At 43.1% G+C, this 72089-nt stretch overlaps 1 long non-coding RNA gene across 2 annotated transcripts; it reads right to left on the bottom strand.

Moving 5' to 3' along the window:
- Positions 1 to 21282: 21282 nt before the first annotated feature.
- On the bottom strand, positions 21283 to 62628 carry LOC137368637 (uncharacterized). Of its 2 annotated transcripts, none has more exons than XR_010974793.1 (2): positions 62544 to 62628; positions 21283 to 22082 (listed from the first exon to the last, which is right to left on the bottom strand). It is a non-coding gene; the product is annotated as an uncharacterized lncRNA (long non-coding RNA). The 2 variants fall into 2 exon arrangements; XR_010974794.1 differs by lacking the exon at positions 62544 to 62628 and adding an exon at positions 38884 to 38957.
- Positions 62629 to 72089: the final 9461 nt, after the last annotated feature.

Genomic DNA, 72089 nt, shown 5'->3' with positions numbered 1-72089 from the left:
TGAATAATTCAACACATTGGACAATCAATGCAACTTTACTCTCCAGGCTTGCAGTATGTTTTCTCCAACTGAGTGCAAAAGCAATCTGACGTGGCTGTAGCTGCATACCCATTTTGGGGTTGATCATTCTATTTGTGATCAACTGAGTCTTTCTGATTTATCACACTCACTATTAGCATTTCATCAACGTTGACAATTCTGGTGACTCTCTTCCTCTCCCATTCAACAATTTATTGGGAGGCAGTGGTGTAGTGGTAATGTCACTGTACTAGTAGCCCAGAGGCCCAGGCTAGTGCTCTGGGGACATGGGCTCGAAGCCCACCATGGCAGATGGTAAAATTTGAATTCAATTAATAAATCTGGAATTAAAAATCTAGTCTAATGATGACCATGAAACCATTGCTGATTGTTGTAAAAATCCATCTGGTTCACTAATGTCCTTTAGGGAAGGAAATCTACTGTCCTTACCTGGTCTGGCTTACATGTGACTCCAGATCCACAGCAATGTGGTTGACTCTTAAATGCCCTCTGAGAATTAAAGGCAAATAGGGATGAGCAATAAATGCTGGCCTAGCCAGCAACGCCCACATCCCATGAACGAATAAAAAAAAACACCTCTTGCCTCGGTAGATACAGCTCAGTGACTGAGGACAACAATTCCTCATTATTTCTCCTTTCCTTAGCCCCGATCCTCATCCATGCTCAGTTAATGTCTTCTATGGGGAACAAAACGGGAAGGTTTCAATGTCTCATTTTAGGGACGAAGAGCACAGTATATAGCATTAATATGTATTATTAGTTAAACGTATGTGTGCTATGGAAATGGGAAGAGCCAATTTGGAAGAGATTATGGACTATTTTGTCAGCTACATTAGAGATATTAAGTATCTGCTAAAATATTTAAGCGTCATAATTTTTCAACTATCTTTACTGCACTCTGGGGATTATATGGAAGGAGAGATAAGGAAATTTACCAGATATCTTAGAATCCCATATAGGCATTTTGCCCTCAGGAATTATCTTGAAAACTTTTCCTCGGCAGCTAAACTTTTCTTTGGTAGTCGATGAAGCCCTTTCAACCTTTGAGCATTGTGATCATTTTTTTTAAGCAGACATTTCACAATGTTGAATATTTTCTGACAACCATGTGATAGTCAATGATGCTTGGAGACTTGGTTAATTTTTCTGCAATCATTGCCCAAGTGTGTGACTTTCCTTAGGATATTGGGAGAGAAGCGATTGTTCCAAAGAATAACATCTTTGTGTTTAGCAAACTGTTTGATGAGAATTAATAACTCAGTGTGGGAAAAATGTAACCATTACTTGCCTTCTTTAAACTCCACTTTACACAGCCAGCAGCATCTGAGGTCAAACTCACTTGTTAACATGCATTGAAATATTTGAAGAAGCTCAATGGAGCAGTAGGTTAGAATAATGGCAACTGAACTCTGTTTGGGCATCATAGTTTATCACTGGTAGCATATTAATGTAGTGGATTGCTGGGATTGCTGCCTTTCTGCTTAAAATAAAATGCTCATTAAGAGATATTGAATCAAGGCTGATAAATGGAGTTAAGATACGGATCAGCCATGATCAAGTTGAAAGCCGAAGAGGTTCAATGGGGTGAATGGCCTACTCCTGTTTCTATGTTCCTAAATGTAGTCCATTACTGCCTGAACACAATAGGGTAAACATCATAATTTAGCTCAATGGGTGGCGGATAGTATGGGGAGCCAGGATATGCAAATACACACTTCCATCATGTGAAACCCTGCACCAGGAGTGATAGCATTTGTCCCACATTGCCTGGCAAATCAAATCCTAACCAGTGCCACTGTTTTCTGGTGACTGAATAAACCATCCGCCATTTCTATTACATGGGATTAGAGGATTTTTCGGGATTACTATGCGTCATCTGGGGATTGTGTTCGGGAATTCCCACAAGTTGTCTGTGCAAGTCACAAATCAGTGGCTTTATCACCCACAGGGTCTGGCCTATTTGCTTTGTATACTTGTTTCTGTTCATGTAATGCTGAAACATTCTAAGAAAAGATACACTATCTGTATTTTCAAATTTCTCTTTCTCAAATTTAAGAATAAAGTTCAAGTCATACATCATAATCTATAAGAATCAATCAACATGGAAAAATTCTTCTAGTTGGCATTCATAGTGATATCATAAGGGCATTTGTGGATATTTCTCTTTGTTCCATATCGCTGGTGAAATCTTGCGTTTATGATTTAATAAGAAATATCAAACAAGAGGAAATCTTCATGAATGCTTTTAAAATACTGTTATATTAAGCGACTCTTGTTCCACAGATACTCTGTAAATGAAACATTGAACAGATATAAATTAGCAAAGAACATAACGCATAGATGAAAATGTGCAATATAGTAGTTGGAATGTATAACGGAAGGACAATTTCGAAAAACAGGCTTGTCGTCAAACCATAAGCAAGAACTTTACAGATCTAGTAACAATACAAATGACGACACAGCCATTGAATGTTACACTCCATTTTGCCTTAGTAAAAAACTTTCAAACTGCTGAACCTGTGGAGTAACAGATCTAAGATGTAGCTTTTGGGATGGAATAAAATCAGTAAATCAGTAACCTATTGAAAACAGTGTTAGTTAAACTGTGGACTACCACCCAATGAAAAAATAACAAACCATTCATTCTACAAGCACCTCATATAAAAAAGGTAACAAACGCCCGCCTTCAAATCAAATCATGCAGATTACTAGACTCAGAACCCGACAGAACATAAATTTAAACTTAACAATAAGTAACATTGCAAAAGAAAATCCTTGACATCCCATACGGGATTGGTCGGACCTTCCACATTGCAAGTAAAAAGTCTGAAACATGAAAAAATACCAATTCCAATAAAAACACTGCCACTTCCAAAGCTGAGATTTCTGAGGTGGAGCTTACATTGCTGCTGTCTAGTGATCAATCCAGTCACACCACATGCCACCAAAAATAAGATAACCAGATACGTGGAGGCCTCCAAACAGGAGATGACTAATCCATCAACAAACAATCCAAGCAAAAATGACCTTTGTTTCTGGCTTGTGGCAACAATAAAAGTTGACCATTCAAAAACCTTTTCTTAAAAACATCCACCCACAAAACTGTGTCATGTAAACTCACCCTTGCAATTCCAACAGCAAGTAAATGCTGGGAGGCAGAACTGCATCACAAGACCTCACCTTAATCTCTTCTGTGGGCTATTAATGCTTTCACATTAAAATCGCTTCAATGCTGCTTGAATGCAGTTGCCAAACATCTTATTTTAACATAAAATGTTAATGTAGTATAAATAGCACACAGATTTCTAAATGTATTACTCCACCCCTAAATAGTAAGTGCATACAAAGATAGCAGTAAACTAACAATAGTTAACCCAGGCAAGATATATCAGAAGCAATTCTGTAGTGACTGCAACTATCACATGGAACACAAAGGACTGCCAGTTTGTGGGAGTGAATCATTCATGGTATGGTTGATATCATTCACAGCTTCACCCTGGACACCCAGAAGCCACTAGCAGATGTTCGTTTTTTAGCTGTAATAGTTGGAAGCCATGTGAGTCAGAAAGTTATGGGTACAACACAGCAAAAGCAAACTACTGTGGATGGTGGAAATCTGAAACAAAGAGCGAAAATTCTGGAATTACTCAACAGGTTTGGCAGCATCTGTGGAGAAAGAAAGAGAGTTAACATTTCAGGTCAATGACTTTTCATCAGAACTCCTGTGGGTTGTGGGTTCAAGTCCCACTCTAGGGACTTGAGCACAAAAGCTAAGCTAACACTGTAGATCAGTACTGAGGGAGTGCTGTACTGTCTGAGGTGCTGCCTTTTGGATGAGACATTAAACTAAGGCTTTGTATTAAACTTTGTATACACAAGTGCCTTTTTTTATAACATTCTTTTATATTTTTCTGTATTTATAATTTTATTTTTTTTTATAATTTATTTTGTAGTTTATGTACAAAAATGCAACTGTCAATTCATTTCAATGTAAATGCATCAAAACCAAAAGTCTTGAGATGATGCTGAGAAGCATCTCAGGTGCCAGCAAAAACTCCTGTGGCTCTCTTTGAAGAAGAGCTGGGGAGTTCACTGTCGTATGCTGGCCAATATTTCTACCTTCAGCAGTATCACCAAAGCTGATTAATTAGTTATTATTACATTGCTGTTTCTTGGCCCTTACCTGTATTTAGTCGCACCAACGGGGCTCCTGGCGCCTAGCTGAAAAGGCGGTGGGAACCCCTCCTTAGCCTGTTAGAGTCCCCTTGCCATGATTTAACAATGCTCAGGCATTTAAGTGCCGTTTAAGGACGGGGATCCTGCTTCCAAGAGCTGCCGGCCAATCAGAGAGCTGGCAGCTCATTGGTATTGGCAGTACCACTGGAAGCAGTGGGCACTGCTGGTACTACAGGAGGCCTAGGAGCAGGCCCAGCACTGGAGACCCAGGCTAGAGTTAAGTAAGGCAGGGTCACTGGGGCCAGTCCGGCAGTCCTCAGTGATGGGGGGGTGGGGGAGGATAGGCGATGAGTGCAGGAGGAGTGTATGGGAGGTGCATTGTTTGCTCCAGGGACCCTCCATGGATGGCAGATTGGCCACAGCGGAGGTCTCGTCCCCCCTCTGCTTCTGGTTTAATTCCAGTGGTGGTGGGAAGAGGCCTTGAGGTGGCTAATAATAGGCCACTTAAGGGACTCGGTTGGCCTCTGGGTGGGAAGACCGTCTATGGCCTTTTCCGCCCCTGACTATATTGCATTGCAACGGGAAGGTGTAGGCCCTCCATCACCGTCCTCCCCCCCCATCACCCCCTGCAATTCTATGGGCACCCCCCACCTCCTAGCCTGTCTCTGGGGGTGCCCATTAAATCCAACCCTGTGTTCCATTACATCAGTGACCAGACTCCAAAATTACTTCATCCTGAGACATCCTAAAGTCACAAAGGTGCTGTATAAATGCAAGTCTTTTTCTTTTTCCCCCACAAAACCACCAGACAGTGACATGTATCCTCTAAATGCTACTGAGATCATTTCCATCTACCTCTTGTCATGATGATAGATATTAAGAGCAGCTATTTTCTTACTTGGGAACGGGGTTAAGACATAGATGATGCTATAATAATGTCCCATTAGGGACAGAAATGTTTAACTGAGCTCTTTCACTTGGAACTACATGCGACTTTGAAGAAGATGTTATGCTGTTTTCTTGCAGTGCTATAAAATGAATTATGTGGCAGCACCTCTGCTGTTAAGGCAATTTATTGGACACAATTACGTGTAGCACTTTCAGTAATTACCACAAAATATATCAGTCCAGAAATATCAGCTAGATATGTTATTCTAGGTTATCAAACAATACCATGCTCACCAATTCTGTAGTCTTACATTTAGATTAGATTAGATTAGAGATACAGCACTGAAACAGGCCCTTCGGCCCACCGAGTCTGTGCCGACCAGCAACCACCCATTTATACTAATCCCATATTCCTACCAAGCATCCCCATCTGTCTCTATATTTCCCTACCAACTACCTATACTAGTGACAATTTATAATGGCCAATTTACCTACCAACCTGCAAGTCTTTTGGCTTGTGGGAGGAAACCGGAGCACCCGGAGAAAACCCACGCAGACACAGGGAGAACTTGCAAACTCCACACAGGCAGTACCCGGAATCGAACCCGGGTCCCTGGAGCTGTGAGGCTGCAGTGCTAACCATTGCGCCACTGTGCCGCATTATGGTTTTGTAACTTATTAACAAGTAAATAGATAAGCCATGTAACTTCTAAACGTTTGGAAATATTGTGGTAATCTTGCACAATTCAACACCACATGGTTTCCATTTTATATGCAACAATACTTCAGTCATTTTACTTCCTCTGTTTTGTATTGCAGCAGTAACACTTTGAAGGTCCTGTAGCTGGTAAAAAGATCACATAATTTCCCGCAGAAAATAAAAGATTCAGGAAAAATTCTATGCAGCAAATGATGTCAGACTCTCAAATACAAAAGTACAAGGAAAGCCAAACTCTATTGTTGGCATAGTGTTTAAATAACAAGCCTCTAAGTCATAATATCCACAAGGAAAACATCTACTACTGTCGATGTAAATCCAATAGTCACATAGCAGCGTGTTAAATGAGTAATCGAAGTAATTGGAAACGGGATTGAGTGCCAAGCCTGTTTTGATTAATGAAGAACTTAATGAGTACATGTCATCCTTCTCAATGCAGAAAATTTTGCTTGAGGAATTCAACATTGATTCATGAACTGTGAAGCTATTTGTGACTTTTTGGAAGTCTCTTCCCCTTTCAAACACAATTACTTTTTATTTTCTACTGGGCCAAAATATTGCTTGGTAACTTCTTCTTGAGTGACTTTCAACAGCAAATCTGAAATATGTCTAATCATTATACCAGAAAAGTACCTGCAATGAACTTGAGCCGTGTCATCCCCGAGTGCAGCATATTCATGGACCAGCTCAGTGTCATTTTGCTGCATCATGAAATACTTGGTGTAAACTAAGATTTGTAAGCAAGAACAATGACACCTGTCCGTCAAAAACAAATGTTTAGTTGAAGCATGTTACCTACCCTTAAAGGAGAAGGAAAGCTTCTGGGAATACTTTTTGATCAAATCATTCCTCCACTTTATAGAGGATGCCATACGTTTGAAGTATAAATATATCATTGGAGTTATAAATGGAAAAATTAAGGTCAATTCGTAGTTTAATACATCAGAGAGAGCAGGAGTATAACTGGAAAAGGGAATTGCGACTGCAGTCCAAATATCGGTTTATTCCCTTTCCACTATTGTTGGTAAGATAAAGTACTTGTGCCTATTTGATGTGCACACCTCATTAAGGCTCAGACCTGATGCAAAAATATGTAAATCCACACCACTCAATTCCACCATGAGCCCACTTGGAACATGCGCGAAGAAAGTTCCACAGTGACTGAGCTCTTAAACAATCATTGAAGTTAACTTTTGTAATGTTTTACAGTACCTTTTCAGTGAAATGGTTGATTTATTTTTCTGGCATTTTTTCAATGTTCATCTTTGGGGAAGAAATGTTGTCAGCCATATTTGCTCACTCCCATGTTTCAATATCAGTTTCAAGGTACAGGATGAAAGAAGGAATGCCAGGGAGATCAGCAAGTCCTTGCCTGTCCAAGCAACAGCTCTTGGCACACTTATTTGCTAATTTTATGAAACAACGCCTTCAGTTCACTTCGGGTCAGAGCTTTGACACTCACGGCAAGAACACGAACAGCAAAATTCCAACATAAAGATGGTTCGAGCAACAATTATCAAGATTATATATTAAATAGTATTACATAGAACTTACAACACAGAAACAGATCATTCAGCCCAGCTGGTCCATGCCAGTGTTTATGTTCCTCACAAACTTCTTCCCACTCTATTTCATCTTGCCCCAATCACCAACTGCACAGTGGTGCAGTGGTTAGCACCGCAGCCTTACAACTCCAGCAACTTGTGTTCAGTTCTGGGTACTGCCTGTACGGAGTTTGCAAGTTCTCCCTGTGACCGTGTGGGTTTCCGCTGGGTGCTCTGGTTTCCTCCCACAGCCAAAGACTTGCAAGTTGATTGGTAAATTGGCCATTGTAAATTGCTCCTAGTGTAGGTAGGTGGTAGGAGAATGGTGGGGATGTGGTAGGGAATATGGGATTAATGTAGGATTAGTATAAAATGGGTGGTTGTTGGTTGGCACAGACTCAGTGGGCTGAAGGGCCTGTTCAGTGCTGTATCTCTAAATAAAAAATAAATAAATACCCTTCTATTCCTTTCTCCCTCATGTGCTTATCTAGCGTCCCCTTAAATGCATCTATACTATTTGCTGTAATGAGAAGCTTTTTATGTTGTCTGATGCAACATAAATGAGATACATGTAGTTCAGTTGATTGACCATCTCAAACAGGTTTATTGAACAGCTAACAAGTATATATAGTGCAGAGCTATCTATTTACAGGTCATGCCTCTTGGTGTTACAGTTACAGAGTGAGACTGGCATGTAGTCACATGACTGCATCCTGGTATTTGGTTCATTAGCATACTAAGATCTTAAAAGTACATTGCTCTTAAGGCAATCACCCAACATCCCCTTTTGCCTCAACTACTTCATGTGGCAGCAAATTCTACATTCTGATGACTCTCTGGTTAAATGCATTCCTCCTGAATTGCTTATTGGATTTACTAATCATTATCTTATGTAGATTGCCAGTGCTGTTGATTGTTATGCCTATAGCTCAGTCCTTCTTGGGATTGCAATATCAGGTACTGTACCAAAAAGAAAACATTGGTCAACATGACCAACACTTTTAACTTTCTTTTCCACTGAACACCATGACACATATGCACACATAGGTACATTTCCCAAATTGAAGAGAGTGACCGATTGCTCCCATGTATCCAAATGACACCTTTGAAAGATACATATATGCATGTTGACTGTTGCAAGACTAAAGTGTGAGCTTGCATTAGTTATAATGAAACACTAGCAACGTTGTGTGAAGGCTTCACATTGACAAGCAGCAAGCATGGAACAGGCTCTCAGGCTACACATCGTAGGCTACATATCTGTGCCAAACATACCATGCAATGTTACACCATGTTATCATGCCAAATCCCTCAATATGTGTCATCTTCTGTCACATTTTATTTTATTTTTTCCTGGGGTGAGGGCATCACTGGCAAGGCCAGTATTTGTTACCCATCCTTCATTGCCCTTGTGCAACTGAGTGGCTTGCTAGGCCATTTCAGAGGGCAGTTCAGATCAACCATATTGCTGAGGGCCTGGAGTCAGATGTAGGCCAGACCAGGTAAGGACGGCAGATTTCCTTCTTTTAAGGGCATTAAATGGGTTTTTGCAACAATCGATGATGGTTTCATGGTATAATCACTGAGACTAGCTTTCAATTCCAGATTTATTTTATTAAATAATTGAATTTAAATTCCGCCAGCTGCCATGGTGGGATTTGAAAGCTTGTCTAATGATGGCCATGAAACCATTGTCAATTGTTGTAAAAACCCATCTGGTTCACTAATGTCCTTTAGGGAAGAAAATCTGCTGTCCTTACCTGGTCTGGCATACATGTGACTCCAGACCCACAGCAATGTGGTTGATTCTTACATGCCCTCTGAAATGGCCTAGCAAGCCACTCAGTTGTATATAACTGCTACGAAGTCAATAAAAAGGAATGAAACCAGACGGACCACCCAGCATCAACCTAGGCACTGGAAACAACTATGGATATCGCCGTTCCTTCACTGTTGTTGGGTCAAAATCCTGGAACTCCCTTCCGAACAGCACTGTGGGTGTATCTACCTCACATGGACTGCAGCGGTTCAAGAAGGCAGCTCACCACCACCTTCTCCAGGGCAATTAGGGAGGGGCAATAAATGGTGGCCTAGCCACCGATGCCCACATCCCATGAATGAATAAAACAAATCCATGTATGCAGGGTATTAGTCCGGGCCTCTGGATTATTAGTCCAGTAACATTACCATACACCACTACTTTCAGGTACTGCCTGTACCTTAGGCAGTGTTCAACTGAGCTGGTATCTCCTCTCTTATCAGGCATTATGCACTCTGAAAGCCTCCACTTCATGCAGCAAAGTGTCTGCTTTGCCATCTGTTAAACAGGGGCTGGGGTACCATTTGCACATAGACACTCTTTAGTGATTCCACAATGCATTACCTATCCTTCTGGCCCCACCTGCCAGTGATTCTCCTATTTATTGTCTTTGCAGAGGCTGAAACAGACCATTTTTAAGTCTTCACAAATGTTCCAACATTCTTTCACCTATATGTGACAGCTGACTTTTAAGTGGTTGCATGTATTTATTTTTATGAGCAGTAGCCATTTAATGGTTTCACGCTCCTGATTTCATGCCCTTAACAATGCTCCCTATGCAAGGCTCAAATTGCACAGGGAATATATCCAAAATATTTTAATAAACTAACCTTACCTAATCTGCCAGGTTCAGGCCTTTCAAAAGCATGGATATGGCCCAGGGCGCAAAGATCAAAGGCAATTTTTCTCACCATCAGGGAATTGGCTGTAATATTCCATTTCCATCATTCTTTCTCTCTCCTAAATTCCCATATCTTGCCTTCTCTCTCTTTTTTAGCTGCAGGTATAATAAAGGATGTATACAGTTAGCAGATGTATTGATGTGAGTACATTGAGTCATTGAAGAGACTACTGCATTAGAAAAACAGAATAGAATACCTGTTTATCCCAGCAGTTGAACATTCTACCACCTGTGAAACTTTATTTTTGTCCAGTTTTCCCACTATTCTTTGATCAGAGCCTTGCTCTGCTGCTGCAGGCAGAATGTATCCCATGCTATTTTCTGCTAACTAACAACAACTTGCATTTATATAGCACCTTTAATGTAGTAAAACATCCCAAAATGTTTCACAGCAGGGTTTTCAAATAAAGTTTGACACCTACCAACATAAGGACAAGTGGCCAAAAGCTTGGTCAAAGAGGTAGGAGTGCCTTAGAGCCTAGGCAGCTGAAGGCACACCTGCCAGTTAGTCATAGAGAGATACAGCACTGAAACAGGCCCTTCAGCCCACTGAGTCTGTGCCAACCATCAAGCACCCATTTACACTATATTAATCCCATTTTTCTCTCTCACATCCCCTCAATTCTCCTACCACCTACCAACACTAGGGGGCAATTTATTTACAATGGCCAATTTACCAATCAACCCACACGTTTTTGGCACATGGGAGGAAACCAGAGCACCCAGAGAAAACCCACACAGTCACAGGGAGAACAATTATTGCAATTATTGTTACAGCTCATTCTCAAGGGTTGGGAACAACAGTCAATTATTTGTTTACTCTCCGTTATGGATTGCATTGATGTCCTTGTTCATTATGAAAAAAATTGGTTCTGGCAGAAGACAATAAGAGATAGGTCTTCATTCCCCATATGGGATGTCTGCCACAGAGCTTAATGAACAAATCAAAATGAATGTAACATTGGGCATGTTATCAGGTTGCTAAGGGACACTTATAGACAGCCAAATGTTTATGTCTTTTGTTAGTTCTTAAAACGATCTTGGTTTGTTGCCATGAATATGACTTGTCCAGTATAAATGAAAATTCCACGTCAAGTGACTTTTAATCCACAAGTAATGCATTGTGTTTTGGAAACTTCATCATTAATAATTTGAAAAGAAAACCATAAAAATGTTGTGTTTTAAATACATCAGGCATTTTTGAATGACTATGCATCTGGCAGAACAGATGTAGAAGAAAGATAATGACTGGACTGGATGTAAAGATGAGCAGCCTAAGGCACACATGGAGCTGAGCCAACACACTTTCATTGTAAGCCATTATTAGCGCAAGAAGTTAATAAATTCTTAATAATCCACATACTTTTTTTGCATACTTACCACTGGTTAGAATATTGCTGTGTGGAAAATTGTGCTGTTAACTAGAGATAGAGTAGTGTGGGGCAATCTCAATACCACTTACAGGAGTGCTTGAAGTCACTTAGCTCAGAGTGGAAATTCCACTTCACTTTGATACCAGCAATGCGAGAAATGTTGCAATAGGAAAAACTTAATCTTTTTAATACAGTTTTAATTCCCCCAGTGCTCCCAGGTCATGATCAGACTTTTCTTGCATGCTTGCTTGCCTTTCACCCTCTGTGCGGACCTCCTTCATTTCCTTTGTATACTCATTGGAACGTAAACATATTGGGTAAATTTGGAAAGGGATTGCATTGCTGCCTTCTGTTACTGCAATGTAAAGCAGTAGAATGGTTCCATCTGATTGAGATTGGCACACCCACAATGCCACTTCAAAATTAGAGCTTAAATGTGGAAGAATATTTGAAAAGTGCAGTGCAGGAAAGTCTGGTGAGGGTAGGATTAAGCACAAATGCATGAAATCTCACCTCATGGTTAAATAGCCTTTCTATATTCACTTTCTAGCTTCCTACATGAACGGTCAGTTCACCGAGGTGAGTGGGCAGTGCACATGGAATTGTACCGCCCCATGAGTCAGACTGACTTTCAATGCTGCTCCATTGTATTTGCCCATACCTTTTTGCATATAAGAGCTACAGAGAATAAAACATAGAACATGTACCTAAATGCCAAACGTCTGTCTTTTATACCGACAGTAAGAGCACAATTTGCATTTGACTGAGGAGGCAAGACCAGAAGCGGATAGGCCTCCAATTTCCCGCCACCAGCCAATCTCCTCCATGGTACCACCTCTGGCCCATTTTCATGTCGGCAGGATCGGGTGGGTGATAGCTACCCACCCACAACTGGCAGGTGGCCGGTTAGGCCGATTAAAGGGCCTATTAAGGTCACTCAGGAATCAGCCACTAGAATTTTCCCATCGAATACAGGCCCCCAACTGAGGACAAAGCATGGCCAAGGAATGCAGGTGGCTTCCTGGTGGCAGATCTGGGGGTGGGAGGTGGGGGCAGTTGCCAGTGCTCCATCCTGCTAGGAGACCCACCCACATCCCTATAGCCATAAGGCCACAGCTGTGGCCGCTGGCTGTCCAGCGGAGGGGTTTCTCCTTCACGATGACAGCCTGGCGGCTTTCACCTATTTGAATTTACAGAATTTATTTAAATAATTGTAGGAGATTTCAACTTCCCCAATATCAACTGGGATAGTCTTAGTGCAAAAGGCTTAAAAGGGGCGGAATTCTTAAAATGCATACAGGAGAGCTTTGTAAGCCAGGACGTAGAAAGTCCGACAAGAGAAGGGGCAGTACTGGACCTAATCCTAGGGAATGAAGCCGGACAAGTGGTAGAAGTGTCAGTGGGGGACAATTTCGGGGATAGTGACCATAACTCTGTAAGATTTAAGGTAGTTATGGTAAAGGACAAAGAAGGACCGGAAATAAAGATACTGAATTGGGGAAGGCCGATTTCAAAATGATAAAACAGGATCTGGCCAAAGTGGACAGGGAGCAGTGACTTGTAGGAAACTCTACATCAGACCAGTGGGAGACATTCAAAGAGGAAATAGTGAGAGTTCAGAGCCAACATGTACCTGTTACAGCGAAGGGACCCTGGATGTCAAGGGATATAGAGGATTGGATCAGGAAAAAAAAGGAGGCTTATGGCAGATTCAGAGCACTGAAAACTGTGGAGGCCCTAGAGGAGTATAGAAAGTGTAGGGGGGTACTTAAAAAAGCAATTAGGACAGCGAAGAGGGGACATAAAAAACACTGGCAGGCAAGATAAAGGAAGATCCTAAGGCCTTTTTAAAGTATATTAAGGGCAAGAGGATAACCAGGGAAAGAGTAGTGCCCATGAGGGACCAAAGTGGCAATCTGTGTGTGGAGCCAGAGGACATAGGTGAGGTTTTAAGGATGATGTAGGTGTAGAGATCAGGGAGGGGGACTGTGATATACTTGAACAAATCAGCATTGAAAGGGAGGAAGTATTAGCTGTTTTAACGGGCTTAAAAGTGGATAAATCCCCAGGCCCAGATTAGATGTATCCCAGGCTGTTATGTGAGGCAACGGAGGAGATAGCAGGGGCTCTGACACAAATTTTCAAATCCTCTCTGGCCACAGGAGAGGTACCAGAGGATTGGAGGACAGCGAATATGATACCATTATTCAAGAAGGGTAGCAGGGATAAACCAGGCAATTACAGGCCGTTGAGTCTAACAACAGTGGTTGGGAAACTGTTGGAAAAAATTCTGAGGGACAGGATTAATCTTGACTTGGAGAGGCAGGGATTAATCAGGGATCGTCAGCACGGCTTTGTCAGGGGGAGATTAACTAATTTGATTGGTGACTAGATGTGTAGATGAGGGTAAAGCAGTTGATGTAGTCTACATGGACTTCAATAAGGCTTTTGATAAGGTCCCACATGGGAGATTGGTTAAGAAGGTAAGAGGCCATGGGATCCAGGGCAATTTGGCAAACTGGATCCAAAATTGGCTTCGTGGCAGGAGGCAGAGGGTGATGGTCAAGGGCTGTTTTTGCGAGTGGAAGCCTGTGACCAGTGGTGTACCACAGGGATTGGTGCTGAGTCCCTTGCTGTTTGTAGTGTTCTTTTGGGCCTCCTTATCTCGAGAGACAATGGATACGCGCCTGGAGGTGGTCAGTGGTTTGTGAAGCAGCGCCTGGAGTGGCTATAAAGGCCAATTCTGGAGTGACAGGCTCTTCCACAGGTGCTGCAGAGAAACTTGTTTGTTGGGGCTGTTGCACAGTTGGCTCTCCCCTTGCGCCTCTGTCTTTTTTCCTGCCAACTACTAAGTCTCTTCGACTCGCCACAATTTAGCCCTGTCTTTATGGCTGCCCGCCAGCTCTGGCGAATGCTGGCAACTGACTCCCACGACTTGTGATCAATGTCACACGATTTCATGTCGCGTTTGCAGACGTCTTTATAACGGAGACATGGACGGCCGGTGGGTCTGATACCAGTGGCGAGCTCGCTGTACAATGTGTCTTTGGGGATCCTGCCATCTTCCATGCGGCTCACATGGCCAAGCCATCTCAAGCGCCGCTGACTCAGTAGTGTGTATAAGCTGGGGATGTTGGCCGCTTCAAGGACTTCTGTGTTGGAGATATAGTCCTGCCACCTGATGCCAAGTATTCTCCGAAGGCAGCGAAGATGGAATGAATTGAGACGTCGCTCTTGGCTGGCATACGTTGTCCAGGCCTCGCTGCCGTAGAGCAAGGTACTGAGGACACAGGCCTGATACACTCGGACTTTTGTGTTCCGTGTCAGTGCGCCATTTTCCCACACTCTCTTGGCCAGTCTGAACATAGCAGTGGAAGCCTTACCCATGCGCTTGTTGATTTCTGCATCTAGAGACAGGTTACTGGTGATAGTTGAGCCTAGGTAGGTGAACATTGTAGTGTACATTAATGATTTAGACATGAATATAGGAGGTATGATCAGTAAGTTCACAGATGACACGAAAATTGGTGGTGTCGTAAATAGTGAGGAGGAAAGCCTTAGATTACAGGACGATATAGATGGGCGGGTAAGATGGGCAGAGCAGTGGCAAATGGAATTTAATCCTGAGAAGTGTGAGGTGAGCATTTTGGGAGAACTAATAAGGCAAGGGAATATATAATGGATGGTAGGACCAAAGGAAGTACAGAGGGTCAGAGGGACCTTGGTGTACTTGTCCATAGATCACTGAAGGCAGCAGCACAGGTAGATAAGGTGGTTAGGGAGGCAAATGGGATACTTGCTTTTCTTAGCCGAGGCATAGAATATAAGAGCAGGAACGTTATGATGGAGCTGTTAAACACTAGTTAGTTCACAGCTGGAGTTCTGTGTACAGTTCTGGGCACCACACTATAGGAAGGATGTGATTGCACTGGAGAGGGTGCAGAGGAGATTCACCAGGATGTTGTCTGGGCTGGAGTATTTCAGCTATGAAGAGAGACTGAAAAGGCTCGGGTTGTTTTCCTCAGAGCAGAGAAGGCTGAGGGGAGATATGATTGAGATATAGAAAATTATGAGGGGTGTTGATAGGTTAGATAGGAAGAAACTTTTTCCCTTAGCGGGGGAGTCAATAACCAGGGGGCATAGATTTAAGATCAAGGGGAGGCGGTTTAGAGCGGATTTGAGGAAAAATGTTTTCACTCAGAGGGTGGTTGGAATCTGGAACGCACTGCCTGAAGAGGTGGTAGAGGCAGGAACCCTCACAACATTTAAGAAGTATTTAGATGAGCACTTGAAATGCCATAGCATACAAGGCTTTGGGCCAAGTGCTGGAAAATGGGATTAGAATAGATAGGTGCTTGATGGCTGGCACAGACACGATGGGCCGAAGAGACTGTTCCTGTGCTGTATAACTCTATGACTCTATGCATGGCTTTGCACGTGCTATGGAGGAGTCCATGCAGGCAATGACGTCCCAGGCATTTGAGTGTATGGCTTCCTCAGTTGAGAGTTTGGTGAGCTCCGTGTCACATCTGGTCGAGCACTCGAGCCATATGCAATCCGACCTGCACTCCATCATTGTTGCCATTGGCTCCTTGCATCAGAGTCTAAGCAAAAGGGGGACGAGGAACATTGTGACAATAGAAATGGTTTATCAATACATACTTAGAGTCATTTACAGCACAGAAAGAGGCCATTCAGCCCATCGAGTCCATGCCGGCTCTCTAATTTAAAATTTGATCCGCTTGAGTTAATGCTTTAATAAAAGCAAAATACCACGGATGCTGGAAATCTGAAATGAAAATAGAAGGTGCTGGAAATATTCAGCAGGTCTAGCAGTATCTGTGGAGAGAGAAACAGAGTTAATGTTTCAGGTCTTCTCTCTCGTAAATGTTTTGTTTGGTTTCAGATTAGCCGAGGCCTCTGGCTTACTAGCTCAGTGACATTACATTACGCCACCGTCTCCCCTGTGCAAGACAAAGCAGACAACGATTATTCGTGACATCCTTTGTGGTGCGTACTGAAAAGCCCCTCCAGACTGGTCAAGGCAGCGGAATTGCATTGTCAGCGTGCCACCGATGTGAACAATGATGGTTCTGGTGGATTGTAATTCTCTTCAGCAGCGCTTTGGAGATGACGTACTGGTGACATCAACCATGTACAAAGGAGGTAATCCTTGCCACCAGGATCCAGTCATTCACTTTGTCTGGTTTCTCAAACTGCTGGCAGCTGGGAGTCCCTCAAAATGTATGAGTCATGACAGTTCCCTGGGAAATGTGCGCAAACATGCATGATTCTTCTCCTGTTGTTCGTTTAAAGTGTGGAAGCCTTTGCGATTGACAAAGACAGCAGGCTGGTCCCAGGGAGCTCTACTGGCTACATGAGTTCAGTTGATCACCCCTTGCACTCGAGGGAAGCCAGAAATGGCGCCGAAGGCTGCAGACCTTGCTGCCTGGCTGTCCTTGTCTGCAGGTAAGTAGATGAAATCATTGGCACATCGAAAAAGGGCATTGGTCACCTCTTTGATGTACCTGTGGGTCGCAGATTGCGAGATGCCACATGTGTTGCCAGTGGATCCCTGCAAGGACCAACTAGCAAAATGATTGAGCACAGCAGTCACCTTGAGGGCAACTGGGGTGAGATTCCAACCAAAGCCAAGCGGCTGCAGGTCATGCTACAGGATCCTACAGATTTCTGTGATTATTTCACGTGACATCCTTAGGCATCTCTGACATTGCTTCTCTGACGTTTGTAGGTAATTTGTCCTTGTCCTAGGATGTGATGACATGCCAGTGCCCATCATCGATAAGGCCGTTCCTGGATGTCATCATTCGGAGTATCCTCACCTTCCTGTTCTGCCTGTTGCTGGCATGCAGGCATCATGAGTTAAGAGAAAAGGCCCCTGCTTAGTCTCTCTCCTTGTTGTTCTTCCCCTGGTACTAGACAAATTGGGTGTATGAGACCCATGTCGCTGTGGTTTTTCTGGACAATAAATAAACAGAGTGTGGCGATTCAGCCTTCTGTTGCTAGTGAGTTGAAACATCGAGGCAATGAACAGCTCCCTTATATCTGCCTTCAAATTGCAGCCGGTAGAAGACACATCCACTGTCGTTTGCCTCTTCCCACTCTCCTTGCAATCCTTGTGGTTTCCAATTATCATTGGAGAAAATGGTGCTGGTGGAATTCAGGGCAAGTTTCCCCACCTTCTTACCTCCTCCTGCAACCTTCCAGCTTGAACTCATCACCCCTGGCCCACCCAATGTTACCATTACCCTTCCGTCCATTACCATTGAGCCTCCCCCATTACCATGCAGAGTCTAATCATCAATGTATTCAAGCCATCCCTCCCCCTGTCCCTACTCCCATTACTATCGACATGTCAACTCTTACCCTTGAACCTCCTTGCATCGAACTGACCATTGTTGCCGAGTTTTGTTCCCCTCCATAGGAAGTCATCAAAGTCCCAACTATTCGCCTTGACCTTCCCACCTACAGAATCCATTTATTCCCATTGACTGTGACCATTCCCTCTGCTAGCCAGTATCCTCAATTTGCCCCACAAATCCCTGAAGTTCACAGCACCCATCTCGCCCTTTAAGCCATTGCCAAATATCTTCACATTGTAATGCTATAATCCACCCATGCCTGCAGCCGACAACATCCATCTTCAGCAACAATAGCAACCATTCAACACCCTGGGCGCTCCACTCAACCCTGCCCTGTTCCTCGATGCACCCGATCAGCCCCACCCTTCCCTCCCCGAGTACCCTGCCAGCTTCTCGACACAAATTATGAACTAAGTCTGAAGAGTTGTAAAAGACTGGCTTTGTATCTTTTAAAAAATGGGCCTTCCTTTTAAAAAGTGAACAATGCTCCAAAATGGTCACTGAAGAAAAAAAGGCTTGGCCTTTGCATATTCAAACTGTCTGACAGGGACAAAGGAAAAATCTTCAAAGTTAAGAGGTGTCAATTGCACCCATCCTACACCCATCCTAAAACATTCCAAAATTGAATTCTTCTGAAACAAAGAAAGTGTGAAGTAGTCATGTCCTGGGCCATTGTGCAATCACCATAGGGAAGAAATCAAAGCATCTCCGACCAGGAGGTGAGAAGTAACACAGCTCTATCTTAAAAAATCAGCCGAGAGAGAGAGACAGCCCGAGTGAGAGGAAAGAAAACCAGAAGGCACGTGCCCTGCTGTGGAATTATGCATCTACACTATACAGCAGTGAGCCAGAAGTGATCCACTGACTTCAACTGAACTTTCAACCAAGAGAGAAATCTACAATTACCTCAGGCCTGCAAGCAACGAGAACTGGTGAATTCTCCATGGCAACGCCTCTACCAATCAGAGTTCACTTGCCACCCAATCAGCACTCTCTTCTCATGCAGTATAAGTTGCAGTTTTCCCTTACATTGGTTATTCTTGCAATTGTCCTGATGAGTGCAAGACAAAAAGCATCGACAACATGCCTCTATTTTCAGCAATACCCAAATATTAAAAAGGTAGTCAAAGGAAGGGAAAAGCCCATTAGGGACTAATAACAAGATTTTCTTGAGGAGGCAGAGGGACAGTTGAGAATCTAAATGGGTATTTTGCATCTATCTTCACTAGAGAAGAAGATGCAGCCAATGTAGCAGTAGGTAGTAGCAATATTAGATAGGATAAAAAGGGGTAATGGGGAGGCACTTAAAAGGTTGTGTCATGCAGACTCCCACCTGCCAAGAATGAGGCATATTAATTTTGTCATATGAACATTGATTTTAAACTGTTGCTGGAGAGAAGAAATTACTTGCTTGAAGATCACCAGACACCGGGCTGGAAGGACATTTATATACTAAGTGTCGCTGCTAGTGGAGACAAAGGACTATTCCCTGCTCCAATTAACCCAAATGGATTTTGATCACCAGACACTGAAGGCATAAGGAAGCACATTCCACACCCTGCTAAGATGATACAATCCTCAGAGCCAGAACTTGTCAAACCTGCTGGTCACATGACTAACTGGCTGGCCCAGGTTTTTCGAACTAGCCACAGGACAGTTTGAATTCAGAAGGCTGTTTGAACTGGAGCTTGGAACAAGGAAGCCTCTCTCTCCTGGCTCTCTCTTTCGCTTTCTCCCAAGCCACCGAACCCACGGATGACACGTAAACCTCAAGAGAGAAAAAACTCCTATATCAGAACAAGTTGAAGTGTGAACTGGGCCCCAATGAATTGCAAGACTTACTGGCAACCAAAGACTCCACATTGAACTTAAAGGACTGTAAGTACCAGATATTGCCTCAAAGCGTTCCCCTTTATTACTTCTACTTTTTCTGTCTCTATCTGCATGTGTGTTTATCGCGTATGCATGCTAGAGTGGTCACATCATATATTCGTAGTCGTTAACAGGATTAGAGTTTAAAATTAATAAACTTCTACTTTTCTTGTTTAAATGTAAGGAAACCTGTCTGATTTCTTTGCCTTACAATTGGGGCAGTGAACAAGGATTCACTAAAGGCAGAGCTAAAATCACGGTGTTCTAAAATTAAACCCTGTTACGGTTAAGGCAAAGGCTGAGAGGGAACCCCTAGAACCCTTGTCACCTGGTCGTAACAGTTGGCAAGACTCATAGTAGAAAAGACATCCGATCCAGGTGGGATGCATCCGAGGTTGTTGAAGGAAGTATGTTGAGGTTTTGGCTACAGTCTTTCAATCTTGCTTGGATATGGAAGTGGTGCCAGAGGACTAGAGGATTGCAAATGTTACACCCCTGTTTAAAAAAGGGCAGAGGGATAAACTCGGCAACTACAAGACAGTATGCAAAACGTTAGTAGTGGGGAAACTTATAGAGACAATAATTCGGGACAAAATTAACTGGCTGGCGCCAGGAAAATTATGGGCTAATAAATGAAAGTCAGCAAGGATTCGTCTAAGTTAATGATTGACCAGGTTATTTGATGAAGTAACAGTTGATGAGGGTAGTACAGGTGATGTGTATAAGCACCCCATAATAAATAGTCAAAGGGCTCTTTCCACAGACGCTGCCTGACCCGCTGAGTATTTTCAGCATTTTCTGTTTTTCACAGAATCACTGAATTACAGAATTGTTACAGTGCAGAAGGAGGCCATTTGGCCCATCATGTCTGCACTAGCTCTCCAAAAGAGCAATTCCCTCAGTTCCATTCCCCTGCCTTCTCCCCATAACCCTGCACATTCTTCCTTTTCATATAACTGTCTAATTCCCTTTTGAATGCTTCAATTGATCCTGCCTCCACCACGTTCTCAGGCAGCATGTTCCAGATCTTAACCACTCGCTGCATGAAAAAGTTTTTCCTCATGTCACTTTTGCTTCTCTTACCAAATACTTTAAACCTGTGCCCTCTCGTTCTCGATCTTTTCACGAGTTTCAGATTTCCAGCATCTGCAGTATTTTGTTTTTGTATCACATAATAGAATTGTTAGCAAAGTTAAAGCCCATGGGGTTATAGGGCAATGGCAGCGTGGATACAAATTTGACTACTGGTCAGAAAGCAGAAATTCTTGTTGAATGCTCGCTTTTCAGGGTGAAGAGAAGTATACATTGGTGTTCTCCATGAGTTGGTATAAGGACAACTGCTCTTTTTGATATCTGTTGTTGATATTTGGAAGGACCCAAGTGCAGAAGTGGTGAAGGTAATCAAGATAGAAAACCTGGAAATGTAGTATACAATGATGAGGATAGTAACAGACTTCAGAAGGACATAGACAGACTGATGAAATGGACAGATGTATGGCAGATGAAATTTAATGCAAAATGTGGAAATGATACATTTTGGGAAGAAGAATGAGGCGAGACAATATCAAGTAAATGGTACAATTTTAATGGGGGTGCTGGAACAGAGACCTGGGAGGGTGCATGAATAAAAAAACTTTGAAGTGGCAGGACAAATTGAGAAGGAAGTTAAAAGAGCGAATGGGATCCTTGGTTTAATTAGTAGAGGAGTAGAGTACAAAGACAATGCAATTATGCCAAATCTTTATAAAACACCAGTTAAGCTTCAGCTCAAGTATTGGGTTCAATTCTGGGCATCACAGTTCAGGAGGATGTCAATGCCTTAGAGAGGGTATAAAAAAGATTTACTGGAATGGTACCGCAGATGAGGACCTGCATGTGGAGATATTGGAGAATCTAGGGTTGTTCTTCTTACAGCAGAGAAGGTTAAGAGAAGATATGACTGGGGTTTACAAAATCATGAATGTCTTTGATGTAGCAAATAGGGAGAAATTTTTTCCAGAGACAGAAAGTTCAGTAACCAGAGGACACAGAATTAAAGCGATGGGCAAAAGAACAAGAGGTGATGTGAGGAAAACATTTTTTACACAGCGAGTGATGATGATCTGGCACAAACTGCATGAAACAGTGTTGGAAGAAGATAAGCCACTATCCCCTTAACCCAATCTTTTGTATCATTGATTTCGTCAAAATTCCCAAGGATGTTACCGGACAGATATAAATAATAACACAGCTACTGCAGCTCACTTCATGCTAGGTTTGTTCCAAGAAAGCATGTTCAGCTTCATTACAAGTCAGTTATGAGGGACTTCAGTTTTGTCTGTCTATCTGTCTTCGATAACACTCTCCACAGTTAGCGGTGCTGTATTCATCTAGAATGACAGAAAGAAAAGTTGACCATTAGGTTAGCTGTCAGTTCTGAGACATTGTCATTCTTATGTACCAGAGGCCATTACATGCTCTTCCCCTTATTGCTGCTCCAATATCTATCTTTATATGCCATGGTCTTTGAATTGCACCATCTCCACTGTGTAAACTGTTCAACTTTATATGTTGCAGGAACCGTAACTCATCCATGTCTGCACGAATCATAGGCTATGTGGCCTGCATCCTTCAGTGGTTCATTTAGCATAAGCCATCTGCCTGACATGCATCCTCTGTTTTTCTAACTGCCATTTATCAATGGTAATGCACCGGGATGAATTTCCCTTCATATCACCTGTTCTCTTCATTGGCTTTACTGTGCCAGCCTTGGCTCTGTTCATTTATTTCTGAGTCAGAAAGTTCTGGGTTCAATCTTTGCTCTAAGACTTGATCACATAATCTAGCCCAATACTTCAGTGCAGCACTGAAGGAATGCTGCACTGTTGGGAGTGCTGTACTTTGGATCAGATATTAAACCATGGCTACAGGAGCGTTCTCCTCTTTTTCAGATTATCCATACTTCTCCCCTCTTTCTGCTATTCTCCCATCACCATTTATATCTCCTCTGGATCCATCTTGCGTTTCTCTACCTGTCATATTATCACCATCCTTACATGGCTATGGGGCAGGGAGGGAGGGTGGAAGTGTCTAGTCATGAAATTCCAGCCATCATGGTCGGGGGCCGTTTTGATAGACCCATTGAGGACATGGCTTCTGATTCTTGTCAGGAACCTTCGCGTTGCAGCAGAGGAGGGGTACTATACCTGCCACAGGTCCATCCAAGCGATCATCAAGCAGACCATTGGGCTGCTGAAGATGAGATTCAGGTGGCTTGACGGATTCAGTGAAGCCCTTTAGTATGCCCCAGCAAGGATCTTTCATATCGTGGTGATCTGCTGTTCTCTGCACAATCTAGCAATCCAGAGAGGGTGAGGCCATGCATAATGAGGACATAATTGATCACCATGCCTTATCCGATGAGGAGGATGTGGAAGATGCTGCTGAGCAGGCAGCATGGGATGAGGAACACCTTGCATTGGAGGTGAGAGGCATTGAGAGACACACCAGGGAGGCTCAGAACAATCTCATACATACCCGGTTCCTGTGTGCTCTTTCAATGTCAGTGCAATAAAAACTCACCTTAATGCAGACTGGCTACTCCCTCCTTCAAATTGCACTCCAACGCTCAGCACCCAGGTTCACAGCGTGCACTGGTAAAGCTGAGAAGCTGACCAAACATGGCCTACCCCAACACCAGCAGCCCATCGAGGGAGTAAAACTGTAGATGACATCTGACAAAGCATTAAGAAATGCATGGACGACCATCAGCAGTAACTGTGACAGAGATTTATTGGCACTACTCTATCAGGTCTTAACAAGTACCAAATTTAAACACTCGTGAACCCCAAGTGCAGCTAGATGCTTTTCTTAACCTGCTTAAGTGTACTTCTACGAGCTGCGATCCCTGTGCTCACAGCTGAAGTGGAGGCTGCCCCATGGCCTGGGATGACCTTGGCAGCTGTCCTCTGGTCGCCTGGAGCCTGGAGGGTCCCGACATGCTGAGGGGCTCCCTCAAAGGTGCAGGTCCCTCCTCTGTTGCTGTGGCTACTGGAGCTGGGGTCACTGGCAGAGGGGCTGAGGAACCACTGTCCACACTCGGAACACCCTGACAAGAGCCCCCCAATGTAGAAGGCAGCCTCTCCTCCTCACTTGCAAGGCATACTTGAACCTCCCTGCTAACCTGAGAAGGACAACGATGTATTGGAGATTCCAGGCATCCCATCCCCCTATAGCCTCGTCACTGTTGCACTGAGCTCACGGAAAAGGCAATGGTATGTAAGTCTGCATGCATCCTCGGTATCCACTGATGGCTCTGCTGGATTTGGCTCTCCATAAAGATCACCAACATCTCGATGGAGGATGCCAATCATGCACACATCAGAGACATAGCAACAAGAACTTCAAAGTTGCTTCATTAAATATAATACTTTTGCTCTGTACCTTGCTCCATCCATTTCTCCCCTTCTTTTGTAACAGGACAACTTTTAGGATGACCAGCAGACCTTTAAGTGCTGCTGACACCAACTGTCTCAACCTGAAATACTTCCAGCACATTATGTTTCCACGAGTATTATAAGTGAGCAGACCCTGCATTATGGTGGCTGTCTGGGTTTAGCCAACCACTATTGCAGCGCTTTCCCTTGAAAGAATTAAATAGATGTGTTGGAGTCCGTGATAAAGTCAATTGCAAAATTTGTAGAAGGACTGACCCGGATGGACTGAATGATTACTCCATAAATATACTCATATTTTTAATGGTATTAACCAATTTGCACTAGCTTCCAAATGGAAAGTCCCAACTTAATGCATAACCCTGTCAATCAACCTAACAGTTTATGGCAAGTCTGCAGATGTGATCCAACATGCTTCTCTCCTGTGCATTATTGAAATATGCCACCTCTTCGAAATAGACATACATTTCAAATGTAGACAATGATTTCTATTATTTATTTCTGACTGCCTCTATGCTCCCCAGTTTTATTTTCCTTGCTTAATAACAATATCTCTTATCTATCAATATTTTAAAGTTTAAATTAAAGTCTGTGAAAGCTTTGATGGAGATAAGAAGAGAAAATTATCAACAGTGAAAATCTGGAATAAAGACTCAAAATCCTGGAATGCACAACATATCAATAAGCATCTGGAAAAAAATGTATTTGTATCGAGAAAGAGCGGAGTAGTGATATTATCACATGAGTAGCAAACCAGCAGCCTTTTCAAATTTTAGTTTAGGCAGGCATCAAGATCGGCGCAGGCTTGGAGGACCGAATGGCCTGTTCCTGTGCTGTACTGTTCTTTGTTCTTTATTCTTAGACAGAGACAGTCCATCACACTGATTCTGGTGAAATATTAGCTGATCTTTTTGTTTCAGGTACTGACTGACGTTGTAAATTTTGATCATTGTCTTTTAAAGCCTAAATATTTCCTTATTTATAGTGAAAAGAGAGTGAGAGAATAACCAATAGTTGCTTATGAGACAGTCATTAGCTATTGTGCAGGTGGATGGAGAGAGTAGATTAACAATCAATTTATTAGTTCCTTAATTGTATGAAAGGTATGGTTTAAACAAGTTTTCCCCACCCTATAAATAACATGGAGCACAAAGACTTGGCACAGATTCAGCATCATGTGCTGGAAAGGTATGGAAGTTGTGACTGCAAGTGTAACCTTGACATTTACCTTTCTCTGCTAAGCAACATTCAGTAAAAAAAAAACAATGCCTATTTTTGCCAAGCAACTTCAATAAAATTATGTGTCCATCTCTATTAGGACCAAACTGTACTCACTTTAATAACATTGAACTTTGCAAAGTTTTACTTTGACCTTAACATATAATTGAGGCAGTATTTTGTTTCTTCACAGTTTTCTTTTAGCTTCAATGGTTCTAAAAGTCTGAATATTTGTGAATCGAAAGATCTGAGGGCCAGAATTCTGCTGCCCATTTGGGTAGTCTCTTTGGACCGAAGGTGGGAGTGTGATAGGAGAGCTGTAGAATTTTGGCCAGGGCCTGTGTATCTGGGTCTTTCCACCAATTTACGCAGGGTTTTTGTGCAAGAGCCTATGTCTGCCCCATATAAAGATAACTGCACTAGCTGGGGCACAAACAGGGTACCTGCCGGTGGGTCACTTACACGTGGCTTTATATAGAGACTACCTGGAGGGACATGCTTGTTTTGGCCGAGTCCCCAGAAAATATTTTTCAGCTGTCTTTACGAGGGTATGGTTTAAACAAAGTTGGCAGTCTCCATCACAAAGTGTGACATTTCCCCAGCTGGTGGGCATCTGATATGCACTCCACTGATGCAAACAACCACCAATGCGATTATAATGGGAGAAGCTCTCCTTGACCTCTCATAGTGGCGTCAGCACTAGAAGTTCTCAGGAGACATCTTTGGTTGCTGTGCCTTCAGCTGCCTAGGCCCTTAGCCCTAGACCTTGCAATTCCTGCCCTGAACCTTGCTGCCTCTCTGCTCCTTTAAACCTACATCCAGCAGTCCTAATATCTCCTTACGTGGCTTAGTGTCAAATTTTGTTTGATAACACTCCTGCAATGTGTCTTGGGAAATTTTACTGTGTTACAGCTACTATATAAATGCAAGTTGTTGTTGTATCTTGCACCTATGCCAAGATGTCATCACCTCACATTTCTCCTCTTTGGAAATCTCTCCCTAAACCTCTCCAGACCTCTACCTTCCTCCCCTTCTTTAAATCCCTCCTCAAATGCCCACCTCTTTGTAGAAGGCTTTTGATATCCCCTCTTAATTTTTCTCTTCTTTGATTCAGCATCCATTTTTTGTACATTGTACATTTTAATACATTGACAGCACTATATAAATTCAAGGTTTGGTTGCAGATGCCCGAGTTACAAACCCCACCTTCCACTCCAATCTCCACCAAGGATTAGTGTCCTCCAGAGTACCTGAATATATATTGGCCCTAAAATTCCTCCACTAGAAAACTAGCAGTTAATAATTTTTTTTTAAAGACTGCAGCTCCCTCAAGGGATTACGTTTTTATAATTATTCATTCTTGGAATGTGAGGATTGCTGGCAAGGCCAACATTTATTGGCCATCCCTAATTGCCCTTGAAAAGGTGGTAGTGAGCTCCCAAGTGAATTGAGAGAAGTCCATGGTATGACCATCAGGAAAGGCATGTATGGCAAATTAGACTCTCCTTACTCCTTATATTTTTTATCTCTATTGGTTTTTCCATTTTAATTTGGCAGCTATGGCAGAACATAATTTTCTTTCTGGCAACTTTTTGCTCCCTGACTCTGAGGTTCAGGTATGGATATTGCAGATACTGAGATCGAGAAGATGAAAATTATTTTGACAGCACCTGATCCACAACCTGTCCACAATGACAAAAGCTGTTCCATCACTACTGGTGGGAATTCAATGTGCTATGAGTCAAACAGCAGCACCTGTGGTATAAAATTAATGGAAATGGGTAGAATGTTTAAGATAATTCTGGTCCTAAGGTAGATACCTCAATAAGTTTGGGGATGTGCTACATTAAATACTTTTACATTATGTTCGGCAGTGATGGGAATGTTTGGAAATGTTTAGTTTTGGATCTGAGTGATGGCTATGGAGATTCTTCACTCAGGACTGGATCGACCCTGTGGGCATGAATGGCAACACTCTCTTTCTACATCTACTACATCTTTCTACTCTCTTTCTCTCTTTCTACATCTCTCTTTCTACTCTCTCTTTCAACACTCTCTTTCTGCTCAGCCAACTGCTGAAAAATGATACAGGATCTGTATCATGCAAAAATTAAGGACTGAAAGTGAAAAAAAAATAAATGTAGAAACATAAACTTGCAATATATCTCTTTCCATGCTGAAGCCCTACAAGTTAACAAAACACTCATTTTACCACAGAGTGAATAAAAAGAAAAGTCAAAAGAAATTGCACTGATGCAGCGTCTTAAAACTTCAATAAACACTTCGCATCCAATGATAAAGTTTTGAAGGGCAGTACTTGACAGCCACCAAATGGTAAATTCATATTACTTATCTGGTTATGGACTTGGGAGGATCAGAAGTGCCAAAGATAGTTGCCAGCTCCAATTCAGCCCTCTCCCTCCCTCTTGATTGCTACCTGCCCTCTCAATCATCCCTCCAACCTTGCCACCTCACCAGGCAAGCTGCCTGAGTACATCCAGCAGGAGTGAATGAGGCCTGAGGCTAAATGAGACCCGGGGCCCAATATCATATCAGGTGTGCCTCAGGCCACATGGATCCCTGCACCCAGGCACTGCAAACTGATTTCTAGGCCACTGTGTCATAAGTACTGTCACAATTGAACATAGCATTTACAGTCACGATGAAGGAGTATTTTGTAAGTGAGATAGCTGAACTTGATTAATGTTGCCTTGCTAATCGGTTTTCCATTTTGGATACTGGTGAGGGTGATGGTTCCTCAGGGGAGTGCAGTCAGAGCCAAGTTTGTGGCACCACAGGTGGCTCAGCTGCACAGGAGGGGAGGAAGAAGAATGGAAGAGCAATAGTGATAGGGGATTCGATAGTCAGGGGATCAGACAGGCATTTCTGCAGCAGTAAACGTGACTCCAGGATGGTGTGTCGCCTGCCTGGTGTCAGGGTCAAGGTTGTCATGGAGCAGCTTCAAGTTATCCTTCTGGAGGAGGGTGAACAGCCAGAGGTCATGGTCCACATTGGTACCAATGACGTGGGTAGAAAGAGGGATGAGGTCCTGAAAGCAGATTTTAGGGAGTTAGGAAGGAAATTAAAAAGCAGGACCTCAAGAGCAGTAATCTCAGGATTACTCCCAATGCCACATGGCTGGAGAATTGGTGTAGGAGGGAGGGCATCAGATTTCTGAGACATTGGGACCGGTTCTGGGTCAGGTGGGACCTGTACAAGATGGACGAACTACACCTTAACAGGATCGGAAAAAATATCCTCGCAGGGAGATTTGGTAGTGCTGTTGGGGAGGGTTTAAACCAGCTTGTCAGGGGAATGGGAACCTGAGGGGCAGCTCAAATTGGAAGGAAGTAAAGCTGGTAACAGGAGGTAGAAAAGTAGCAAGCAACATTAGAAGGCATGTGAAACAAAGGCGAGGATCAACTAAGCTTAGAATGCAGAATAGTGTCAAGACAAGGTTAAGGGCAGCCTACCTGAATGCACGCAGCATTAGCAACAAGGTAGATGATTTAAAGGCACAAATAGAGGTAAATGGGTCTGACCTAATTGCCATTACAGAAACGTGGCTACAAGGTGACCAAGACTGGGAACTGAATATTCAAGGATATTCAACATTTAAGAAGAGCAGTCGAAAAGGAAAAGGAGGTGGTGTTCCACTGATAATAAGAGATGTGGTCAGTACATTAATAAGGGATGATCTGTTTGGGTGGAGTGAAGAAACAGCAAGGAGCAGCAAACATTGGTAGGAGTTGTCTATAGACCACCAAACGGTAGTGATAGTGTGGGGCATGGTATTAACCAGGAGATTAGAGAAGCATGTAGCGAGGGTAATACGGTAATCATGGGTGATTTCAGTCTGCATATAGACAGGGTAAACCTAATGAGCACTAATGCTATGAGGATGAATTTCTGGAGTGTGTTAGAGATGGTTTTCTAGAGCAGTATGTTGAGCAACCTATTAGAGAACAGGTTCTTTTAGATCTGGTATTATGTAATGAGAAAGAGCTAATTAATAATCTTATTGTAAAAGAATGTTTAGGGATGAGTGACCATAATATGATAGAATTTTACATTATGTTTGAAAGTGAGGTCGTTCATTCTGAAGCTGGGGTGTTAATTTGAACAAAGGAGATTATGGAGATATAAGGGCCAAATTGGTTGAGGTGGATTTGGAAATACATTAAAAGGTATAACAGTTGCATAAGCAATGGATAGTATTTAAAAATGATTACATAGTTTACAGCAACTATACATTCCTTCAAAAGGGCACAAAAACCCCAAAAGAAAAGGTAGTCAACCGTGGTGAACAAAGGAAGTTAAGGATTGTATAAGATTAAAAGAAAAGGCCTATAAAGTTGCCAGAAATAGCAGTAAGATTTGGAGGATTTTAGAATACAGTAAAGGAGGACCAAGAAACTGATAAAGAAATGGAGAATAGAATATGAACGTAAGCTAGCAAAAAACATAAAATGGACTGTAAAAGCTTCTACATGTATGTAAAAAGGAAATGTTTGGCTAAGACAAATGTGGGTCCATTGTGATGTTATAGAGGCATAATAGGCTTAATTAGGTAGAATTTAGATATAGTTAATATATTATACATTTTATAATTAAAGATTGAATAAATGGTCAGTTTTCAAAACTTACTGACATTCCCCTTTAAGAAGGTAGTGTCAGGCAAGCTCCCCACCTGCCAAGAATGAGACACATATTTCGCCACATGAGCATTAAAACTTAAAATTGTGGCTGGGAAGAAAAAGAGGGCCTATCACAAGGAATTGCCAAGCCCCTGACTAGAAAGACATTTTCATAGTAACAGACAGTACTTTGAACGGACAAAGGGGCCACTCCCTGCTCCAATTTAATCCACAATGGACTTTTGAATACCAGACATTGAAATTTCCAGATTAACTGCTAAAATGGCCATTTACACAAACAGACATGGTCAGACCAGTTTAGCCACATGACTAACTGACTGTTGGAGTTTTTTTTAACTTGAACTTGCCACAGAGTTAAAACTCGGAAAGCTGTTTGTTCCTGGACTGAGAACATCTCTCTCCTGTCTGCTCCCATCTCTTTCTCATGGAACTGAATACCCATTGAAGACATGTGAACTCAAAGAGTGAAAATTCTCCTACATGAACAAGGTTTAAGAAGAATACTGGGCCCCAACAAAAAGTAAGAGCTGTCTATAATCAAAGACTTTATGGCAAGCTGGAAACACAGTAACACAGAAACAGTAACAAGAAACCCTCTTCAGAGACTGCCTCAAACCTCTCTACTTTATTTTTCTTCTGCTCTTTTCTGTCCCTATTTGCATGTGTGTATCACGTGTGCATGCTAGCATGGGCGCGTTAACTGAATTAGAGTTTAAGTAAGTTTAATAAATTTCACATTTCTTCTTTACACCTAAGAAAGCCTGTTTATGCTCATTTCTTTGCCTTATAATTGGAAAGTGGTGAACAAGGATTCACCAAGGAAAAGCTCAGAACACCGTGTATTAGCAATTAAATCCTGTTACAATAAGACCAGGCGAAGGCTAAAAGGACACCTTCCTCACCTGGTCATAACAGTCAAGTTAAAAAAAAATTCAAGGCCTTTCAAGGTCCCTGTTACAATAGAATGTGAACCAGAAATAAGTTTCAAAATCCATTTTAGCATCTCTATTGCCGGGAACCTGGAGGCTAAAAACACACATTGAAATATCCTGTCTGACATGAGTAAAAGGTAGCCATAAATTTATTTAATTGATGATGTTGGTAAATGTAGGCAGATTGACCCACAAAGAGGGTTCAATCTACCATAAAACACAATTATAGATAGTAAAACAATAAAACGGAATAATACTTACAGGAACAAGAGGTAAAGTAAACACAATTATAAATATTTTGATGAGATAAATGCTCACAACTTCAAGAGCAGGGGGTTTCTAGTAAAACATTAAGTGGAGATGTTAGTTAATGATACTACTAAATATGGATGTTGAAAACAAGAAAAAACACACACAGCAAGGTAACACCAAATGCTAAAAGGTCATATGACACCTTATAAACAGTATAAACATGAGGGTATCTGAAGCAAAAAATAGAAGTGTTGAACTCCTCAAACACTACGTCTCACCCCATGGCTCACTCGAGGAATGTAAGGTAAAAGTTTACTTTAAATTATTTTGGATATTCTAAGATATTTTGCTGTAACCTTAGCAAGGTTAAACCTTTGGATTCTATGTTAGATAATGATCTGATTGGGCATAGTCAACACAGATTTATGAATGCGAAATCATGTTTGAAAAACCTGTTGGATATTTTTGAGGATGTTACTAACAGAATTGATAAAGGGGAGTCGGTGAACGTAGTATACTTGGATTTTCAGAAGGCTTTTGATAAAGTCCCCCTCAGGAGGTTGGTTATCAAAATTGAAGCACATGGGATCGGAGGTAATATACTGCCATAGATTAAGGATTGGTTAACAGGCAGATAACAGAGAGTAGAAATAAATGAGTCATTCTCGCATTGGCAGGCTGTGACTAGTGGATGCCATAGCTGTTCACAATATATATCAATGATTTGGATGTGGGGATCAAATGTAATATTTCACAGATGACACAACTAGGTGGGAATGTGTGTAGTGAGGAAGATGCAAAGTGGCTTCAAGGGTATGTACACAGGCCAAGTGAATGGGCAAGAAAATGGCAGATGGAATATAATGTGGAAAAATTTAAGGTTAACCACTTTAGTAGGAGGAATAGATGTGCAGAGTATTTCTTAAATGGTAAGAGATTAGAAAGTGTAGATGTACAAAAGGACCTGGGTGTCCTTGTCAATAAGTCACTGAAAGCTAACATGCAGGTGCCGCAATCAATTAGGAAGGCTAATAGTATGGTAGCATTTATCGCAAGAGGATGAGAGTACAGGAGTAGTGAAGTCTTGCTTCAACTGTATAGATCTTGGTTAGACTGTGTTTGGAGTACTGTGTGCAGTTTTGGTCCCTTTACCTTAGGAAGGATATTATTGCCACAAATGTTCACCAGACTTATTCCTGGGATGGTGAGACTGTCCTATGAAGAGAGATTGGGGAAACTGGGCCCGTGTTGTCTAGATGTTCGAAGAATGAGAGGTGATCTTACATTGAAACCTACAAAATACTTAAAGGAATAGACAGGGTAAATGCAGGTATGATGTTTTCCCTGGTTGGGGAGTCTAGAACCAGGAGACATAATTTCAAAGTAAGGGGGAAGCCACTAAGGACCAAGATGAGGAGAAATTTCTTTACTCAGAGGGTTGTGAATCTTTGGAATTCTTTACTCCAGAGGGCTGTGGAAGCTCAGTCATTGAGCATGTTTAAAGCAGAGATTGACAGATTTCTAAATACCAATGACATAAAGGGATGTGGGGATAGAAGTGGGAAAAGGCATTGAAGCGGGTGATCAGCCATGATCCTATTGAATGGCTCGATGGGCTCAATGGGCTGAATGGCCTACTCCTGCTCCTATGTTCCTATGTTCCTATTTCCCACTGCAAGAAATGAGTGCCACTGAATGGACTTTTTGTTTGTTCTGTGTTTGCAAAGCTGAGTTGAACAAAAGAACAAATGCTTGAGTCCACGAATGACCTAGGGTGACAGAAAATTTTGACTTATCGGCTTTTAAGTGAGTGGAAGATTTATAGTTCAGAAGAGTCCCTGTAAACTGGGCCAGATTCCAACACCAGGTGCTCAACGTGACAACTGTGTTGTTAGGAGGCCAGCTATGAATGACACAGAAAACAATAATAAAGGTCAGTTTGGGTAGAGGCCAGCATTGCCCAGCAGAAGACAGATCATTGATAGTAAAAGAACCATAGAGAGAGAGCACAGTTTTTATGTTAACGGACAAAAGATGCAAGAAGGACAAATGACGGACAGATTTATCAACCGTGAAAATCTACAGTATTTTGCACCTGAGATTTTTGGTGTTAAATTGTTTCTGGTCTAATCTTTCACGAGCACAATAAACCCACAGTGCTGATCCCAGTGGTCGTATTCTTGCTAATTAGTTCTCGACATCTGCAAAGCTAGAAAGCTGCAACATTCAGCAAAGTACATCACTTTGTGAGGAAGGGGTTACTCCTAAACAAGTTTCCTCAATGCCCATTGAAGTACGGCCCTTTCTCAGAATTGTCACCAGCCGATTAATGAAATAGCATGTTCAGCATTAGTGCAATATTGTCACAGGGAATTTGCATCCAGCCTACTTGTTTCTAAAGTATGCCATGAATTCAAAGGGCACATGTATGACTGCAACAAAGACTGGAGGAAGACATAAAAGCTGAAAATTACAGCTCAGCTTTCGTAATAGGTTTAACCGTGTAATGTGAACAAATAACGTCAGGCTCTAAAGAAAGCGGCCTTATATTTTTTCATGCCTGGTTGCATTGCCCCATGATCCTTGCTGATCAATAACAGATTAAGGAGATTAAGTAGAAAAGCAAAAACAACATTCCATTCAAAACCAGTTGAAGCCTAGCCACTATTTGTTGCCTTAACCCAAAACCATATATTACTTTGTTTTAAAAAAAATGATTATCTGCAGCAGTTGCTAGCATCAAGCTGTATTTCCATATTTAGTATCCAGTATACCAAATGTTACCAAGCATTTAACCTCAGCAATCACTCCCTATCCGTACACGTGTACCCCTTCATTAAAAGGGCATTATCATTTGAATAATTGCCTTGCAATCATCACCAGTCACTCCTGGTACTATAAATTCCATGGCCTAGATATTGCTTTGCACCAGCCCCCTGGGAACGATCCCTGTGCTGGAACGGATAGGCTCGAGTTACATTCCCTATATTCAAATAACGCTGGTGAGCATCCCCAGGCATCACATCAGCAAAATGGCATCGGATTTTTGGCGGTTGTGTCACCAGCAGTTGTCCTCGGGTAGATCCGATGATGGGCGGGTAGAAGTGAGTGTGAAGGGGCTGAGCAGGAGTGGCCAATGACCTTTAGCACTGCCATGGAGCCAGGAGGAACACTCCTGTCCGTCCAGCCTACACATTCAGCTTTGTAAATTTTATCAAACTTACAACTTTGGTGGCACTCTCCAGCAGTCCCTTTAACTGGTTAGGCCGCATATAAACCTGGTTTCCCTGAATGTAGTCGGCCCATCAGACCAATTTTGTAAAGGGGGCCTCAAATGGGTGTAAGGCCTATTATTTGCATAGGAAAAGAGTCAACACCTGTTTCAGACGTGAGATCAGGAGGACTTCTTTTTTTACCTTTACCAATATGGTGGGTGGTTCATTTCTGGAACTTACACAAGCACAGCACCAGCCATATAACTCAGAAGACACATTTGCATTGGGCACTGCATTATACACATGTGGGGATAATGGAACTTTCACCTCCCTGCAGACAACTGGTGACTGCAATGCTAAGGCAAGTTGGGCGGGGTGTATAATGTGGGGACAATTCTGTTTTCTGCATGGCGGTGAAAGCTAAATGTGCTCCATTGCCTTATTATGCACTTATTATGCACATAATAAGTGACTCAATGAAAATACTGTCCTCTGCATTAAATCAGTTACCATGAGCTCCAATCCATTGATTTCAAGTACCTTATTCTGCAGCCTCAGAAGAAAACTCTTTGCAAACAGTTAATGCAAAGTGCAACCAAATTTATTTGCCTTCAAAGTGCTAAGTGTCATGGGGTGATTCCACAATCTCACGCAGATTGCCAACAGAGGGCTGAATTTTGTTGAGGTCCCAACGTTGGGATCGGTGGCAGGGAGGCACTGGAAGACTGCACCAGCAGTGGCCCGCCACAGAGCCCAACGCTGGGAATGCTGTGGCCAATCTTCCCGGCGGTGGCGAGGCTTTGTGGTGGCTCCCTGCCGCTCGGCGATGGGACCCGACTTAACATATTTAAATAAAATTGACTTCTATCTTACCAGATGCCCGGAATCTTCCGCGCGACGGGCGGCATTCATGCACCTTCAATTTCCCGCCCAGGGAAAGCTGGCACCACCAAGGTGGGGAAGGGAATAACTCAGGATTTGTAGTGTAGTTGTGAGGGAGGGTGGGGGGTGGCGTGTGGGTATGAGGTCCAATCAGCATATATAATGTAGGGGGAGGAGGGGGAAGGGGTGGCCTCTGCACTTTGAACAGTTGTGGGGAGGGGAAGTGTTTTGAAAGGGGGAGAGGGTAACTATTATATGCAAGTGTCATTGTGGGGGCAAGGGGCAATTTTTTTGCAGTGTACTGGCTCGGGTACGGTTTAAATATTTAAATTTAGTGGAAGGTCTGGCAGCCCTTTAAAAATGGAGCACACCCCCACCACATGATTCGGAGGAGTATTATTCTGAGCCGCCGTGTGCTAGATCTCAGCGGCATGTGTGAGCCACCAACTTCTTTCGCCTGTCGCCGCTCCTGGCAGTGGGAACGTTAAATCCAGCCCAGAGTGTGATGTTTGCAGAGAGCACAGGTCTGGAATCCTGATCACTTAAAGAAAGTAAATCCAGTCAGCCTGATACACAAGAGCACTGGCAAAATGCCTTCGATAGATAACAGGAATATATTTGTATGTAAATCCCTTAAATTAGAATGCTGTTTTTCTGCTTGCATTGTTCTCTGAATTCAATTATGATGGTTAAAACTAGGTGACAATTAGATTGTCCCAGCAGTTATTAGTTGGATGGCGGCCATTTTAACTTTCTGATTACGCATGTTTACAAACATTAGTGGTATACTGTGAGTTAAATTAGGTCGACTTCTGAGTTAACAGTTTGAAAAGAGGTTGCAGGAAGCTCTGACATTATTTATCACATTTTGATGCAATTGGAGAGATACATTTGCAACTTTCTTGACTCACCATTTGAACTTTGAGCAATAATAGACTTTCGCTTTTAACAGTGGTGCAATGACAGTAACCTCAGCAATGTGTTAGAAGGTCGTAGGCTCAAGTCCAACGATGGAGGCTTTTTAGAAATTTATTCATTGGATGTGAGAGTTTCTGGCTAGGACAGCATTTATTGCCCATCCTTACTTGCCCTTGACAAGGTGGTGGTGAGCTGCCTTCTTGAACCTCTGCAGTCCCAGTGGTGAAGGTACATCCATAATGCTGTTAGGGAGGGAGTTTGAGGTTTAAGAGCCAGTGACAATGAAGGATTGGCGATTTGGTTCCAAGTCAGAATCATGTATGACTTGGAGGCAAGTTTGCAGGTGGTGGTGTTCCCATGCATTTGCTGCCCTCGTCCTTTTATGTGGTAGAGGTCACAGGTTTGGAAGGTGCTGTCGAAGGAGCCTTACTGAGTTGCACCTGTGCATCTTGTATGTGGTACACACTGCTGTTACTGTGCGACAAAGGTGCAGGGAGTAAATGTTGAAGATGGTGGATGGCGTGCCAATCAAGCGGGATGCTTTGTCCTGGATAGGGTCGAGTTTCTTGAGTGTTGTTGGAGCTGCACGCATCCAGGCAAATGGAGAGTATTCCATCACACTCCTGACTTATGCCTTGTAGATGGTGGACAAGTTTTGGGGAGACAAGAGGTGAGTTACTCGCCACAGAATTCCTAGCCTCTTGACCTGCTCTTGTAGTCACAGTATTTATGTGGCTGGTCCAATTAGGTTTTTGGTCAATGGCAACCCCCAGGATGTTTATGGTTGGGGAATTCAGCCAATGCGATGCCATTGAATTTCAAGGGAGATGGTTAGATTCTGTCTTGTTGGAGATGGTCAGTGCCTGAACACATAATCTGGGTTGACACTCCAGTGCAGCACTGAGCAAAATGTTATCATTTGAACCTTTCTTCAGATAATTTAAAAGTCACAGTAAATGTCCAGGCTCATAGTGCAGGACTTCAGCAAGGTTGAAAAGAAAGCAAGATTTTCATTTATATAGCACCTTTCTTGACCTCAGCACTTCCAAAAGTGCTTTACAGCCACTAAGTACTTTTGACGTGGTCACTATTTTAATGTAGGAAGGTACGTTAGGCAATCACGATTAGATCCTGCGTTGCTTTGATTTTACAGCACAGCCTATAAAGGAGCATAGTAGTCCATTCACCTCCTCAAGCTTGTTCAACAATGGCTGCTCTGTATCATAACTTGATTTATCCACCTTGGGTCCATATCCCTTAATGCCCTGAACTAGCAAGAACCTATCAACCTTAGTTTTGAAATTTTCCATTGACCTACTCTCAACAGATTTTGGGGGGAGTGAATTCCAGTTTTCCACTACTCTTTGTGTGAAGAAATGCTTCCTGACATCAGCCCTGAATGGCCTAGCTCTAGTTTCAAGGTTATGACCCCTTATTCTGGACTCCTCCACCACAGGAATAGTTTCTCTCAACCTACCCTATCAAATCCTTTAATCATCAAAGAGGTTATTTGCCTGCCAGTTCACTAAATGCTTCAGACATTTAGATTCATGATGGAGTCACATATTTCTGCAAGGATAAGGCTAACTATTAAATTCCAGCTTTGACCAATTAAATGAACACAGGATTTGTACAATTCCACGATTCTTGTTCGTTTTTTTTCAAAAAAGATACTTGATTAGAATGATTTATATAAAAACATAACATTTTACGAATGTTTTGTACCCTGAAATGTAAAGTTAACAACAAAACTGATTTCAAACTGCAAAGTTATAATTAAGATACCTGAGATATGCTAAGTAGCTGTTAGTCAGGCATTTTTACACTAAATGGTTTAAAAATTCTCCATGGAAACAACTTTGCATGCAAATTTAATACAGCACAAGTATAAATCCGGCCATGTTTCTTATGCCTGCTTGGAAGTTTAATGCTCTCTCTGCTTACCAAGTTTCCCAGTGTAAGTAATTTGCAAGGGGCAAAATATCAATAGTTCAGGGGTCAAAGGCTATTGCATTCCGTGACCCTGAAACTTCACTTTTCAGTTTGAACCCTTTAGCATCTACGTGCGAACATCACTTACTGATTTTGTAGATTAATTACTTAAACATCATTGATCCTTTTGTTAATTATTGAACGTGTTACCAGAATTCTCACTAGTTCGCAGCCATTATTATGATATTTTTTAGCCATAGGAGTGACTTCCTCTGTAAATTACCTGCAACGGTTCAACATAAATGCATTTGCAATTACATTCCATATATAGGGAACAGGGAAATCTTTCTCCATGTTATCTAATGGAATCTGATGTGGTATTTGCTGGAAATGAGGCAGTTTTTTTAGCAGATTGGTACAACTGGTAAAATTTTCAGAGGTACAGGAACAGCCAGGAACAGGAGTCCTATGTTCATCACAGAACCTCAATTTTCATATTAAAAGGGGTTTACTGCTTAAAGCCATTACCACCCCACTGACACTGATTTCTGTAGGTTAAAATCAACCATGGAATTCATCAAGACAAGGGATATAGGATCGAGGAATAAAATGCATTCTTATTTCAGCGAGCCAGTGTTAGTATCAAGCACTCCCAGTTAAAGTATAGTACAGCCAGCTACAGAGTAAAGCACCAGAAGGAGAAGAAGAAAGCGCCAGCAACACACTTCACCTCCGACTCAGCAGAATGCACCAGTCAGTTATCTTTTCCACACCAGACATTCTTATGGCTTTCTTTGAGTGAGATCACCAATTAGACCAAACTATCCTTCAACTTGTTGTGCTTTGTCAGTAAGCACACAGTGGACTAGAATGCTTCCGGGGATGAGGGGTCACAGTTATGTGGATAGACTGGAGAAGCTGGAGTTGTTTACTTAGAGCAGAGAAGGCTAAGAGGAGGTTTGAGAGAGGTGCTTAAAATCATGATGAGTTAGAGTAAATAAAAAAGGAGAAATAGAGAGAAACTGTTTCCAGTGGCTGAAGGGTCAATATCCAGAGGGCACAGATTTAAGGTAAATGGCAAAAGAACTAGAGAGTTCTCTAGTGAGGAAAATCTTTTTTATGCAACGAGTGATTGCAATTTCAAATGCACTGCCTGAGAACGTTGTAGATACAGATTCAATAATAGCCTTCATAAGGAGAAGAAGTACAGGGATATGAGGAGAGAGCGGTGAGGGGGCGGCGGGGTGCAGGGGGGGTGGGTGGTGGGGTGAGACTAACTGGATTGCTCGTCGCAAAAGCCAGCTCAGACATGATGGGCCAAATGACCTCCATCTGTGCTGTACCACTCTACGATTCAATGAAATACTCGAGGGAGAAAAGGTCGCAGGGTTATGAGGAAAGGTCGGGTGAGTGGGACGAACTGGACTGCTCTTCAAAAAAGCCGGTGCAGACTTGACGGCCAAATGAGCTTTCCCTCTGCTGTACTATCTTATGATTCTATGGCCCTTTAAGCTGGCATGGAAAGCAACAAGAACAATAACTTTCATTTACATAGTGTCTGTAGCATAGTAAAGCACTCCAAGGTGCTTCACAGGAGCGTTATCAGACAAAATATGAAATCAAGCCACATAAGGAGATATTAGGACAGATAGGTAGATTTTAAGGAGCGCCTTAACAGAGGAGGGAGAGATAGAGAGGTGGAGAAGTTTAGGACGGGAATTCCAGAGCTTAGCGTCTGTGCACCTAAAGACATGACAACCAATGGTGGAGAGAAGGAAATTGGGGATGTGCAAGAGTTGAGAGTTCGAGGAGTGTAGAGATCCTGGAGCAGCTCACAGAGATAGGGACGGGAGCAGGGTGGGGGGTTGCGGGGAGCGGGTGAGGCCACGGAGGGCTTTGGAAACAAGGATAAGAATATTAAAATTGAACAGATTTCCATCACATCAGTTTGAATTTGAACCTATAACATAGAGATATTTCACTCAATACACCAATGGTGATCGACCAAGTAGTGAAGTGAGGCCAAGATGCATGAAGCAAAATTTCGATTTACTTGCAAAAATATAAAAATCTGTTGCTACAAAGCGACGATAATGCCAAGAATAAATGTCCTCTCCCCTTTCGACATTGTAGAAATTGGATTTCAATAGTTAAAGGAGTGCAGAAATTCACTTGATTGTATTATTTATCTAGGCGGCCCAGTGGCACAGTGGTTAGCACCGCAGCCTCACAGCTCCAGCGACCCGGGTTCGATTCCGGGTACTGCCTGTGTGGAGTTTGCAAGTTCTCCCTGTGTCTGCGTGGGTTTTCTCCGGGTGCTCCGGTTTCCTCCCACAAGCCAAAAGACTTGCAGGTTGGTAGGTAAATTGGCCATTATAAATTGCCCCAAGTATAGGTAGGTGGTAGGGGAATATAGGGACAGGTGGGGATGTGGTAGGAATATGGGATTAGTGTGGGATTAGTATAAATGGGTGGTTGATGGTTGGCACAGACTCGGTGGGCCGAAGGGCCTGTTTCAGTGCTGTATCTCTAAAACTAAAACTAAAACTAAACTAAACTAAGAGATGCAGCAGAAAATAATCCCTGTTTAACTAGAAATAATGACTGAGTTACTGTGCAACTCTGAAGCAAAAAGGAAACTAAGGGAGGATTTAATGCACTCTCCCACAGTGAGTTTAGACGAAGGGAGAATCTTTGGAATTCTCTACCCCAGAGGCTGGGATAGACAGATTTATGGTCTCGCAGGGAATCCAGGGATATGAGGAGCAGGCAGGAAAGTGGAATTGAAGCCCAAAATCAGCCGTGATCATATTGAATGGCGGAGCAGCTCGATGGGCCAAATGGTATACTTCTGCTCCTATTTCTGTGTTCTTGGGAGCATTTAATCCGGTGGGATGGTGGCGGGTGCCTTCCTGCCTCATCCGCATTAAGTCCGTGGCGGGAAGACCCGTGGACAGCCTTCCCACCCTGCTGCCAATTGAGGCCTTTAAGTGGGCAATTAATGCCCAATTAAGGGCCTCATCCCACTCCGCCGGTATTAGACCAGCGGCGGGCAGGCCTGTCGCCAGACATGGAGAAAGCCAAGCAAACCCGTGCAGGTAGCTTGCCAGCTCCTGGGGAGGGGGTCCCTTGGCATTGGGAAGGGGGAACTCGCTGAGAGCCTTCCCCACTGCCCTTGCTGCCAACCCCTCCCACTATGACTCACCTGTGGCTTGTGTTCCTTGACAATCCTAGGCTTCGGGTGGGTGCATTACCAGAAGCAGCCACTGCCTCCACAATGACGCTGCTCAGTAAAAGAGCTGCTGGCCTCTGATCGGCCAGCAGCCCTCAGCAGGCGGGACTTTCATTGCCAGGGTCCTTATTCCCGGGGAAGGCCCGCAGCTGTCCACTCAAGTGCCTAATTGGCATGTAATGTGATGGGCCTTCCCCAAAGGAGGTGATGCAGGGCTATCTCCGGCCCTTCAGCTGGTGGCTGAGACCCCCGTCGACAACATAAAGTCCCCCCCCCCCTAAAGAGTCTAGAATGTCAAGCCTCAACAAATTCAGCTCAGGCAAGGCTATTGGCCAAGGCCTAGAGTATAAGAGCGTGGAGGTTATGCTAGAACTGCATAAAACACTAGTTAGACTGCAGCTAGAGTACTGAGTACAGTTTTGGTCACTGCATTACAGGAAGGATGTGATCACATAACAGCGGGTGCAGAAACATTTTACAAGGATGTTGCCAGGAATGGAGAATTTTAGCTATGAGGAAAGATTGGAAAGGCTGGTTTCATTTACTTTGGACAGAGGAGGCTGAGCGGAGATTTAAAATTATGAGAGACCTCGATAGAGTGGATAGGAAAGAGCTATTTCCAGCAGAGAGGTCAATAATCAGGGAGCATAGATTTAAAGTAATTGGCAGAAGGATTAGAGGGGAGTTGAGGAGTAATTATTTTCACTCAGAGGGTGGTAGGGATCTGGAACTCAATTCATGAAAGGTGGGTAGAGGCAGAAACCCTCATCACATTTAAAAAACACTTGGATATGCACTTCAGCTGCCAAAACCTACAGGGCTACGAACCAAGAGCTGGAAGGTGGGATTAGACTGGAAAGCTTTTTTCCGGCCAGCATGGACATGATAGACTGAATGGTCTCCTTCTATGCTGTAAATCTTTCTGTGTTTATGTTCATATGCCAATTAAGATCCACGATGTTCCCAGTCACTGCATAAATTAATATCAAATGGTAAGATCAAACAGCAGTTAAACCAACTCTCTCAATGTACAATAAAGGAGGGGAAGGAGGGAACTGACAAAAGTCTCATTCAAATTGTGTCTTTTGTGGCTGATCAGAGTGAATTTAACAATCATGAAGAACTTAACAGCCCAATTCTAACAGCACAAGTGGGTGAACAGTGGAAATCAGCAGAAAGCAAATGAAGGGTGTGAAATAATTGGTGCAGTCTCATTTGATGAGTTAACTTGACCTTCATGCCTAATTGCTCTAAACTCTAATCTGAAGCTTGTCCCCGCTATTGACTTGCAGATGTGATTGTTCATGTTTTCTTTCAGACGGCCAGTGCTCATTTTCCTGTCTGCAATCTACCCCTCCCCCATTTTGTCATGGGTTTTGGTAGCTGAATAAAATAATCTGATCATGTTAAAACAGCCCTGAATCTGGTGCTTGTGGTACTGGTGATCTAACCATTCAGATTCTTACAACCCCAAATAGATATTACAAAGCATTTTAAAACAAAGTCCAGATGCTTTGGTAGGAGCCTGTCATTTTGAGTTCAATGCTTCTTCTTTCCACTTAAATGTTGAAACTTTGAACACTTGAAAAGGAAACATTTGCAGGGTTATGGTGGAAGAGGAAGGGAGTGCAAATAACTGAATTACTCTTTTAAGAGCTAGAAAAGGCATGATGGGCCAAATGGCCTCCTTCGGTGCTCGAAGATTCTATGATTTTATGAACTCTAATAAATCAAAGTGTAGGAAATGATCGGGATGATTTCCACTTTTCATCTCTCAACTGACCAAAGGCAATGTGTTTTATTAGAATTGTGCTTTAACCCTTGAGCATTTTAATGGTCAATAAACAGACAAATGGCAAGTTTTCTCACAGGTTTAAAAAAAAGATAAATGTTTATTAAACAGAACACAAAAATATTCACAACTTCACCCACTCACACACACACTCATGCACACACACAAGAAAAATTAGAGCTTAGAAGATAACATAGCTCTGGGGCTGCATTTTAAGACTCAGCCACTGAAGTAGGCCACTGCGATAACATGGAGGGGGCGGAGTAGCCGTCGCCGGCAACGGCATCCAGTGCAAATGCGCAGACGCCAGTTCCATTTTTAAAGGGCTTACAACCCTCAAGGTACATTTAAAATTTAAAGGGCCAGTTAATGGAAAGTTTTGTAAAAATGAATGAGATGACCTTTCCATGCATTCTCCCACCTCTCCCCACCCCCTGCACCAATAGCATTTCACAATATTCCTGCCTCACCACCCTACCCCACGCTCCCCCCAGGCCCCCAGAATTCCTATATTGAAAATTTGACCTTCCCCCGCCAAAGTTTGGCAACTTTATAAAGTCATAAGAACTAGAACAGGAGTAGGCAATTCAGCCCCTCGAGCCTGTTCCGCCATTCAATACAATCATGACTGTTCTCATCTCGGCCTCAACTCCACTTTCCTTCCCGTTCTCCATAACCCTTCAACCCTTTACTAATTAAAAATCTGTCTATCTCCTCCTTAAATTTACTCAATGTCCCGGCATCCCCCACACTCTGGGGTAGTGAATTCCACAGTCTCACGACCCTTTGAGAGAAGTAATTTCTCCTAATCTCTGTTTTAAATCTGCTACCCCTTATCTTAAAACTATGACCTCTCATTCTAGATTGCCCCACAAGAGGAAACATCCTCTCTACGGCTACTTTGTCAATTCTCCTAATCATCTTATATACCTCAATTAGATCTCCTCTCTTCTTCTAAACTCTAGAGAGTAAAGGCCTAAACTGCTCAATCTCTCTTCATAAGACAAACCCCTCATCCCTGGAATCAATCTAGTGAACCTCCTCTGAACTGCCTCCAATGCAACTACATCCCTCCTCAAGTAAGCAGACCAAAACTGTATGTAATACTCCAGGTGCAGTCTCACTAATGCCTTGTACAATTGCAGCAACACTCCCCTACTTTTATACTCTATTCCTTTAGCAATAAATGCCAAAATTCCATTTGCCTTCCTTATTACCTGCTGTACCTGCATACTAGCTTTCTGCGATTCATGCATGAGGACACCCAGATCCCTCTGCACCGATGCATTCTGAAGTTTCTGTCCATTTAGATAATAATTTGCCTTTCTAGTCTTCTGACCAAAGTCGATAACCTCACACTTATCCATGTTAAACTCCATCTGCCAAATTTTGGCCCATTCACCTAACCTATCCATATCCATTTGTAAATTTCTTATTTCTTTATTGCAACTTACTATCCCACCTATTTTAGTGTCATCTGTAAATATAACTATAGTACCTTCGATCCCTTCATCCAAGTCATTAATATAGATTGTAAATAGTTGGGGCCCAAGGACCTGTGGCACCCCCACTAGTTACATCTTGCCAACCAGAAAAAGACCCATTTATCCCGACTCTCTGTTTTCTGTTGGTTAGCCAATCCTCTATCCTAGCTAATAAATTGCCCCAACCCCATGTGATCTTACCTTGTGTATTAACCTTTGTCCTTGACCCCTTCCCATCACCCCCCACCCTGATCAATCTGACGCATTCTAAACCCGTTACCCACCTCCTGCGCAGAGAAAAAAATCGCCTCCCTCCTCCCCACAGGTGTCACGCCATGTTTCCCCGAACGGGGATTCGAAGGCGCGGCAATGTCGGCGGCAAGAATGAAGGTGGCAATGTGATGGCAGAGTCACGGCGGGCTGCATGATAAGTAGGCATTTACATATTTAAATGCAGGTCCCATCGCCAAGCCTCGCTGCCACCGCCAAGATGGGTACGGGGCCTGCCATACCGATCTTCATTTCCCCCCCCCACCGCCACCGTTCCCGGCAGCAGAGGGCCTTCGAAATCCAGCTCCTGTAGTTTTTTTAAAAAAAGAATTCATTCTGAAACCTTGTTTGTTTCACCAGGAGGAAGATTTAAAAATGTGCAGGCCTGTTTTTCCTTTTTTCTTGGTTCACTGACATCAAACTTTGGAAAGTTACAGGTGGAGGGGGGCTTTAGTCTTTTCTTAAATCTCAGTCACAGTTCAATGGCAAAAGTCCTGTTACAATTTCTCAGGTAGGGAATTTCAAGATCACCTTTTGTCTCTGTCTCGAGGCAGTTTAAAGATGAAATTCATCTTGCTGGGATGGGTCTCTCTTCCTCCTGGCTTCTGGCTTCCTGCCTTTCTGGCTTTTTGTACAGAAAATGTCTCTGATTAAAACTCCTTGTCAGACACCTGGGGCCCGATTTTGTGCTCATCCCGCCGGCGGGTTTTGTGGTGGGGTTGGAGGGGTGCTGGAGAATCGTGGCAGAATTGTCCGCCACGGAACCCAATGCCGGGAATCCCAGTAGTGATTCTCCCGGGGGTGGGATAGGCCAACGTTGGCCTTCCCGGCCAGAGACCAAATAAGGGCCTCTTCCCACTGCTGCTCGGATCTTAACAGTGGTAGGGGGCCTCCGCCATGCGGGGAGGACGCCTTGGAAAATGAGGCACTCTCCCTGCGGGCTTGTAGGGGGGGCGGTGGTTTCACACCTGCTCTGGTCACATCATTTGTCTCTTTACTTGTTCCATTATGGCTCCCTTTGGCTCTGCCCCACCACTCTTTTGTCCTTTAATGTCTCCCATCTTCTGCCCTAATACAGACCTTCCCTTTTGTTCTCTATCCACCCCTCCCCATTTGACCTATGTAAAACCTTAACACTTCTAACTTTTCCCAATTCTAATGAAGGGTCGTCGAACTGAAATGTTAACTCTGTTTCTCTCTCCACAGATGCTGCCAGACCTGCTGAGTATTTCCAACATTTTCTGCTCTTACTACCCAAATCTCTGCCCAAAGTGAGACATTTATCATACAAATATACTTCTTTGTGATCACAGCCAGCAGCCACTCTTAGAAAGTCAACTCCAAAACGAATGAAGGATTCTGTTTACCAGCAGAAGATGCAGCTCTGAAAGCTTGCCTTTCACAAAGCACTTGCATGTGATTGCAGAGTTGAGAAAAGCCCCTGTTTTAATTATCGACTGATTTGATCGTAGCTACCAAAACAATGAGCTGAGTGAAAACATTAAGATAACTCACTTCTGTGTAGCAGCTAAGAAAAAAGGACCAAACCTGTTCTATAATGCAAGTGTATCATTCTTTTATTAAAAATATGTACAGAATTGCAGTCCTGCCTGCTTAAAATTTACATTCCAGGTTATAATGAGCCCCATTTGACAACATTAAGATTATTGCTGGGAATCTATAATTGCAATCAAAGTATAAAGAGTCATAGAGTCATTTACGACATAGAAGGAGGCTATTCGGCCCATCAAGTCCATGCCAGCACTCCGTGAGAAATCCAGTCAGTCCCAGTCCCCCGCTCGATCCCCGTAGTCCTGCAAGTTTATTTCCTTCAAGTGCCCATCCAATTTCCTTTGAAATCATTCATCTTCTCCACTTCCACCAATCGCGTGGGCAGCAGGTTCCAGGTCGTTGCCACTCGCTGCGCAAAAAATGTTCTTCCTCACATTCCCTCTGTATCTCTTGCACAAAAACTTCACTCTGTATCACCTTGTCCTTGTACCATCAGTTAATAGGAACAATTTTTCCTAGCCTGTCATAACCTTGCACACCTCTATCAAATCTCCTCTCAATTTCCTTTGCTCCAGAGTGAACAACCCCAAGTTTTCCAAGCTGACCTTGTAACTAAAATCCCTCGTCCCTGAAACCATTCTGGTAAATCTTCTCTGAGCCCTCTAAAGAATCCTCACATCTTTCTGAAATTGTGGTGACCAGAACTGGATACAATACTCTAGTTGGGGCCTAACCAGAGTTTTATAAAGGTTCACCGTAACTTCCTTGCTTTTGTACTCTATGCCTCTATTTATGAAACCCAAGATCCAATATGCTTTGCACTGAGACTGCACCTGGAGTATTGTGGACAGTTTTGGTCTCCTTACCTAAGGAAGGATATATTTGCCATTGAAGGAGTGCAACGAAGGTTCACCAGACTGATTCCCGGGATGGTGGGATTGTCTTATGAGAAGAGATTGGGGAGACTGGGCTTATATTCTCTAGAGTTTAGAAGTATGAGAGGTGATGTCGGTGAGGCATTCCAAATTCCTACAGGTCTTGACAGGGTAGAAGCAGGAAGGATGTTTCCCCTGGCTGGGGTTCTAGAACTAGGGGGCACAGTCTCAGAATAAGAGGTAGCTCATTTAGGGCTGAAATGAGGAGGAACTTCTTCACTCATAGGGTTGTGAATCTTTGGAGTTCTGTACCCCAGAGGGCTGTGGAGGATCAGTCATTGACTATATTCAAGACAGAGATCGATAGATTTCTAGATATTAAAAAATCAAGGGATATGGGGATAGTGCAGGAAAATGGCATTGAGGTAGAAGATCAGGATTAATGTAGTTGAATGGCGGAGCAGGCTCGAGGGGTTGAACGGCCTACTCCTACTCCTATTCCCTGTGTTCCAATGTTCCTAAACACTCTCTCAATATGTCCTACCACCTTCAAAGATCGATGCACATGCACCCTCGGGTCCCTCTGTCCCTGTGCACTCTTTAGAACTGTGCCATTAAGTCTATATTGCCTCACCCTATTTCTTCTGCCAAAATGCATCACCTCACACTTGTCTGTATTAAATTCCATCTGCCACTTGTTTGCCCGTTCTCCTAGCCTAGCTGCATCTTGTTGCAGGCGGCTCATATCATCTTCAGTTTACCACTCCTCCAAGTTTAGTATCATCGGCAAATTTTGAGATTCTACTCTGTATTCCAAGATCCAAGTCAATTATAAGTAGCAAGAAAAAGCAGTTGGCCTAGCACTGATGCTTGTGGAACACCACTGTCTACCATCTTCTAGCCTAAAAAACCACCATTTACCACAACCCGCTGTTCTCTGTCCTTGAGCCAATTTTTCTAATCCAATTGGATACTGACCCTACTGTTCCATGAGCCTCAATTTTGTTAACCAGTCTTTTATGTGCTACTTTGTCGAATGCTTTCTTAAAAATCCACAGAAACAACATCCACCGCATTCCCTTTATCAACCTTCTCTGTTACTTCATCAAAAAATATAAAATTTTCCAGCTATGTAAGTCAAAAGCCTGAATTCTGATGAATGAACGCACACCCAAAGTGTTAACCTAAGAGTGAAGCTCAACTTCAACAGAATCACACCTATAAGGGAGCTTGCATGATTTTTCATCCATTTGTTTAATTGGGCTGAAAATTCAGCTGCCTTTCTTATAGACATGTACTTCTATCCACCCAAATTTCCAGGTATTCATTGCACCGAAGTGTAGTATTCCAAGGTGCAGGACCAGGAAAATCAAACCAAAATCAAAAAAGGACAGAGCTGCTAGACTGGGTATGCGGCAGGTGGTGAGGGAACCAACAAGAGGGAAAAACCTACTTGATCTCGTCCTCACTAATCTATCTGTTGCAGATGCATTTGCCTATGGTAGTATTGGTAGGAGTGACCACCGCAAAGACCTTGCGGAAATGAAGTACCATCTTCACATTGAGGGTATCCACCATCATGTTACATGGCACCACCACCATGCTAAATAAGATAGATTTCAAACAGATGTAGCAACTCAAAACTGGGCATCTATGAGCCATCAGCAGCAGCAGAATTGTATTCAACCACATCTGTCACCTCATGGCCTGGCATATCCCCCACTCTACCATTGTCATCAAGCTGCGGAAACAACCCTGGTTTAATGAAGAGTGCAGTGGGGCATGCCAGGAACAATACAGGCATTCCTAAAAATGAGATGTCAAGCTGGTGAAGCTACAACACAAGACTATTTGCATGCCAAACAGCGGAAGCAGCATGCAATAGATAGGGCTAAGTGATCCCATAGCCAACAGATCAAATCTAAGCTCTGCAGTCCTGCCACATCCAGTCATGAATGGTGATGGACAACTAAACAACTGACAGGAGGAGGCGGCTCCACAAATATCCCCATCCTCAACAATGAGGGAGCCCAGCACATCAGTGCAAAAGACAAGCTGATGCATTTGCATCCATCTTCCGCCAGAAGTGCCAAGTGGATGATCCATCTCGGACTCATCCTGAGGTCCCCAGCATCACAGATGCCAGTTGTCAGCCAATACGATTCACTCCACGTGACATCAAGAAACGGCTGAAGGCATTGGATACTGCAAAGGCTATGGGGCCTGACAACATTCCAGCAATAGTACTGAAGACTTGTGCTTCAGAACTAGCCCCTAGCCAAGCTGTTGCAGTACAGCTACAACACTGGCATCTACCCGGCAATGTGGAAAATTGTCCAGGTATGTCCTGTGCACAAAAAGCAGGACAAATCCAACCTGGCCAATTACCGCCCTATCAGTCTACTCTCGATCATCAGTAAAGTGATGGAAGGGGTCATCGACAGTGCTATCAAATGGCACTTGCTTAGCAATAACCTGCTCACTGATACTCAGTTTGGGTTCCGCCAGGGCCACTCAGCTCCTGACCTCATCACAGCCTTGGCTGAAACTTGGACAAAAGAGCTGAATTCCAGAGGTGAGGTGAGAGTGACTGTCCTTGACATCAAGGCAGCATTTGACTGAATATGCATCAAGAAGCCCTAGCAAAACTGGAGTCAATGGGAATCAGGAGGAAAACTCCTGCTGATTGGAGTCATACCTAACGCAAAGGAAGATGGTTGTGGTTGTTGGACATCAATCACCTCAGTCCCAGGACATCACTGCAGGAATTCCTCAGTTTAGTGTTCCCTAGGTCCAACCATCTTCAGCTGCTTCATCAATGGCCTTCCCTCCATCATAACGTCAAAGGTGGGGATGTTCGCTGATAATTGCACAATGTTCAGCACCATTCACAACTCCTCAGATACTGAATCATCCCATCTCCGTATCCAGCAAGACCTGCGTAGCATCCAGGCTTTGCCTGATAGGTGGCAAATAGCATTCCCATCACGTAAGTGCGAGGCACTGACCGTATCCAACAAGAGAGAATCTAACCATCTCCCCTTGGCATTCAATGGCATTACCATCGCTGAATCCTCACTGTCAACATCCTGGCGGTTACCATTGACCAGAAACTGAACTGGACCAGCCACATAAATACTGTGGCTACAAGAGCAGGTCAGAGGCTGGGAATTCTGCGGCGAGTACCTCACCTCCTGTCTCCCCAATGCCTGTCCACCATCTACAAGGCACAAGTCAGGACTGTAATGGAATACTCTCCACTTGCCTGGGTGCAGCTCCAACAACACTCAAGAATCTCAACACTATCCAGACATTTGATTGGCACCCCGTCCACAACACTCAACGTTCACTCCCTCCACCCCGACACACAGTGGCAGCAGTGTGTACCATCTACAAGATATACTGCAGCAACTCACCAAGGCTCCTTCGACAGCACCTTCCAAATCTGCGATCTCTACCATAGAACCATAAAAACATTACGGCACAGAAAGAGGCCATTCAGCCCATCGTGTCTGCATCAGCCATAGAAACTAACCACCCAATCTAATCCCACCTTCCAGCACCTGGTCCGTAGCCTTGCAGGTTACAGCACTTCAGGTATATGTCCAGGTACCTTTTCAATGAGTTGAGGGTTTCTGTCTCCATCACCATTACTGGCAGTGAATTCCAGACACCCATCACCCTCTGGGTGAAAAAGTTTTTCCTCATGTCCCCTCTAATCCTTCTACCAATCACCTTAAATCTGTGCCCCCTGGTAATTGAGCTCTCCACTAGGGGAAAAAGGCCCTTCCTATCTACTCTATTTGGGCCCCTCATAATTTTGTACACCTCAATTAAGTCACCCCTCAGCCGCCTCTGTTCTAAGGAAAACACCACCAGCCGATCCAACCTTCATAGCTGCAACTTTCAAATCCTGGTAACATTCTTGTAAATCTCCTCTGTACTCTCTCCACAGCAAGTATGTCCTTCCTTTAATGTGGTGACCAGAACTGTATGCAATACTCCAGCTACAGCTATATGTTTTATACAGTTCCAGCATTACATTCCTGCTTTTGTATTCTATATCTTGGCCAATAAAGGAAAGCATTCCATATGCCTTCTTCACCACTCTATCCATCTGTCCTGCCAGCTTCAGGGACCTGTAGACATGCACTCCAAGGTCTCTCACTTCCTCTACCCCTCTCAATATCCTTCTGTTTATTGTGTATTCCCTCGCATTTTGTTTCCCCTCCCCAAATGCATTACCTCACACTTCTCTGGATTGAATTCCATTTGCCACTTTTCCGCCCACTCAACCAAACCGTTGATAATCATTCTGGAGTCGACAGCTATCCTCTTCGCTATCAACTGCATGGCAAATTTTTGTGTCATCAGCAAATTTACCAATCATGCCTCCCACATTTATGTCCAAATCATTAATATATACCACCTAGAAGGATAAGGGCAGCAGATGCATGGGAACACCACCACCTGCAAGTTCCCCTCCAAGCCACATACCATCCTGACTTGGAGCTATATTGCTGTTCCTTCACTATCGCTGGGTCAAAATCATGGAAGCTCCTTCCTAACAACACTGTGAGTGTGCCTATACCCTGAGGACTGCAGAAGTTCAAGAACGCAGCTCACCACCATCTTCTCAAGGGCAGTTGGGGATGGGCACTAAATGGTGGCCTAGCCAACAATGCCCACATCCCACTTACAAATCAAAAAAGCATTTTTTTTTCAGTTTTGTTTTCTTAATAAATACTTTATATTGTAACTTTTCTAGCTTTGAAAGTAGAAGTTTTTTGAAACCATTCAAAGAGAAAGAAAAGTGTACTTTTTACATAATGCCTCATTACATCTCATAAAAAATTAATTTTCAAGCGTAACAAGTAAGTAAATTGTAGAAGCCATTTTTCACACAGCAAAGTCTCACAAACAGGAATGAGATGAATGGCCTGCTAATCTGTTTTTGTTCAAAAGCAAAATCCTATGGATGCTGGAAATCTGAAATAAAAACAGAAAATGCTGGAAATACTCAGCAGGTCTAGCAGCATCTGTGTAGAGAGAAACAGAGTTCATGATTCAGGTCTGTGCACGGACCCGAAACGTTAATTCTGTTTCTCTCTCCACAGATGCTGCCAGACAATCTATTTAGATTTTGGTGAAGCGAGGAATGTTGGGCAGGACATGGCAGAATTCCCTGTTCTTCTTCAGATAGTGCCATGGGATCTTCAACATCAAACAGCAGCTGCAAGCTATTTAATGGCGCATACAAAAGGAATAAGTGTTTTTGCAACATTTGTGCCGGACTTACAGTCATCCATTGATGCTATTACTTACATGTGAAAACTCCTCACTTGCACAATACCTCTTCTTGAGGAAGTTACTACCACTTCATTCCTCTCTGTCTCAACACATATACATTGAAATCTGGAGCCTTCAGTAGCGTGACTGCTCCTAGTAAATAACATCAATTCCTATTGATTTCTGATATTAAGGATACAAAGTGTAGCAGTAAATGTACTTAAAATCTTTTGATGCTAAAGATTAATTTATGTCACTGGTATACTTAGCATTTAGTAATTCGACCTTTAAACTCTAAGTTTGCAATGACTAAACTTTAACCTTCATCTTGCTTTTGAAGAGGACGTGCCTCGCAGAAAGGCCTAAAGAAAATGAAGTGGATATGCAAGCCCCTTTAATTTTCCATGGACACCTATGGGTTACCACCATTTCAATAGTGCGCTATAATGCCTGTAATAGGGTCAGAGGGCAACATTTAAATTAGTGAAATGAAATTTAATGCAGATGTTAGGATTAATGCCTTTATCAAAAACGAGTGGTTCCACAATCATATGTTCCAAGTAGGTCTGAAGATTGGCGCGACAGTGTTGAGGCCTTATCTCTGGCAAGAACTCACTGCCAGGCAGATCATTGAGATCAAACACAATATGCACATTAAGAATGGAGCTGGTGCTTAAATGGGAATGCTAAATATCTAGAGAGACAAGCTTTCATAAGCCGAATTGAGTTTTCTCATCCTCAACTTTTCTTGTGTGCTGGGCAGTGCACTTTTAAAATAACATGGAATCAAATGGTGGTGAAATAATACACGAGGCTCTTGTTAAATTGTTAAATTTACATGGCCTACCAGAGGAGAAGCTTCAAACAATAGAACCTAGCTCACACCAGCCATGTTATCACAACCATGTTCAGCCTGAGTTCTGTACTTTCCTCACAAGCTCTGCCACTGCATATGTATATCAGACACTTTTTAATATCATGATGAAGTTATAAATGTCTATAGTTAACAGACAAACAATCATAATAAGTCCTCTGTAGGTTTTGTATGAAAAAACAGTGCAAATGTACATACATGGCAATGACTGGCAAAATGCATTGTGAGCAAGAATAGTTGCTTTGTCAAAGGAACTGAAAACACTTAATCATTTAATTTTGATGAAAATTTTTTTTTTAAAATCCATTGGTACAGCAAAAAATTAGGAACGCAAATGGTATGTTTGCCGATGTAGCAAGGGCGTTGGAGTGTAAGAGTTAGGAAATCTAGTTGCATTTATAAAGAGCTTTGGTGAGAACATGCCTGGAGTACTATATCCAGTCTTGGTCTCTGTACCTAAGGAAAGTATACTTGCCTTAAAGTGGGTGCAAAGAAGTTTCATTCGATTGACTCCTGGGATGACAGGGATGTGCTATGAGGAAAGATTAGGTAGAATTTGTTGTGGGACCACCTGAAAAGGAACCTTAGGAAGTTGTAAGTGAAGGTCACTGGAGGAAGTGATGTCGCATCACACATGATTAGGAAGTTGTGGTGTGGCTCCTGTAGTAGTTGTATATAAGTATATGTTCCAGTTACATTATAATAAAATACATATATTCTTGGATATTACTTGCAGTCCTGTGAATCTTACAACAGTTCCCATACCAAAAGAACAAGTAATATTACATGGTGGCATCATTTGGGATTTATTTTTCTGAAGACCACCAGATATTACAACATAGCAATGTTTGATTTTGTCTGAAGAACACGAAGAGAGAACAAAGAATAGCTAATTGCTTACCAGGAATGGCTGAAAATTCAGGCAGAGAGCTGTTGGCATGAGACCCCACAACAGGGCAGTGAGATAAGACTACAGATAGGACCCCAGGAGGTGCTGAAACTCTGTGAGTACAGCAGGCAAATTGCCAGGAGAGCGGAGCTTTCAACTAATCTGGCAGTGGGTCGAAAAATTTGAAAAACAGTTAGCTATATCCAATTGTTTTAGTTTTCCCGGTTCTTTTTCTTTCATGGCCAGGTCTAAGTCAAAAAGAGCGGGAAGAGCTCAACAGCGCCACTGGAGGTTCAACACAAAGTAAAAGGTTGGCTGTGGCAGCTGCCAGTACTGCAAGCTACAGTGATCGAAATAAAGAAAAAAACTGCTCTCCCAGTTAAAAAATAGCTCACAGTTAAAGAAAATGGACAAGCTATGAAGCTGCGTAAACAAAAAGCAGCTGTCATCTCACTCTTAAAAGGGGCATGGCTTTCAGGTATCCAATCATGGATTAGACAGGGTCAGACATAGCACCTGAATTTAAACTGTTTCGAAAACGGTTAGAACAGTGTTTCATGGATCAAGAAGTGAGTGAACCGGAGAACTAAGCTGTGAAAATCAAAGTTGCTCTGGACAATGAGGGTCTGCAACAGATCGACGCATCAGGATTGTCAGCTGAGGATCAAAAGGATGCATGCTATAGGCATTCCTGGAAGATGAACTGAAGGTAAAGGTCAATTTCCGAGTACAAGTCATGAGCTTATGACCTCCTGGCAAAAGCAAGATGAGTCCATGGACCAGTTTGTTTGTTATAAAGTTAGTAATCACATCTACCCCACTAGAGGCCTTTCAAAAAGACCTGCTAGAAAAGAAGAAAGGGCACACCATAGATGCACTACTCAGTGATGGAAGGAAATTTGAAGCCATCATGGCTGGGCACCAACAGTTACAGGCATTGGAGTAGCCACAACAATTGGCAAGGTAACCAAGGCTCAGAAGCCTGCTAAGCCTTGAGGCAAATGTGGCCTGACTCACCCAATTAGCCATTGTCCGGCTTACCAGGTCCAATGCAAAGCTTGTGGCATGCAAGGACATTGGGCAAGGCAGTGAGGAGGCCGAGCTCAGATATTGCACACAAGGATGGCGGCAGTTCACAGAGAGAATGTCAAAGAACAAAGAACAAAGAAAATTACAGCACAGGAACAGGCCCTTCGGCCCTCCAAGCCTGCGCCGATCCATATCCTCTACCTAAACATGTCGCCTATTTTCCAAGGGTCTGTATCTCTTTGCTTCCTGCCCATTCATGTATCTGTCTAGATACATCTTAAAAGACGCTATCGTGTTCGCATCTACCACCTCTGCTGGCAACGCGTTCCAGGCACCCACCACCCTCTGCGTAAAGAACTTTCCACGCATATCCCCTCTAAACTTTTCCCCTCTCACTTTGAACTCGTGACCCCTAGTAATTGAATCCCCCACTCTGGGAAAAAGCTTCTTGCTATCCACCCTGTCTATACCTCTCATGATTTTGTACACCTCAATCAGGTCCCCCCTCAACCTCCGTCTTTCTAATGAAAATAATCCTAATCTACTCAACCTCTCTTCATAGCTAGCGCCCTCCATACCAGGCAACATCCTGGTGAACCTCCTCTGCACCTTCTCCAAAGCATCTACATCCTTTTGGTAATGTGGCGACCAGAACTGCATGCAGTATTCCAAATGTGGCCGAACCAAAGTCTTATACAACTGTAACATGACCTGCCAACCCTTGTACTCAATACCCCGTCCGATGAAGGAAAGCATGCCGTATGCCTTCTTGACCACTCTATTGACCTGCATTGCCACCTTCAGGGAACAATGGACCTGAACACCCAAATCTCTCTGTACATCAATTTTCCCCAGGACTTTTCCATTTACTGTATAGTCCACTCTTGAATTGGATCTTCCAAAATGCATCACCTCGCATTTGCCCTGATTGAACTCCATCTGCCATTTCTCTGCCCAACTCTCCAATCTATTTATATTCTGCTGTATTCTCTGACAGTACCCTTCACTATCTGCTACTCCACCAATCTTAGTGTCGTCTGCAAACTTGCTAATCAGACCACCTATACTTTCCTCCAAATCATTTATGTATATCACAAACAACAGTGGTCCCAGCACGGATCCCTGTGGAACACCACTGGTCACACATCTCCATTTTGAGAAACTCCCTTCCACTACTACTCTCTGTCTCCTGTTGCCCAGCCTGTTCTTTATCCATCTAGCTAGTACACCCTGGACCCCATGCGACTTCACTTTCTCCATCAGCCTACCATGGGGAACCTTATCAAACGCCTTACTGAAGTCCATGTATATGACATCTACAGCCCTTTTCTCATCAATCAACTTTGTCACTTCCTCAAAGAATTCTATTAAGTTGGTAAGACATGACCTTCCCTGCACAAAACCATGTTGCCTATCACTGATAAGCCCATTTTCTTCCAAATGGGAATAGATCCTATCCCTCAGTATCTTCTCCAGCAGCTTCCCTACCACTGACATCAGGCTCACCGGTCTATAATTACCTGGATTATCCCTGCTACCCTTCTTAAACAAGGGGACAACATTAGCAATTCTCCAGTCCTCCGGGACCTCACCCATGTTTAAGGATGCTGCAAAGATATCTGTTAAGGCCCCAGCTATTTCCTCTCTCGCTTCCCTCAGTAACCTGGGATAGATCCCATCCGGACCTGGGGACTTGTCCACCTTAATGCCGTTTAGAATACCCAACACTTCCTCCCTCCTTATGCCGACTTGACCTAGAATAATCAAACATCTGTCCCTAACCTCAACATGAATACCGATGCAAAGTACTCGTTTAGAATCTCACCCATTTTCTCTGACTCCACGCATAACTTTCCTCCTTTGTCCTTGAGTGGGCCAATCCTTTCTCTAGTTACCCTCTTGCTCCTTATATATGAATAAAATGCTTTGGTATTTTCCTTAACTCTGTTTGCTAAAGATATTTCATCACCCCTTTTAGCCCTCTTAATTCCTCTTTTCAGATTGGTCCTACATTCCCGATATTCTTTCAAAGCTTCGTCTTTCTTCAGCCTCCTAGACCTTATGTATGCTTCCTTTTTCCTCTTAGCTAGTCTCATAATTTCACCTGTCATCCAAGGTACCCTAATCTTGCCATTTCTATCCCTCATTTTCACAGGAACTTGTCTCTCCTGCACGCTAATCAACCTCTCTTTAAAAGTCTCCCACATATCAAATGTGGATTTACCTTCAAACAGCTGCTCCCAATCTACATTCCCCAGCTCCTGCCGAATTTTGGTATAGTTGGCCTTCCCCCAATTTAGCACTCTTCCTTTAGAACCACTCTCGTCTTTGTCCATGATTATTCTAAAACTTACGGAATTGTGATCACTATTCCCAAAGTAGTCCCCTACTGAAACTTCAACCACCTGGCCGGGCTCATTCCCCAACACCAGGTCCTGTATGGCCCCTTCCCGAGTTGGACTATTTACATACTGCTCCAGAAAACCCTCCTGGATGCTCCTGCCAATTTCAGCTCCATCTAGTTTCAGAGATACAGCACTGAAACAGGCCCTTCGGCCCACCGAGTCTGTGCCAACCATCAACCACCCATTTTTATACTAATCCTACACTAATTCCATATTCCTACCACATCTCCACCTGTCCCTATATTTCCCTACCACCTACCTATACTAGGGGCAATTTATAATGGCCAATTTACCTATCAACCCGCAAGTCTTTGGCATGTGGGAGCAAACCGGAGCACCCGGAGGAAACCCACGCAGACACAGGGAGAACTTGCAAACTCCACACAGGCAGTACCCAGAATTGAACCCGGGTCGCTGGAGCTGTGAGGCTGCGGTGCTAACCACTGCGCCACTGTGCCGCCCATCTAGACCTCTAACACTCAGTGAATCCCAGTCAATGTTGGGAAAATTAAAATCTCCTATCACCACCACCCTGTTGCACCTACAACTTTCCATAATCTGTTGACATATTTGTACCTCTATCTCACGCTCGCTGTTGGGAGGCCTGTAGTACAGCCCCAACATTGTTACCGCACCCTTCCTATTTCTGAGTTCTGCCCATATTGCCTCACTGCTCAAGTCCTCCATAGTGCCCTCCTTCAGCACAGCTGTGATATCCTCTTTGACCAGTAATGCAACTCCTCCACCCCTTTTACCTCCCTCTCTATCCTGCCTGAAGCATCGATATCCTGGGATATTTAGTTGCCAATCATGCCCTTCCCTCAACCAAGTCTCAGTAATAGCAATAACATCATACTCCCAGGTACTAATCCAAGCCCTAAGTTCATCTGCCTTACCTACTACACTTCTTGCATTAAAACAAATGCACCTCAGACCATCAGTCCCTTTGCGTTCATCATCTGCTCCCTGTCTGCTCTTCCCCTTAGTCACGCTGACTTCATTATCTAGTTCCTTACTGTCCACTGACCTCCTCATTTGGTTCCCATCCCCCTGCCACATTAGTTTAAACCCTCCCCAACAGCGTTAGCAAAAGCACCCCCAAGGACATTGGTTCCAGTCCAGCCCAGGTGTAGACCGTCCAATTTGTAATAGTCCCACCTCCCCCAGAACCGGTCCCAATGTCCCAAAAATCTGAACCCCTCCCTCCTGCACCATCTTTCAAGCCACGCATTCATCCTGACTATTCTTTCATTGCTACTCTGACTATCACGTGGCACTGGTAGCAATCCTGAGATTACTACCTCTGAGGTCCTACTTTTTAACTTGGCTCCTAACTCCCTAAATTCTGCTTGTAGGACCTCATCCCGTTTTTTACCTATATCATTGGCGCCTATGTGCACAACGGCAACTGGCTGTTCACCCTCCCCTTTCAGAATGTTCTGCACTCAGAATGTTGTAAACTCACTTCCCCAGCTGCCATCTCGCTCTCCCTGTTGCCGCTGCAAAAAGCAAGACAGGATAGCAAACACAACTAAAGGTATGCCAACACACAACAAAAACCCAATCAGGTACATCAGGTCAGCAGAGAGGCATATTGCCAGGAGCACACGGATGAAGAATGCACTTGTGTGAACAGCGAGCAAGCATTTCACATAGTTAATTTGGATCAACGTGTCAATGCTAGTACACAATCGGAGGCATTCCCCATGATCCAGATTATATGTGCACAGAAGAGTCACAAGCATAAGCTCAGAGTAAAAATCGACACCAGAGCAAGTGCAAACATTCTACTCCGTGTACTGAAGGACATGTACCTAAAGAAATGGGAATCTATGATTGTCGATCTATCATTGTAGGCTGACAGCCTACAATGGTTCTCCAATCAAGAGCATTGGAAGGATAACCTTGCAGTGTAGCTATGGGAGCTCTGAATACCTACCACAAATATTTTACATTATAGATACAGCTGGACCAGCTGCCGCATGACCTCCAATATGCCGAGGTTTACAAATTGTCACAATCCATGAATTCAGTAATGCACCGAAGATGGCAGAAAATATCCAGGTCGTGTGCATTGGGTCGGTTCATGTGAAGGACAACACAAAGGCTGAGAGTCTTGACATGAAGAGGTGATATGACCAGGAATCTCTCCTCAGGCTTCAGTTCATTGCAGCAATTACCTGGAGGCCAGAGGGATTGCCAGTGATTGGTGATGTTGGCAGTCATCATTTTTCTAAGCTTTCCAAATGAGGGAAGATGAAGGCATTGTGTGATAAGCAAGCAGGACCAGAATTACCTCGACTGCGAGTAGGACAGAAGGTCAGAGTCCTCAATCATGCATCAGGAACTTGGTATCCTGCAGAAGTTGCTAGGATATGCGACCAGCGTAGATCGTATGAGGTCCAAACACCCAATGCTGCGATTCTCAGATTGAATTGAAGTCAGCTCAGAGAGCTGTACGACAACACTACATGTGACAACCCCGTTGCATCGCAGATGCATTCAAAGACAAACTCTGAAGATGAACGTACAGAGGCTACGAGCACAGAGGAAGAGCGTGCTAACCATTTTCCAGCAGGTCTTTTTGAAAGGCCTCTAGTGGGGTATATGTGATTACTAGCTTTATAACCCATGCTGACAATTCTTTGTCTCAGCACTTTGCAACAAACTGGTCAATGGTTTAATTGAGCCTCAAGGTGGGAAGGCTGACTTCAGCCTTTCCCCCCCATCCCAATTCTATGGCCCATCCCACCCACCTCCTAGCCCATCACTTGGGATGACCCATTAAATCCAGCCCATTATATGCTCAAGTTTCTGGAGTGGGATTTGAACTTACAACATTCTGATACTGAGACCAGAGGGCTGCCAACTGAGTCACAGCTATTACAAGCTGAGTGTCTTCTCCAGATATCAACAACTATTGGTTTCCTTGACAAAATTCAAACAGGTTTTTATGGGCAGAGCACTCCTAATTCTTTCAATTTCTTGACAATAGGGGCTGTGATGTAATTGTTGAGGTGGTCTCATTATAACTTTTTACAAGCCGATTCCCTTGGCATGGTTAAACTGTCAAATAGATGTCCACACGGCATTACCTCACTGTACCTTCATCAACATTTATTATGCTATTTTGTCACCATCCGGCTGCAAGAAGTCAACAGAATTCAAAATGTGGCTCTGAGAATCAAAAGGCTTTAAAACACCATGCTATTTTCCAAAGGACCCCCCCCCCCCCAAAGACTGTACATTGCAGACAATTCAGTGAAAATAAATCATGTTTTTAACATAAAACCCCCAAAGCAAATAGCCCACAACTAATAGCCAATGTTGCGCCCTCTCTTTTTCTCTTGTGGACATTTGGTGGAGTTAAAAGGGCATTGAACAGTTCTAGACTTTGCTCAGTTACTATTAGAAGCTTGTCTTAAAATCTCCCTTGTTGACCATTTTTGCTGCAAAAGTACCATACTCCACTTTTCAAAACTCTTCCGGGATTTGCAGTTGAAGTAATTCTTTTTTACTGCAGTAAGAAAAGGAAGAAGGTGCATGTAATCTTGCATCTTTCATGTCTTCAGGATGTGAGCCTTATACTGCAAAAGTTGTCTAATATTTCATAACTTTTGAAGTACAGGCACCATTGTCGTTCTTGGTAAACATTCTTTGTACACAGCTAGGTCCCAGAAACAGCAAATGAGATAAAAGACCAGTTAATCTGTGTAAGCAGTTGAGGGAGGAATGTTGACCAGGACACCAGGAACACTCCCTGCTCTTCTTCAAGCCATGGGATCTTTTACATCCACCTCACCAGGAGCACATAGCCGTAGTTTACTGTTCCATCTGACAATGCAGCATTCCATTACCATTATACCAATGTATCAGCCTAGATTATGTGCTCAAGTCCTGGCATAGGGCTTGAACTTGTAGCCTACTGCTTCAGAGGTGAGAAGTCTGATACTTGAGGTAAATTGATGATTTCATTTGTCATAGCAAATAGCCTGGGATTAATGTGAGACTTAAACTGCAAAAGTTGTCTAATATTTCATGGCATATCCTCCAATTTAGCCTCAGAGGCAGACTAATGCATCCCAAGGCAAACAATAGGCACTGTAAAAGACCTTGCATTTATATATCACCTTTTTCACAACCCCAGCACATTCCAAATTACTTTGCAGCCAATGACGTACTTTTGAAGTGTGGTCACTGTTGTAATGTAGGGAAACATGGCAGTTGTTTTATATACAGCAAAATCCCACAACTAACAATGAGATAAATGGCCAGATCAGCTGTTTATTGGTGATGTTGCTTGAGGGATAAATATTGGACAATACACTGGGGAGCACTCCCCTGCTCTTCTTTGAATAGTGCCATAGGATATTTGATGTCCACTTAAGAGGGTAAATGGGACCTTGGTTTAATGTCTCCTCTGAAAGACGGCACCTCTGATGGTGCAGCACTCCCTCAGTACTACTTTGGGAATGTCAGCCTAGGTTATGTGTTCAAGTCCCAGGAATGGGACTTTCACCTACAACTTTCTGAGTTAGAGTACCACAGCTGACACTCCTGTTTAGATTAGCTATTTTTTGGGGATGAGTGACCACAGTATATTAGACCTGACAGAAAAAGTGAACATAGTTATCATAATTGATCCTGATGGGAAAGAGTCTGATTTAGTCACAGTGATTCTATGGCTTTGTTGGTAAAACGTAGGACTTGGGGGCATGCTGCCTTTCAAAGTCACATACCTGCAGGAAAGTCCGATGTTTGATGTGAAAGCTGACCGCAGAATCTGCCAAAAGATGATTCAGCTTTTCAGTTCCTGCCCTCCCCTTGGCCACGGGGTGAGAGTTGCAGTAGCTGTTCAAGTTTTGTCCCAAACCAGACACCGTTAGTGAATGCAGCCCTCTCCTTGACTTTCCACTCATCATACGCCAGGGAAAAATAGATTTATATCATTGAAATTTCATTTAAAATGCGTAGTGGCTGATACAAGCAACAGCACAATATCTCCCTGCCTTACTATCAATTTGTTGTGTATACTTCTGTTTATAAGCCTGTAAAAGTGTCCTGCAAGAGATCAGCATCAGATGATAATGTTCCTGTTAACTTTGCTTAATGTATATTTTAGGAAATTTAACAGTGAAACCCTAAGTGATCTCTCAATTCTCATCCCCTTGCAAATGGCAGTGTAAAGGCAAATTCTTTAGCTTTTACCCTTTGTACTTCAAGTTAACCTCAAGTTAACTATGGCCTGCCTTGTGTTTACTGCTTGAGGTTGAACAGTGATCATGAGACTAAGGAAACTTGAATAGAGACAAGCTGAACTTTTACAAGCATCTCCTTTGTGAACTGAACTGTACATCTTACCACATAAATTGTTTTAAATGTCATCTGTACCCAGGAAGAGCTTACTTCAAATGTTTATTGATGTGTTTTGTCTCATTTATTCCTCAAGTTCTCAGATCTCAAGAGGGGAAAATTTCCAAGTGAGGCCATCGAAAGAATGAGCTCATAGATAATAGCTCCTGGTACCTGCTGTACTAGCTTTAAAGGTGTACTTTGGTGAGAGGTGCTCATTGATGTTCTTGTTGCTCAACATTACATTTTTAGTAAACAGTAAACACCAGCTGAATATTTTGTCAGATTGAGCAAGAATAAGTGTAAATTGGGAAGAGAAAGTTGAGCCAGTTACAAAGCTGAATACTTAAATCAGGCTGAGTCAGAGTCAGGTGTGGCTTAATGTTCTGACCAAATTGAAACAAGTTGAATTTTAACTTTCTGGCAGGTGACTGTTGGAGTGCCCCAACATCCCACCCGTTCTGGGGGCAATGAGGACGGAGCCATTTTGAGGCCCCGGCAAAACCTAAATGGAACTGGTGAGCTGCGGGTTCCAAACTGGCATTGCAATGCAACTCGCCAGTTTCAGGCCCACCCAATATTTGGCACCCTGAGGGATTCTGAGCCGGCAGCAAGTTACATCTTTGGTATTGTCGTGATTGCAGAGCGAGCAGGTCAGCGAGGTGGGGGATTGGCGGGGGGGCGGGGGTTGGGGGTAGGGGCAGGGGGCAGGCATCAGCAGCCTGAATTATTCTGTAGGACCCAAAGGAGCACACCAAGCCCCAGCAAAATAATTTATATTGTTCCAAGACCTCTTTGGCTCTATCGTCAGTGAAACCAGTCAGAGATTGCATGGCGCATGCTCTGCCAGTTCTGTCCCACACGCAGGCACCTACTAAACATTATAGACCCCATTGGTCTACCACTTGAACAGGCTTTAGCCGCCCAATGGTAAGCCCCCTCCCCCTTTAAGTGGCAGGGTCTGATTGTCAGTGTTAATGCAGTGCTGGGCTCGCCAATCCCAATTTTGAGGCCTTTTCCAGCCTGTTAACACCAATTTCAGCAAGTTAAAATCAACTGCCATCTCCTGAAATGGTGAAACTTGAAACCTTTTCACTGTAAACTCTTTTACGTTATTGGAAATAGGTTACAAATAACAATCACAAGGTCGGCAGCACAAAACAGAGTATTGCAAACCGATGTAACGGATCAGGTTGGCAGGGCATGAGATTTGCATTTTCTCTGCCTAATGCAAGAGCCATGCTAGGCTCATCGACATGGGAAGGAGAGACAGCCCAGGCAGTGAGCAGAGATGCAGGCTGCATGTGCACCCTTCAACAAAAACGTTTGGCGCAACTTTAGTAGAGGCCTGGAGCAGTTACTTCCCTACCGTTGGGTGGGGATGATTTATGAAGCAGGGAGACACATGCCTTAAAATCAAGCTCTTTAAATACTAGTATTCAAATGTCTACCACATCTGTGGGGAGCGGGAGGAGGTAAGTTTAACAGTGCGGGAGTGGGGGTGGATGGGGTCGAATACACGTAATGGGTGTCGGGGATGGCGGGAAGTGTTTGAATCTAAAACTTTGTGCAGTTTGGCGGGTGGGGGTGTGGGTGTGTCGGGGGGAAGGTCAGATGTAAGAGGTAAGTGTTTTTGGGAGAAAAGGGCAAATATTTATTGTAATTGTAATTGTTTTGGGGGGGGGTGTGGGAAAGGGGCTTAAGAAATATATTTATTTAATTTTGGGAGGGATATTTCTTAAGAAATTTAAATATGCCAGCAGGCTTTAAAAATTGCTGCAGTGCCTGCGCATAGGTAGCTGATGCCATTGCTGGAGATGGACAGCTAACCCCCCTCCTCCAGATTTGGGGAGTGGGTGGCCCGCCCTGGCTATTTAAATGAGCCACCGAGCTTGAGATTGCGGCGACTCTTTGGCGTCATTCTTTGAGCTCACTGCCAAGATGAGCGGCAGGCTCTTGAAATCCAACCCTGGGTGTTGACTGTTTGTAATTCTGGTTAATTGCTACAAGGAAAAGATACACACCTGCCTTATCTTGCCCCAGTAATGTTACGCATTTGAAATTTCCCCAAGAAATGGAACTCCTGTTCCACCTGGGCTATTTAGTAATCACTGTTTTCATTGCCAAAAATAAAATATAATTTGTTTTTGTTTTATTGCTAATTATAAAATACCACTTAAGTTTTTAAAAAATAGCAAAAAACTGGCATCCAAATTAAAATTAAATAAAATTTGTTTTTCTATTTTATACTGCAAAGAAAAATGATCAAGCATATTTGTAAGTTACAGCATTTCAATAGTGTTGCTGTTTAGATCAAATAATCTCTGTTCCCTTTATGTGCTGAGCTCTGTTGCACATGACCTGCTGGTGAATCACATGCGGTTACTAACCCTGGAGGGAAGATGTCCTCTGATTACTAGGATTGCTATGCACCCAATATGTAGCTCGCATGATTTTCTGCTCATATAAGGCGGAATCTTATAAGACCCACTGAGGTAGTTTTGGAGGCAAACTGGGAGGGAAATAAGAAAGGCCAACCTCAAGTCAGCAGCCAGATCCACTTTCCCACCTCTGGGCAATCTTGCCGGAGGCGGGTGAGCAACAGAAGAAGACGATAACAAGCAATTATGAGGATATTTAGATGGATGGGGAGGACTCTGCTGGGATTTTTATAGCAGCAGTGTGGCTTCCACTGAGTGCCGAGCCTGGCAGTTCAGTGGAGGCAGCCTCCCGGCAGCAGACCAGGTGGCCATCGGAGCTGGAGCCTCAATGTGCCAATCACGGGCAGGAAAAGCTGCACCCGTGGCTGAAACAAATCCACCAGAGGGGATCCCCCTCTGCTGTGGGGGGGGGGGGGCCCACGAGCTTCGGCCATCATCATTTTTAATGTTGTTGCATCGCACTCCCTTTGCTGCCTGAGCAGCATCCACCTCCCTCCCCCCCCCCCCCCCACCGTGGGGCTGCTGGCCTTCCAAAACTATAGGCCCACCGAATAAGCCTGTAGCCTCAGAAACCCAGCCGACATCCTTAATTGGATCGGGCTCCTGGAGGTACTCAATTAAGAGACCGCCTCCACGAAGTTCTTGCAGCCGGGCGGCACTCACAGACCATCGGGAACAGAGCCCACATTTGTCCCAGACGGAAGCATATTTTCAAAGGCAGTGCTATTCCACCTGTAGTCTGCTGTGCATCAGGAGCGTAAAAGCAGAAAATTATTCTGCATGAGACAGCAGAAAGGTATCCCTGAACTGCTGTATCATGTACGATTGTAAAAATCTTCACGGTCCTACTAGGAATCATGGCTTGCGATTTCCTCATGCTTTATGCCCAGATATGAGTGCAATCTGGGCAGAATCAACTGAAATAGCACAAAAGATTGCAAAATGTAAAATGTAACATCCAGTACCACTTGCGCTCCAGTTTCCAAAATCTTTGCATTGGTTCAAATTCAATTCATCCAAAGCAGTCCCCACCTATAAAGCTGACCATGCCCCTGGGTTGGCATGATGAGTTTCTGCTGAATGCGCCCATTTGGGGTTGTTCAAAGCATTGAGTTTAAACTTTCAGGCGCACAGGCACCTGTGATCATATTAATCCATAGTTAATGGCCTGCAGCTACAGTGACCAGCAATCAACTGAAGGCTCACACAGATCTGTTACTCATATTGATGCTACAATTACTTGTAATTAAGCTTAAATGATTTCAAGTTCTGTCAATTGATCGGCACTTGGTAGATAAGACCTGCAATGGGCAGTCAATTGAAGCCATTGATTGGTCTGTTTCTTCAGTGACAGCAATTATTTGAACAATTTGTTTGTTTAAATTTGTTTAATTCAGTAATCTTGAGGACCCATTGGCCATGTTCCAGTTAATAATTGATTATGATCGATAGTGCTGCTTGCTTTCCCTGATTCCTGGGAGATTTCACATTGGCGCCAATGCCCTCCTAGTGGAATCTCGAGGCCAATGATAGCACCATCATAAAGATAGCGAAAAGCTAACGCACAGCAAGCAAAATAGTTTTCCACCACCCCCCCAGCCACACCGATCCATTGAGTTTGTTTTATTATTCATTCTCAGGATATGGGTGTCAATGGCAAGACCATCGTTCATTGTCCAACGATTGTTGTCCTGCCTATAACCGGGTGTCTTGATCGGCTACTTCAGAGGTCACTTAAGAGTCAACCACATTGGTGTGGGACTGGAGTTACACATAGCCTGAATCTGATAAGAATGGCAGCTTTTCTTCATTAAAGGATGTGATCAACAAACCGACAGCTTCATGGTTACGTTTACTGATACCTGCATTATATTTCCAGATGGGATCTCAAATCAAATTCTCTGGTTCTAAGTCTAGGACCGGAATTTTATGCCCCCCAAACAAGCTGGCTGGTGGTTGGGGGAGGGTGGGTGGTCGTAAAATTGAGTGGGGTACGGTGGGGGAGTGGGGGCCGTTCTCGACCCCCTCCCATCTCTGCGGCAGTGAGAAATAGCCCACGAGCCCCAGGCCAATCAAGAACCTTAAGTGGCCAACTGGCTGGCACTTAAGGGGCTCCGCTCACTGCCACGGGTATTTTACCCTTGGCTGGTGGGCGGCTGAGGCCTCAGAAACCCCGTCTGATGAAACAAGATGGCCTTCTTGCAGGCTGGGTGGGGCCCTCCTGATCGAGCACCCTGTGCCCCACGGAGGGCTGCCCCCGAAACCCTAACCGCCCGAACACACAACACTTCCCCCGCCCCCCTAACTGAGCCCCCCTTGCCTCGCCGGGGCCCGACCGATTGTCCCCAGCGAGGCGCTATAAACTTACCTTAGTTCCAAGGCCATCCTCATGCTTGCTGCCAATGGCTGGGTGTAATCACAGCAGTGACCGTCGCTCCCGTTGGTGCTGCTGGGACTAAGAGCTGCCAGCCCGCTGATTAGCTGGCAGCTCGATTAGGCGGGACTTCTTGCCTCAAGGAAGTGGAAGTCCCTCCCAAGACCAATAAAGGGCCTGGGGAGCAAAAAATCCCAGTCTGGTTACCCAGGTCTGGTGGAGGAGGGCTTGACACGGACTTATCAGCCTCCCGCCCAGCAAAAATTTGCTGCCTAGGTCTCTGGATTAGTAGTCCAGTGACATAACTGCTATCTTACCCATTCAGCCTTGGGTCAATTTTAACTTTGGAGGGGGTGTAAAATGGTCAATACTGTAAAACTGCTGATATCAGTTTGGCTGCCCATAAAAACCCCACCCAATTATCCTTCGTATTTAAGTTACCACGGAAAGTTAAAATTGCCTCCCCATGTTATATACCTATCTATTTAGATAGGGGGACAGAATTGCAGGTACTCCATTAGGCACAGTCTCCTTTCATGTATTACAACTGTGCAGTACCCCCAAGCGCCTTTGAGTCTTTCTGTTTGTAAAAAAACAGGTGACATTTGGTGTATCTTATCTAAATGAGAATAATCATTGCTATCTTAAGTGCCAGGAAGCAGCTGCCAAATTTCAAATTATTTAAGCAATAATACTTCCATGTGAATTCCTTTTCACATGTAAGAACTATCATCCATTTTATTGGATGATATATTTAAGTGGTGCACAATTAAATCAAGCTTCCGTTCACATATTTTTGTGTCAACGTATTTATCATTTCTTGTATGAAAAAGCAAATTCCTCTGGATTTGATAGACATAGTGGTTGCGACACTGATGTATTCAGAGGCATTGTTCCATTCAATACTCTATAGAGATACTCCAGAATACGATATTCTCTTTAAGAGACATCTTGAGACAGTGGAGGATAAAGCTGCCTGGGAAAATGGGATTTAAGTGTCTAGAAAACGAGATTAGCCTTCTCCACTTGATCCTTGGTGAAACAGGTTTGAACTGAGACATTTGAAAGCTGACAGTTCCCCATGAATTCCACTTTTAACCGGGCTACTGATGTTGTGTGTCGGGGCCACGATCTTTCCTTACCCTTGTATTGTTGCGTGGTTCCAGTGAGTTGATTCTTATGTGGGAACCAGCAGTGTGTTCATCTTTAGTCCAGTCAGAGCTAACGTTTAATGCCTTTGCACTCTATAATGGGCCCATTAGAAATTCCAAGGGTTGTTACTTTTTTTTTTGGTTCTGGGATTTGGCTCAGGTCCCATATGATTAATAGCATGTGATGTTTGATCCCCATCAGTTGCTTCAATAGTGCAGTTAGGCTGGAACACCATCTATTCAGAAACTGCAGCAGACAATTAAAGGCCTTGTAAGTAAACAATAGACTCGCTCCTCAAATTGGTTGCCACCTTCTAGTGTCTCAGCATACTACGAAGGTAGCACTTTTTTTTTTAATCGCCAGAAGTGTACAAAGTACACTGATGCTGGGGTTCAAATTTATATAAGACTGCAACATCTGGTAATCCTGCTACTTGCTTCAGTGGCAGGGATGTTCCCTCTCTACAAACATCAAGAGCTGTACCTAATGTGCATAGACACATCATAAAGTTGTATTAATGACTAGTCTGAAGAGAAACTGAGCTTTATTGTCACTGTGAATCAGTGTCTACAGAAAAAAGTGAAGCCTAGGACAGAAACATATATTTTCAATACTTTATTTTCAAAAATTAAAATAATTTTGCTATATTGATAATTGAAAAACAGCTTAAAACACACCAAAAAGAAATGTTAACACAGAATTTATAATAATATAATACAGGAAAGGATCTGAGCTAAATAATGCAAGAAAAATATTCATAACATTTGCTAAAAGCAACATTATAATGTTCCGAAAACACAGATGAATTTAGAAATTAAAACCCATCATTTCAACTCTAAGTATTCCAGGGAGAATGTAGAAAAGATCAGTGGTTTATTTTTATGTGGTATATTTGTAGCTATTTTATGATTTTCAGTTTTCATTTTTCTATAGTTAACAGGTGAATGGAGAAGACAGACATCAAAATGTGTGTGTTTAAGTTTCCGTGAATGGAAATTAGAAGATGAATTTATGCAGGAAGAGGTCTGCAAAAAACTTGTTTAAAAAAGTAGAGCTGGAGGATATATCTGCATGAAACTTTTACATAATAGAATAAACGATAAGATATAGCAAGTTGGATTAACTAATGGGTCAAATGAATTATCTTAAAAGACAAGGTAATGGTCTAACTTTGAGGAATACTATGTAAATAACTGGAAATCAATGAGTCAGAAAGGATCTGGCAATCATGCAAAGTTTTAACTTGTATAACAAACATCCTGGTTTACATTTCAGTTGTAGTTTGGATTTTGTTAAAAATGACACCAGAATGTTTATATCGACAGAAAGTGAAGGCTTTCAAATATTTGCTGCATTATTTAGCTAAGTTAGACAAAACATTTTTTGTTGTGGTGAAAGATTTGGAATAAACAGTGTTTGCTGCATTGTGAAATAAAATGCCAGCATTAATCAACTGGACAACTGCTCTAAACATGCTTGTATTATGACCCAAATAGCTGGTTGGAATGATATATAAAACTGGTCAGTTTACTGTCAACAAATCGCAAGTAGATCTAGCCCTTCCATTTAATACTCTTTGATATACCCACTTCTGCCAGAACAGGCACTGATCCCCCCTCAAATAGATATGAAACATGCCTATCTGCAACATATATATAGCTCACAGTAACAAGTAATAATCTGGCACTGACTTTTGTGTTTTGTTTTGCATTCATGTCTCTATTTTAAGGATGGGCCACATTTTTAACCAATTCATTCCCTTGCAAATAATTCCATGTCACAATGTTCTGGTGGATGGTAGATTGCAATACAAAGGAGCAAGTGAAGCATGAGCAGTTTTACGCCACAAAAGTCATACTATTGTGATGAGAAATCTGTGCACAGTTGCTTTCTCCCTGATACAGATACAACTCATTAAAAACTTCTGTGGGTGGGCTATGTCAAGTATTTCCTTCCATGTATCTTGCAAGCAATTTGTTTTAACTCAATTTTATAGCTATGTTGGCTCAATTCATTTATTATTTAATAATAACCAATAAAATGCCCACTTTATAAGCATTGATGTCATGCTATTTTTCTTGTTGTTTTGCTATTCTCTGGTATGCTGTGCTGCTTTCCAAACTGTTATGTGTTTATCTGTAATGTCTGCAGTACATTCTGCAAATGTCGTGTGCTACAAATTATTATTAAGTTACGTGGACAGATTGGAGAAGTTAGGATTGTTTTCTTGGAGGAAAGAAGGCTGGGAGGAGATTTTTTAGATGTATTCAAAATCATGATGGGTCTGGACAAAGTAGATAGAGAGAAACTGTTTAGACTCATGAAAAGATCGCGAAGGAGAGGGCACAGATTTAAAGTAATTGGTAAAAGAAGCAAAAGCGACATGAGGAAAAACTTTTTCACGCAATGGGTGGTTAAGATTTTGAATGCACTAAGAGTGTGGTGGAAGCAGATTCAAGTGAAGCATTCAAAAGGGAATTAGACTGTTTGAAAAGGAAGAATGTGCAGGGTTATGGGGAGAAGGCAGGGGAATGGCAGTAAGTGAATTGCTCATTAGGAGAGTCGGTGCAGACATGATGGGCCGAATGGCCTCCTTCTGTGCTGTAACAAATCTGTGATTCTGTGAACTATGTCAGACAGTGGCACAAATGCAACATTTGCATATCGTACCTCTGAATAATGTCCAATGATAAAGAAGATATTTGCGATGGTGCAAATAGGGGTGCATATCAAATATTCTATAAGTAGGCAAATGGGCCTAAAACTGCTCTTTAGAATGAATCTACCAGCAGTTTTGATCTGGGCAGTTTTTATAGGATCTTGAATATGGAGCAGTCATTTGTATGATTGATCAGGCAATCTAAATGCATATGAGGTAATGAGCTAAAGCAACAGTTAATGAGCTATTGAGGCACTCAAATGTGTATACGATGCCTTACTTTTCCTGAATTCCACCATGAAAGATG

The sequence above is a fragment of the Heterodontus francisci genome, chromosome 4, assembly GCF_036365525.1.
Source record: "Heterodontus francisci isolate sHetFra1 chromosome 4, sHetFra1.hap1, whole genome shotgun sequence".
NCBI lineage: Eukaryota > Metazoa > Chordata > Chondrichthyes > Heterodontiformes > Heterodontidae > Heterodontus > Heterodontus francisci.
The sequence above is the reverse complement of the archived record's forward strand: the minus strand, read 5'-3'. Positions and strand labels throughout refer to the sequence as shown.